The sequence below is a fragment of the Loxodonta africana genome, chromosome 3 (genome assembly GCF_030014295.1).
Source record: "Loxodonta africana isolate mLoxAfr1 chromosome 3, mLoxAfr1.hap2, whole genome shotgun sequence".
Taxonomy (NCBI): domain Eukaryota; kingdom Metazoa; phylum Chordata; class Mammalia; order Proboscidea; family Elephantidae; genus Loxodonta; species Loxodonta africana.
Window position 1 is genome coordinate 151,274,721 of NC_087344.1, and position 72,089 is coordinate 151,346,809.

Consider the following 72,089-nt stretch of genomic DNA (forward strand, 5'->3'; position numbering starts at 1 on the left):
GACTCAGTGGCACCTAAAAACAGCAACAATGAAAAGAAAAATAATTTCGTTGTTATGTAGAATGTTTTTAAAGTTTGTCGTTTGTTTTTGAATTGAAATGTTGATGTAATCATATGTATCACTCTTTAAAGGTTCTGGGGTTTGTGTCGTCTGTAGAAATTGTTAGAGGGCAAGGCTTCCCAGCTCAGGACTAAGCCCTGCGTGACCAGGAATGACCAGGAGAGGCTCAGAGGTTCCACACGAGGAAAGGTTTATTAGGGACAGAAAGAAAGTAAAAGGCTCCGGAAGGAGAGAGGGAGAGGGATTTTTAGCCTCCAGTCTCTCAATGAAAAAAGGATTCCCTGGGGCTTATAAAAGTTTTTTGGGGGAGGGGAGAAGGCATTATCTTTATTCATTAGATGGACTAAGATTTCCAGGAGGAGGGGAGGGATTATGAAAATCAAATGCACAGGAAGTTAGAATTCAAGATGGACTTCCTCACAGAGGTTGCTGGAATCAAGATGCAGTCTGTCACAAAGGCTGCCAGGAAGTCCAACAGGACTTATTTGAATCTCTATTTTTTATTTCTCTCCTCATGAAGCTCATGCTTTCCTCCATTTTTCTGAACCTATACAGTGTGTTTATAATAGCTGTTTTAATATGTTGTCTACTGATTCTGTCATCTGTTACTTCTGTTAATTGATTTTTCTCATGCTTATGGATCCTGTTTTCCTACATTAGGGTAACTAAAAGGTTTTTCTTCATATACTCCTTTAAATATTTTAGGACTTTGCTCTGGGATGCCGTGAAGTGACTTGCAAACAATTTCATTCTTTCCAGGCTTGCTTTTAAGCTTTGTTGGGGCAAGTTCAGAACATTCTAGGCTAATGTGGACAGGGTATTGAGGCATTACCCTTCTGAAGACTCTCCTTCCTGCCACATGTGTTAGATGCTCTTTCCATTCAGCCTGGTGGAAACACACACTGTTACTGCCTTAGTCTGAGCTCTGTCATATACTTTCTGTGGTACAGTGCCTCCAAAGAGCTATTTCACATATTTTGTCTTGTCTTCTAGTGGTTTAAGGTAGAACAGTAAATACCATTTTCTCTAACACCAATGTGGCTCAAAGCGGAAACCTGTACGCTTTTCTTATATTTCACAATTAAGGGGGAAAAAAAACCTATCTTCGATGTTATTTCCTATCTCCCATACCTAATATGCAAAGTGTGCTGGTATTGTGCTGAATTGTTAAGTCTCCTCACAAAACAGGCCCACAGTTTAAATCCACCAGGCACTCCCTGGAAACTTTATGCGCCACATCTGTCCTGTCCTATAGGGTCCCATTTCTTCTCAATCAATGCCCTCACTTTAACTTCAGACACCATTCAAAGTTGGGAATTCATTGGCATTGTAATTCAGCCACTCTTACAATAAGATTCTGTGTTAGATTTTTGGCAATATCAGCTCTGTTACTACAAGAAATAAGGCTTTCTTTCAGGGCACAAGTTGCAACTTTGAGGTGTTTTATATGGCGCTTGAACTGTAACTCTGAAGCCCTGAGCTCCTCTCTCTTATCACTTCGTCTAATGAAAGGAGGACCAACCAACCAGCTTCCGTACTTCTCATTCTGACAAGACTGTGGAAAATTTTGAAACGTGTGATCACCCAGAGCCTCGCTTCTCACCAATTCATGATCTCTTTCTGTTGATATTTGGCATATTAAAATTACCACCTCATGCCATGGATTAGCAGCACCCTCTTTACTACTGGAGGTAGAGTCATCAGCACTTTTAGGACTAGTCAGACTTGAGAACCAGTTTAGAAAACTCATCCTTATGATTCTGTTCCCCTGGAGCCACTCTCAGCACCAAATGTCTTAGGCCGGATACTCAAGAGAAGCAAAACCAGCGAAGCATGTGTATGGGGGTGTGTGTGTGAGTCTATGCATACATAACTGTGTGTGTGTATATATATATACATATATAGCTATATATGGGTATAAAGAGAGAAATTTGTCTCAAGGAAATTGCTCACATGGTTGTCCGGGATGCCAAGTTCCAAGTCCATGGGTCAGACATCAGGCTGGAGGCTTCTCCCATCTCATGTACCTGCAAGGGGTTATGAACCCAAGATTGGCAGGTAAGATGGCAGGCTTCTAGCTAAAGTCCCAAGAACTGGACATCAGACGATGACCAGCTAGATGCAGGATCCGGAGCAAGCAAGCAAGGTTTGGCAAAACATCTATACATATATTGGATGCAGGCCACACCTCTGAAGAAAATCCCCTTACCACTGATTGGCTTATCATGTCAGATCACATCATGCAGGATGACTACATCACTATATAACTGCCAGATTACATCATTACATGAATGCCAAACCACTGAGATTCATGGCCCAGCCAAGTTGACACACAACCTTAACCACCACACATTACCAACCCAGTGATTACCTTAATAATTTTCCCAGTTGGTAACTAAAACAACCTTTAAATAATTTTATCTACTTCTCTAAAAATGTTAAGTCCTGTTTCAATACACATTAATATACTTTTCCTTCCTAGGAAAGGTAAATCTCATGATAGTCAAAGTCAAATAGATGTTCACATTCTAAACTTGCCTCACTCTAGTTTCACTGATGATCAACCCTGATAACAACCCTTCTAAAATATTTTTTGCTTATGAAAATGAACTAATAACACACCTAAGTACTTATACTGTTATGGTGTAAATTCCAAATATTCTGCTATAAAATAATATTTACTAAGAGGTCATCCTACTCAGATAACTTTGGTGGGAATATGCCATTTAGGTAAAACCCTAAGAGAATTGATTTTTGACTGTATAAACAGGTTCTTCCTTGAGGGGATCTACCTCTCTTTCATTCAAAGAGCTCTGTGCTTGTGAATTTGTTGAGGGTCTGTGACTGTCTATTGCTGTGGTTCAAGTCAGACTATGTTCACCAGACTTAGTGTGTTTCTGCTTATGCAAATCAAGTAAGACTTTAATAGGTTGCCCAGCTATTGCATTTCTAGAGACACCAACCAAGGAGTTAATGCCAAAGAGCTTTGAGAGACAGACCATTCTGATTAATGCTTCAGCTTTGTACTCAATGTAGTAACTGAGGTCACCTTGTCCTTTAAGGTTAAATGTTGTGACTTGACCCTTCCAATCCCATCTTCCCATCATCCCCATTCATTTCAATGATCCCAGTTCCATGGTAGCAGTTCCCACTGTCTTTCATAAAATGACCACCACAGAGTTTTTTGAGGATGTGAAAACAGTTCTGTAGGATCTATTTCTCACAGCCTTGTTGAAGGTAGTGTCTTCCGACCTTTCCAGGGGATAAAAGTAGGGGCAAATGAACATGTCTGTGGAGTGTACAATTAATTTTTACTCAAAGGATTTGGACTTTTTCCCTGGTTTCTGAGACAGAATCTCTTAACACCTGAGATTTTCCCAGTGATTGGAGTCTTTGTAATTTCTGGAGGGGCTCCAGGTCACACCTGAGAGTTTATGCTCAAGGAGCAAGAGGGACTTCTTTGAGAGGATAAAGAGGAGAAGTCCCCAAGAGGCTGGTTTAGAGGGGTATTGCCAAAACAAAGGAGTAACCAAAGGATCCTGAGATATCTGCAAGTTACTTTGAAATGGGGTAGAAAATACATACATATGGAGAGGTGGACAAAGCTAATGTGGAAAATGTTCATTGGTAAGTGCGTGAAGCATAAAGTCACTACTCTTTCAACTTTATGTTTGCAATTGTTTTGAAAAAGGAGATTTGGAGCTCTTTTCCCACGTTCTACTTTGTTCTCTGGAGATGAACATTCTGAAAGCGAAAGGTTAGGTTTCTAAGATGAGGACCACAGGAGCGGTGAAGGTTCCTGGTGGCCAAGGGCAAGATACAGCTGTTGGAAGCCCCAAGCCACTGAACAGTTGCTCATCTCCTCTCACCTCTCCAAGTCTGGGCAATTCTGGGACTCTTCTGCATCAAACAAGGCGGAGGAGAGAGGGCGCAAAACAACTTGCCCTGACCAGGAATTGAACCCGGGCCGAGGCGGTGAAAGCGCCGAATCCTAGCCACTAGACCACCAGGCCCTGCCTGGCCCGGTGTAATCCCCCGCCTCCAGATAGTACATCTGTTCTCACCAAACTCTGGGAAGCCAGGACGCCTACCCTCTCCTCCGGCGATCGTCCCCCAAGGCCCTTCCCTCGTTGTCTTCTCCAAAACGCCAGTCAGCCTGCAGCACGCCGAGGGCTGTCAGGTCTCCGCAAGTTTCGGGGTCAACTGGCTCTTCCTCGCTGCCGCACTTCAGACCTGACATAGAGATGTGCCTTTGCGCGGCGGCAGTGTGTGAAGAGACGGTGGCTGGGGTCCAGCGGAGGGCAGGAGCCTGCAGGGAGGAGTTGCCCAAGGTGGGAAGAGGGCCGAGCTTGAGCGCCCAAGAACTCCAACATCAAAAAGGGTTCAGATGGATACAGAAACGGAGACAGCCTGGATGAGTAACTCTTTGAACCCGGACCCCGGGACCCCTTATTGAACTCCAGATTTCCCCCCTGAAATTCCGCTGCCTCTGCCTTTTTCCCATCTGTGTTGATTTCCTTCCATGTGCTCAGGCACAAAGTGCGAGCTTTCCTTGGCGCAGGTCTTTTCCTCAAACTCCACATCTAATTATTACGGAATTTTCGTGTTCTCCATGGTAGTACAGTGGTTGAGAGCTCAGGCTGCTATGTAAAGAGTCCGTAGTTGGAATCCACCAGCCCGTCTTTGGAAACCCTTTGGGGCTGTTCTATTGTGCTCCCTATGAGTCTGAATAGACTCGACCGCAGTAGACCTTTTGGTTTTTTGTCCGTCAAATGTGGACGTTGGTCTATACAGTTCCTCCCTTTCCTGAGCGATGAATTTGGACGAAGGACTCTCCTGATAAAGCCGGGAGATCGGTTTAAGGCGTGGCCCTCCGCTCGCTCAGACCTTAGGGTTCGAGACCCTTAATTGCAAGGCCTGGGGCTGGGCTGCCTTTGCCCCTTTTATTTGGCTCTGTCCCTCAAAATCAGCCTGTTCCTGGCCTGTCTTGGGAAGTTGGGGACATGCCTGAGACCCCTTGCTCGACTGGCCTCTCCGAGTCAAGAAACCAACTCCCTTCGGGTTCTGTCTGCAGACAAGCTTCAGAAAGCGCTTTTTTCCCATTTCTTGAACTGGGCTCTAACCAGGTGTGGGATATGCGGGGGCTCACGCTGAGAGTTTGTGGTTCTCCAGTAGCCCGCTCTTCTCTGCCTCTGTAAAGAATCCAATGCAGGTCTTCAAGGCTGGCTTGGCCTGTGTTGCTTGTTAGATATTTTCAAAGAGCCAAGTGCCCTAAGACGCATGTTTCAGCCTTTGCTAAGGTACAGCTAAAACATGAAGGTGTGATTAAAGTAGTGGACTGAAATTGAGTGGCACAGAACAAGAGACTCCACAAGTGTCAGAGAGGGGATGGAGGGGAGGAGCTGAGGCAAAAGGGCTTCTGAGGAAAGAGTGCAGGGTAGGGCCTGGAGGGAGGGTTCTGGTGTTCCTGGGTGGCCCGGACGTGTGGATCATTTTGCGTGTGTGCGTGTGTGATAAAATAGATAACAAAACACTTGCTATTTCAACCACTTTATGTGCACAATTCAGTGACAGTAATTACGTTCACCATGTTGCGGAACCATCACCACTATCCGTTTCCAAAATTTTCCACGTCCTAAAAAATTCAGTGCCCCTTAAGCAATCTTTCCTGCCTTTTCCCTCCCACCCGCCCCTGGTAACCACTAATAAACGTTGTTCTCTACGCATTTGCTATTTTAGAGATTCCAAGTAAGTGGGATCATATAATATTTGTCCTTTTGTATCTGGCTTCTTTCATACAGCATAATTTTTCTAGGTTCTTCCATGTCTTAACATGTATCACAACTTCCTGTTTATGGCTGAATAATATTCCATTATATGGATATGCCACATTTTGTTCATCCATTCATCTGCTGATGGACACTTGGGTTGTTTACACCTTTTGGATAATGTGAATAATGCTACAGTGAACACTGGTGTACAAATATCTGTTTGCATTCTTGCTTTCAATTTTGGGGGGTATATACCTAGTAGTGGAGGTGTTGGGTCATTTGGGAATTCTATGGTTAACTCTTGAGGAACTTCCAAACGGATTTCCAGAGGCTGTACCATTTTACAATCCCTTCAGCAATGAGTGCGGGTTCCAATTTTCCACATCCTCAGCAATGCTTGTTTTCCAGTTTTCTGCCAAATGGTTGAGCACTCGGCTACTAACTGAAAGGTTTGTGTTTGGAACCCACGCAGAGGCGCTTCATTGCCATCCAGTCGATTCTGACTCATAGCGACCCTATAGGACAGAGTAGAACTGCCCCATAGGGTTTCCAAGGCTGTGATCTTTACAGAAGCAAGCTGCCACATCTTTCTCCCGCACAGTGGCTCCTGGATTCGAATTGCTGACCTTTCAGTTAGCAGTCAAGTGCTTTAACCACGGCAGCACCAAATTACAGCCTTGAAACCCTATGGGGCAGTTCTGCACTGCACTTATGTGGTCGCCGTGAGTCCTAACCAACTCCATGGCAACTACCAGCAAGTGGGGGGATGAATAACATTGCACATCTTTTCATGGAACCAGCGCCATTAAAGGGGCCACCGAGGCGCTGCTCCGAAGCCTCGGGGTGAGAGCCTTCATAGCTCCTGGGCTGTGGGGAGCTGGAGAGCCCGAGAGGAGCTTAGTTCTGAAAATGGAAACTCTAATGAGCTGTCCAAGTCCTAGCTTAACGGATAGGCGCAGAAAACTACATTATGTCCTAACTGAAGCCACAGATCCCTTTGCCTGAGGGATTGTTGGTGCTTTTCCCGAGGGCTTTCTCCAGCACTTTGCTGCTGGCAGTCGAATTTCAAATGTAGTTGAATTTCCTGTGCTGGAAGCCAAAGTACTTGAAAACTGCAGGTCGTACAACTTTCATGGACAAATTCTTAGGTTAGCTCACCTACCCGGTTCCCGTAGTGCAGTGCTTATCACCTTCACCTTACGCGCGAAAGGTCCCTGCTTAGAAACCGGGCGGAAACAGGTTTTCTTTTGCGGGTGGACAAGTGTTCGCCAATAGCCTTGTAAGGAGAAGAAGGGGGAGAAAAAAAAAAAAGAACATTGCAAGAAGACTTCCAATTACTCAGCATCTTGAGCCAGACCTCATTTCTCTGCTCTAAATCAGATGGCAGACCAGGACACAATTCTCATCTGGTTCTTGGGAGGCGGGGCACCAAACGAGACATGCTTTATGTTAATTTTAGTTCCTGAGAGTTCTAAAGGTTCTCTTTGTTCTCTTCTATCACCTGAACCTTCTCCACCTGCTGACACTGAAAAAGAAAAGGGCCTCAGGAAGCACCGAGCCACCCCTTCGGGCAAAGGAGACTGAGCCTCCCGATATTCCCTGGCTTAGGGTTCCTCGCCTATCCTAGAAACAAGGACAGTGGGGCCCCACACGTTTGCTTTGAGTTCTCACACCAAAAGCAAACGGAAGTGGCAGGAACAAGAGAAAGAGATAACAAAGAGGCATTAAAGCTAAGCCTTGAGAGAAATGACCAGTCAAGGCAAATGCAGTGAGCCTTGGTTCGCTTGGTGCTTATTGAGGCCCTTTCCAGGACTTTGCTGCTGGCAGTGGAATTTCGAACTGGAATTGAATTTCTTCCACTGAAAGCCACAAAAGTTAAAGAAGAGCAGCAGAGAGTTTTCCCTGGTGTTTATGTAGTGTAGTTGTTATCACTTTTGCCTCACACGCTAAAGGTCCCGGGTTCCAAACCGGGCGGAAACAGTTGGTCTTTACTTCTCAAAGCGGATTGCTACTTTTTCTCATTGCTTTAGATCTAGAATCAGACTCGAGTCCCAGAAAGTCCCAGAGGGAAATGCACAAACTGTGATGACCCATAGGAAGGTGCAACATAACCAGAAGTACTGCAAGATTTATGCCACTTTATATAAACCTAAATCCTAGGGTGTATCTATGGAAATGGATCCTAAGGGGGTAGAAGCAGGGCGGAAGGAACATAATGTTGGATACGGCTAGGTTTCCTTATTGACATAGGTGCACTAGATAGAAATTCTGGAGCCACTGTGTTTTGAGCAGCTGCCAGCAATTCTAAATTGTTCACTTGAAGCAGTTGACTGAAAACTTGCACCCAAAGGTGGCCTACAGTAAATGAACTTGAAATGCCAGAGCGTCTTTGATGCATTTATTGTAGAGGAAAATACTGAAAGCCTTAGGGGGATTAGAAAGCTACAAGAAATTTATCACGTAAGACAGGTTCATTCACCCACATCTACAGCCCCAGGTACGGTCAGGAAGACATTATCTTTAACAAGTATGTGAGAAATACATTTAAGGGACCTGTTCTTGCATATTCAAAGCATTCTGTGGTGGCGACTTTATGAAGCATAGTGGAAACCACTGCCATTGACCTGGGATTTCTCAAATTAATGGGAGTCTTAGTGAGGGTTGCTAAAGAAACAGAACGAGGGATTATAAATAGATAGCTAGATAACTAATGGTGATTACAACTTTATTTGTAATTATAAAAGCATAGAACCAACTTAATTTCCAAAGTATATGGCGAGGGTTAAATAAACAATGCTAAAACCAAACCCGTTGCTGTCGAGTCGATTCGGACTCATAGCGAACCTATAGGACACAGAACTGCCCCACAGGGTTTCCAAGGAGCGCCTGCTGGATTCAAACTGCTGACCAGCTGTAGCACTTAACCACTACACCAACCCAAACCAAAAACCCAGGGCCATCAAGTCCATTCGACTCATAGCGACCCTATAGGGCAGAGTAGAGCTGCCCCGTAGAGTTGCCAAGGCGAACCTGGCGGATTAGAACTGCAGACTCTTTCTTAGCAGCCTTAGCACTTAACCATGACGCCACCAGGGAGTCCAACCACCACTCCACCGGGGCTTAAATAAATAACACTACAAATAAATAATACGGGGGGGGGGGACTTCTTAGTCAAAAACAACTCCCATGATTCTTTCAGTCATTTCCGAGTTCTCAGTTTCCAAAAAAAGAGGATAGAATGGAGACTACCATTTCTCTCTGCCTTTCCCTAGTAAGATTTATGGAGCAGAAACGCTGGGAATATCTTAACAGTGCAAAACCTGGGGACCGTCCCTGGGTGGGCTCGAACCACCAGCCTTTCGGTTAACAGCCGAGCGCGCTAACCAATTGCGCCACAGAGACCGCAGGTAACCCCACCTGTTTGTACCAGGAGTGAACGCCTTTGAACCACTGGACGGTGCCAGCGGCTTTCTGCAGTACGACCTGCACAAACCCTCGGAAAATCCGGCAGGTTGGGGTGACAAATGGTGTTGTTGATCGCGTTAAAATCAGTGCGTTGGGTGAGTCTGAAGCTAGGAGGGCAGCCGAATGGCCTTCGCCCCTCCTTGCTCCACCTCCGCCTCAGATGCCTGCGACCCCCGGAGACCCCGGGTCTGCAACCCCTGCCTGACCCCAATAGGGTCCAAGACACTGCTTCTCCCCCTTCGCCCGCCCACCCGCACCATAAGTGCGGAAAGGGGAGCGGTGAAGAGGGGCGAAGGAAAGCAGGGAGGCGTGGGCGAGAACAAGACCTCCAGGAGGCAGGTGCAGAAACTCGGGCCAGGTGCTGGGGAGGAGAGAAAGGTTTCTATCCTGTAGCACAATGGGGAGGCAGGAGCTGAGAGATGGCAAGAAGTGAGAGAAAAGCAGAGCACCTGTGGCTGTTCAAGAACAAAACAGTGTGAAAGTTTTTATGTCAATAAAGTTTAAAGACCAGTGAGCGCTGACAAGTTTGTGGTGCGCCGTGATCGTATAGTGGTTAGTACTCTGCGTTGTGGCCGCAGCAACCTCGGTTCGAATCCGAGTCACGGCAGCGTCTGGCGCTAATTTTGTCACTCACTGGCGCGCTTCGTTTGGTTTGCAGTTCATTCCCGCACGGGCATCGCTCCCCATCTGCGCCTAGAAGGCAGCGGGCCTTACAGCTAGAGGTCGGAAGGGAAGGAACCCCGACAGTGTGCATACCTGGAGCCAGGTCTAAGGGAAACCTGCAAAAGGTGAAATGCCTCTCACCCAGCCTAACAAGTACCTTCCACTGTTGAGATGATGTGGTCATAACCGTTTTCCTGGTAAAGGTATTTCAAATACCAGCTGGGCTTTTGTACACGAAACCAGAATAAACTTTTAATGCGTTTACAGTAAAATCCAAACCTCCTGCCATAGTCCGTTTGCGGGCCATGTCCCTCACCGCTTGTCCCTCCGTTTTTATGCTAACAGTACATTATTGAAGTGTATGAGTATCACTTATTAATGAAGATCAAAGGCCACAGCCTTCAGTATGGATTGCACCTCAACATAAAGAAAACAAAAATCCTCACAACTGGACCAATGAGCAGCATCATGATAAACAGAGAAAAGATTGAAGTTGTCAAGGATTTCATTTTCCTTGGCTCCACAATCAACAGCCATGGAAGCAGCAGTCAAGAAATCAAAAGATGCGCTGCATTGATTGGGTACATCTGCGGCAAAGGACCTCTTTAAAGTGTTGAAGAGCAAAGATGTCACCTTGAAGACTAAGGTGCGCCTGACCCAAGCCATGGTATTTTCAATCGGATCATATGCATGTGACAGCTGGACAATGCATAAGGAAGACCAACGAAGAATTGATGCCTTTGAATTGCGGTGTTGGCAAAGAATATCGAATATACCATGGACTGCCAGAAGAAGGAATAACTCTGTCTTGGAAAAAGTACATCCGGAATGCTCCTCAGAAGCAAGGATGGCGTGACCCAAACGCACTGGTTTCAACGCGAACAACACCAGGATTTGTCACCCCAACCTGCCGGGTTTTCCGAGGTTTTGCGCTATTGGCTCTGCAGAAAGCGTCAGGCATAGCCTAGCGCTTCACACGCGTTCACTCCTTGTGGAAAAGAGAACGTTTATCTGTTGCGCAATCGGTCAGCGCGTTTGGCTGTTAACCGAAAGGTTGGTGTTTCTGAGCCCACCCCGGGACACGCCTGAGATTTTATAAATGTTAAGATGAACCCAGAGCTTCTGCTCCTTACATCTTACTATATACAGGCAGAGAGCAACTTAGGTAGCCTTCTATCCTCTTTGCTTGGAAACTGAGAACTCAGTAATGATTGAAAGAAAGAAATCATCGGAGTTGATTTTGACTAACAAGTTTTTTTTTTTTTAATTTTTTCCTCTTTGTTTACTGGTACTATTATTTCTTTAAACCCTGGTGGTGTAGTGGTTAAGTGCTACAGCTGCTAACCAAAAGGTGAGCAGTTTGAATCCACCAGGCGCTCTTTGGAAACCCTGTGTGGCAGTTCTACTGTGTCCTATAGGGTCGCTTTGAGTCGGAATCGACTAGACAGCAACAGGTTTGGTTTTGGTATTATTTATTTAACCCTTCCCATATACTTTGGAAATCAAGTTGGGTCTATGGTTTTATGAATACAAAAAAAGTTGTAATCACCTTTAGCTATCTAGCTATCTATTTATAATCGCTCGTTTTGTGTCTTTTAGCAACCCTAACTAAGACACTCCCATTAATTTCAGAAATCCCAGGAAGTGGCAGCGGTTCCCACTGTCCTTCATAAAATCACCACCACAGAATGCTTTGAGGATGCAAGGACAGTTCCTATAAGTATATTTCTCACAGACTTGTTGAAGGTTATGTCTTCCTGATAATACCTGGGTCTATAGATGTGGGCGAATGAACATGTCTTATATGGTAAATTTACTGTAGCTTTCTAATCCCCCTAAGGCTTTAGATATTTTCCACTACAAGAAATGTATCAAAGACGTTGTGCCATTTCAAGTTCATTTCCTGTAGGCCACCTTTGGGTGCAGGTTTTCAGAGAACTGGTTCAAGTGAACGATGTAGAATTGCCGACAGCTGCTCAAACTAATACAGTGGCTCCAGAACTCCTACCTAGTGCACCTGTATCAATCGGTAAACCTAGCCATATCCATCACTGTATTCCTTCCGCCCTGCTTCTACTCCCTTAGGATCCACTTCCATAGACGAACCCTAGGATTTAGGTTTATATAAAGTGGCAAAAATCTTGCAGTACTTCTGGTGGTATTGCGCCTTCCTATTTATGGGTCATCACAGTTTGTGCACTTCCCTCTGGGACTTTTCGGGACTCGTGTCTGATTCTAGATCTAAAGGAATGGGAAAAAGTAGCAATGGGCTCTGAGGAGTAAAAAAAGCAACTACTTCCGCCGGGTTTCCAAGCCAGGACCTTTTGCGTGTGAGGCGAACGTCGTCACCACTACACTACCGAAACCACGAGGTTCACATAACTTGAGGAACATCCGTGAAAACTTTATGGCGGCCTTCTTGAACTTTCGTGACTTTCAATGTACCAATTTCAATCCCATTTCGAAATTCGATTGCCAGCAGCAAAGTCCTGGAAAGGGCCTTGTTAAGCACCAAGCGAACCAAGGCTCACTGCATTTGCCTTGATTGGTCATTTCTCTCAAGACTTAGCTTTAACGCCTCTTTGTTATCTCTTTCTCTTGTTCCTGTCATTTTAGTTTGCTTTTGATGTGAGATCTCAAATCCAGTGTGTGGGGCCCCATGGTCCTTGTTTGGAGGGTAGGGGAGGAACCCGAAGCCAGGGCATATCGGGAGTCTCAGTCTCCTTTGCCTGAAGTGTTCGCTGGGTGCTTCCTGAGGCCGTTTTCTTCTTCAGTGTCAGCCTGTGGAGAAGGTTAAGGTGATAGAAGAGAACAAAGAGAACCTTTAGAACTCTCAGGAACTAAAACTAACATGAAGCATGTCTCGCTTGGTGCCCCGCCTCCCAAGAACCAGATGAGAATTGTGTCCTGGTCTCACATCTGACTTAAAAAAAAAAAAAAAAAAATAGCGCAGAGAAATGAGGTCTGGCTTAGGTACTCCGTAATGAAGTCTTCTGTCTTTTTTTTTTTTTTTCTCCTTAAAGGCTATTGGCAAACGCTTAACCCTTCAGGAATGAAATCTGTTTTAGCCCGCCTTCTAAACAGGGACCCTTCCCGCCTGAGCCCAACGTGATAACTACTACCCTACGAAACCACGTGACTGAGCTAGCCTAAGAATTTGTCCAGGAAAATCGTAAACCCTGCAGTCTCCAAGTACTTTAGCTAGCAACACACGACATTCAACTACATTTGAAATTCGACTGCCTGCAGCAAAGCGCTGGAGAAAGCCCTCGGGGAAAACACCAACAATCCCTTCAGGCAAAGGAGTCTGTGGCTTCCCTTAGGCCTTAAAGTAGTTATCTGCGCCTATCCCGGAAGCTAGGACTTCGGGGGGTGGTGGTGTGGGGTGCTCCGCCGGGCTTCAGGAACCCTAAGTTCGCTAGAGTTTCCATTTTCAGAACTAAGCTCCTCTCGGGCTCTCCAGCTCCCCGCAGCCCAGGAGCTGTGAAGGCTCTCATCCTGGGGCTTCGGACCAGCGCCTCGGTGGCCCCTTTAAAGGCGCTGGTGTTCCAGACAAATGATCCCTGTTTCCATGAAAAGATGTTCAATGTCATTACTCCTTATTCATTCCCCCACTTGGTGTTAGTTGCCATGGAGTTGATTAGGACTCATGACCATCTCATAAGTGCAGTGGAGAACTACTGCTCCATAAGGTTCTGAAGGCTGTGACTTGGTGGTGCACTGGCTAAAGTGCTCGGTTGCTAACTGAAAGGTCAGCAGTTTGAATCCACCAGCCCCTGTGTGGGAGAAAGATGTGGTGGCCTGCTTCTGTAAAGATCTTAGCCTTGGAAACCCTAAGGGGCAGCTCTACTCTGTCCTGTAGGGTCGCTATGAGTCAGAATTGACTAGATGGCAACGGCTTGGAGTTTTGGATCTTTCAGGAGCAGATCACCAGACTTGCCTTCCGAGGTGCCTCTGCGTGGGTTCCAACCACAAACCTTTCAGTTAGTAGTCGAATGCTCAACCTTTTGGCACAAAACCGGAAAACAAGCATTGCTAAGGATGTGGGAAATTGGAATCCTCACCCATTGCTGGTGGGATTGTAAAATGGTACAGCCTCTGTGGAAATCCATTTGATGGTTCCTCAAAAAAGTTAACCATAGAATTCCCAAATGACCCAACACCTACATTACTAGGTATATACCCCCAAAGAATTGAAAGCAGAAATGCAAACAGATCCTTGTACACCAATGCTCATTGCAGCATTATTCACAATAGCCAAAAGGTGTAAACAACCCAAGTGTCCATCAACAGAGGACTGGATAAACAAAATGTGGTATATTCATACAATGGAATGTTATTCAGCCATAAAGAGAAAAGAGATTCTGATATATGTTAAGACATGGATGAACCTAGAAAAATTATGCTGAATGAAATAAGCCAGATGAATAAGGACAAATATTATATGATCCCACCTACTTGGAATCTCTAGAACAGCAAATGCATAGAGGCCAAAGTTTACTCATGGTTACCTGGGGCAGGTGGGAAGGAAAAGGCAGGAATGACTGCTTAAGGGGCACTGGATTTCTGTTAAGGGTGATGAAATCTGCGGAAACGGATAGTGGTGATGGTTCCACAACATGGTGAACCTGAGCACTGTCACTGAAGGTTGAAATGGCAAGTGTTTTGTTTCCTATTTTATCACACACACTCAAAATGATCCACACTTCCGGTCCACCCAGGAACAGTAGAACCCTCCCTCCAGGCCCTACCATGCACTCTACCTGGGGCCTGAGCTGGGCTCTCTGCTCTCAAGCCCTTTTGCCTCAGCACCTCCTCCCTGTGTGGCTGGATTTCAGTCCACTACTCTAATCATGCCTTCATGTTTTAGCCGTACCTGAGCAAAGGCTGAAACATGTGTCTTAGGACATTTGGCTCTTTGAAAATATCGAACAACAAACACAGGCCAAGTCAGCCTTGAAGGCCGGCACTGGATTCTTTTGGACACCAGACCAAGAAGCCCAGTATAAACCGCAGGACCCAGGGGAAGCTCACGCAGAATTCACAATCCCTTGATTTCTCCCTCCTCACTCTTGGACATTCTTCTTGAAGGGAAGTTTTATTTCAATACTGGAAACTCATCTTCATTTGCCTTTTTTTATTTTTCTGCTCAACAGATCATGGAGTGCGAAAGTTAACGGAGGCGGTTTGCGCAGGTTTTTCACCTTCGCCTCAGGACAACCGCCAATAGGCAAAGAGTTTCTGTAGCTCACAGGCTTTAATGTTATTCCCCATAGGATTTCCTTTGGAAATCTAGATTTAAAAAAAAGGGAAAAGTTTGGGGGCAAGAATGTGCCCTTTTCTCATGCAGTTGCTGCTCTAGGTGCTGAGGTTACCGCGCTGCCTTCACACCCAAAGTTCAAGTGCTCCCTCACCCTGGGGAGGGCGCAGGTTCCTTGCTCACTGGAAACCAGGACTCCGTGCTCGCATTTGTTTTTTGGCTCAAAGTGGAGACGGGGACACAACTGGACTACGTTAGGCCCTTCAGCGACCTAGGACCCTGTTCCAGACGAGGCTGCCTTCCAGGTAGCTTTAGATCAGGAAATGTCATACCGTGCATTTCCCCTTCCCTTCTGGATCAATCTCCCGCCTCCCCGCCCACCCAGAGGAGAGGGTTCACCGCCTTTCTGTCGGGTCACGACCCTTTTTTGGATCCCTCCTGAATTGGACAAAGGGGGAGGTTGCCCTTCCCTTACACAGGGGTTCAGAAGAGAAGGCTACTGGAGAACCACAAACTCATCGCGTGCGCCCCTGCGTATCGCACACCTGGGGCGCGCGCACTTCAAGACAGGAAAAAGAAAAGCGCCTTCCGAAGCTTCTCTGCAGGAGGAACCGGAAGGGGGTTGGTTTCTTAACCTGGAGAGAGGAGAGGAGCAGAGGGGTCCCAGGTATGTCCGCAACTCTCCAAGACAGGCCAGAAACAGGCTGATTTTGAGGGATAGACCCAAAGAAAAGGGGCAAATGCAGCTGAACCCCAAGCCCGGAAATTAAGGGTCTGGAACCCTAAGGTCTGAGCGAGCCGAGGGCTACGCCTTAAATTGACCTTCGCCTTTATCAGGAAAGTCGTCGGTGCAAATTCAGAGCTCAGGAAAGGGAGAGACTGCGTACACCAACGTCCACATTTGACGGACAAAAACCAAAAGATCCGTTGCGGAGGAGTCTATTAGGACTTAAAGCGAGCACAGTAGAACAGCCCATAGGGTTTCCACGGAGCGGCTGGTGGATTCGAGCTACCGACTCTTCACCATTGTACCACCAAGAAGAACACGTAAATCCCTGAGTAATTAGATGTGGAGTCTGAGGAAAAGACCGTCGCTAAGGAGAACTCGCAGTTTTTTGCCTGAGCATAGGGAAGGATGGAGTGGCCATCAACAAAGATGGGGCATATGGCAGGGGCAGAGGACTTTAGAGGGGAAAATCCAGAGTTCAATTTGGGGTCCCGGGGCCCTGGTTCCAAGAGTTATTCATCCAGGCTGCCTCCGTTTCTGCATCCGTCTGAGCCCTTTTTGATAGTGGAGTTCTCGGGGGCTCGTGCTCGGCCCCCTTCCCACCCTGGGCGCCTCCTCCCTGAAGGCTTGTCCCCTGCGCTGGACCGGGCCACCGTCTCTCCACACGCTGCCGCGCGCAAAGGCGCATCTCCAGGTCAGGTCTGAGGTGCGACAGGGCAGAGCCACCTGGCTCCGAAACTTGGGAAGACCTGACAGCGCTCGGCGTGTGGCAGGCTGTCTCGCGTTTTGGAGAAGGCGAGGAGGAAAGGGCCATGGGGGAGGTTCGCTGGAGGAGAGGGCAGCGTGCAGGAAGGTAGGCGTCCAGGCTTTCCCGAGTTGGGTGGAAAGAGGCGTACCTTCTGAAGGATGCAGATGACAGGTCTTTGGGTAAGTCCCTGGTGGTCTAGTGGCTAGGATTCGGCGCTTTCACAGCCGCGGCCCAGGTTCGATTTCGGGTCAGAGAGAGCTGTTTTGAGCAGTCTCTCCTCCGCAGGAATCTTCTTTTGCCTTGTTTGATGCAGAAGAGTCCCAGCATGACCCAGGCTTGGAGAGGTGAGAGACGATGAGCAGCTCTTCAGCGTCTTGGAGCCCCCAACAGCTGTATCCTGCTCTGGGCCACGAGGAACCGTCACCACTCCTGTGGTTCTCATCTTTCAGAATGTTCATCTCAAGAGAACAAAGTAAAACCTGGGACAAGAGCTCCCAATCTTCCTTTTCAAAAGAATTAGAAACATAAAAAAGTTGGAAGAGTAATGACTTTATATATTCTTCATGTCCATTTACCAATGAACATTTTGTACATTTGCTTTGTCCAACCCTCCATATATATGTATCTGCTACCCCATTTCAGAGTAACTTGCTGATATCTCAAGATCCTTTGGTTACTCTTTTCTTTTGGCAATATCACTCTAAACCAGCCTCTTAGGGCCTTTTCCTCTTTGTCCCGTCAATGAGGCCCCCTAGCCCCTTCAGCATAAACTCTCAGGTGTGACCTGGAGCCCCTCCAGAAATTGCAAAGATTCTAGTCACTCGGAAAATCTCAGGTGTTTAGAGATTACCTCTCAGAAACCAGGGGAAAAGTCCAAATCCTTTGAGTAAAAATTAATTGTGCACTCCACAGACATGCTCACTTGCCCCTACTTTTATCCCCTGGAAAGGTCTTGAAGAGACTACCTTCAGCAAGGCTGTGAGAAATAGATCCTACAGAACTATTTTCACATCCTCAAAGAACTCTGTGGTGGCTATTTTATGAAGGATAGTGGGAACTGCTACCATGGAACTGGGATCATTGAAATGAAGGGGGATGATGGGAAGAAGGCATTGGAAGGGTCAAGTCACAACATTTATGCCTAAAATACAAGGTGAGCTTACTTCCTACATTGAATACACAGATGAAGCAGTAATCTGAATGGTCTGTCCATCAAACCTCTTTGGCATGAACCCCTTGGTCAGTATCTCTAGAAATGCAATAGATGGGCAACCTATTAAAGTCTTACTTGATTTGTATAAGCAGAAACAGTCTAGGTCTGGTGAACATAGTCTGACTTGAATCACAGCAATAGACAGTCTCAGACCGTCAACAAATTCACAAGCACAGAAGTCTTCGAACAAAAAATTGGTAGATCCCCTCAAGGAAGAACTTGTTTATACAGTCAGAAAGAAATTGTCTTAGGCCTTTAGCCAAATGGTGTTCTCCCACCAAAGTTACCTGAGTAAAATGACCTCTTAGTAAATATCATTTAATACCAGAATATTTAGAATTTACACCATAATAGTATAAACACTTCGGTGTGCTATTAGTTCATTTTCATAATCAAAAAATATTTCAGAAGGATTGTCGTCAGGGTTGATCATCAGTGAAACCAGAATGAGGCAAATTTAGAATTTGAACATCTATCTGACTTCGACTGTCATTAGATTTACCTTTCCTAGGAAGCAAAAGTAGAGTAGATAAATGTATATTTAAACAGGACTTAAGACTTTTAGAGGAGTAGATAAAATTATTTATAGGCTGTTTTAGCTACCAGTTGGGAAAATGATTAAGGTAATCACTGGGCTTGTAACGTGTGGTGGTTAACGTTGCGTGTCAGCTTGGCTGGGCCATGATTCTCACTGGTTTGGCAGTTATACAGTGATGTAGTCATCCTGCATGATGTGATCTGATATGATCAGCCAATCAGTTGTAAGTGGGTTTTCCTCGGGGGTGTGGCCTGCATCCAATATATGTATAGAAGTTTTGGCAAACCTTACTCGATTGCTCTGGTTCCTGCATCCAACTGGTTATCATCTGACCTCCAGTTCTTTGGATTTTAGCCGGCAGCCTGCTTCCTTTCCTGCCGAACTTGGGTTCCTCTGCCCCTGCAGGTACGTGAGACGGGAGAAGTCTCCAACCTGATATCTGACCCATGGACTTGGGACTTGCTAGCTCTACAACCATGTGAGCAATTTACTTCAGATAAAGCTCTCTCTCTCTCTCTCTACACATGTATATAGTTATATGTACATACATACACACACACCCAAACACACACACACACACACACACATCCATACATACGCTCCACTAGTTTTGCTTCTCTTGAGAACCTGGCCCAAGAGACTTGGTACTGAGAGTGATTCCAGAGAAACAGAATGATAAGGATGAGTTTTCTCAATTGGTTCTCAAGTTTGACTAGTCCTAGAAGAGCTGACGATTCTACCTCCAGTAGTAAAAAGAGTGCTGCTAATCTACGGCAAGAAGTGGCAGTTTTAATATGCCAAGTATCATCAGAAATAGATCAAGTATTGGTGAGAAGCGAGTCCTTGGGTGATCACATGTTTGAAAATTTTTCACAATTTTGTCAGAAAGTAAGGAAGCTGGTTTTGTGGTCCTACTTTCATTGGACAAAGTGGTGAGAGAGACGAGCTCAGGGCTTCAGAGTCACAGTACAAGCGCCTTATGAAATACCTCAAAGTTGCAACATGTGCCCTGAAGGAAAGCCTTATTTCTTGTAGTAACAGAGCTGATATTGCTGAAAATCTAACACAGATTCTTATTGCAAGAGTGGCTGAGTAACAATGTAATTAACTTCCCAACCCCGAATGGTATCTGAAGTTAAAGCGAGGCCATTGATTGAGGTGAAATGAGACCCCCAAACTTGGAATGGGAACATATGGGCAGATAATCAGGGAACTGGGGACACTGAGGCTCTAAATTCTGTTGAGTCATGGCTGCCAGGAGAATCAGCACTCTTACCCCCATCTGAAGAGATTACTCCATCTTCTCGTAAGCCACCAAAACAAATAAAACAAACAAACAAAACCCATTTCCGGCCAATAGGAGGTGATTCCGACTCATAGTGACCTCATACAACAGAATAGAATGACCCCATAGGGTTTTCAAGGAGCTTCTGGTAGATTTGAACTAATGGTCTATTGGTTAGCAGCCAACTCTTAACCTCTATGGCACCAGGGTTTCAGCGAAGCCACTGCCCTCCAGTAAAGCCGTTATACACTTCCACCCCCATTTGATGAAATTAACCCAACTGTGTCTGAAGAGTCTTTGAGATATCACCTGCAGAGGCAGCTGGTGCTTTGCCTGAGGCATCCCCTTACGTAGATGCCTTTCAAGACTTTTCTGAATGTTCCCAGGACTCACCCCCACTACCCATTTTTGTTCTAGGTCTATAACTAGACTGAAGTCCCAAAAGGTGAAGTACAAAGTGTGAACAAGGAGAAGGCACACCACACTCCAAGGGAACTGCTTGACTTTCCTAATATGTGCAAATAGAAACCCGGGGAATATGTGTGCAAATGGCTATTAAGGGTGTGGGATAATGGTGCAAGGAACATAAACATGGGTCAGTCTCAGTTTATCAATATGGGCCCACTAAGCACAGATTCTTCATTCAGTGTTTCTGCGCAAGAGGTTAGGAAAAGATCTAATAGTTTATTTGGTTGGGTTAATGAAGTACAGATTACATGGTGGCCTACAGTAAATCAGGTTGAAGTACAAGACCTGCCCTGGTATACTGTAGGATAAGGTGTTGAAAGACTTAGGGAAATTGGCACATTAGAGTGTATTTATCAGGTTAGACCCACATGCCCACACATGGGGTGCCAGAGGACACACCATCTGTGAGAAAGAAATTTGCTAAGGGGGTCACAGCATTCTTGAAGACTGCTGTGATTGCCCTTTTATGTGAGTAAAGCTTGACAATGAGAACTGCCCTAACTGAATTAAAACTCCTAACTACAATGGGGCTGATTGGCCCCGCGCTGTTAGGAGCCAAGTGGCAGCACTCAATTGACAAAGACAAGGTGGGAGTGGTTAGCGGTTACTACAATCCACAGCAGAGTCAAAACAGTAATCAGAATAGTGTGACTTGTATGGAATTATGGTGTTGGCTAATGAGTCAAGTGTCCTAGGGGTGAAATAGGCAAGAAATGTACTAAATGTTTACTTGATCTCTACAAGCAGAAGAATTCCAGGTCAAGTGAACGGTAATCTATCTTGAATCACCAGAAAAGAAAGTTGCAGCCTCTCAATCAATTCCCAGCCTAGAGCTAGTTTACTGACCCACAACCCCTTGAATGAAGGGGAAGCCAGGTCCCCTTGAGGAAAGACCCCCTACACTGCCAAAAATTTATGCTATGAAATTTCTCCCAGCCTCCCCCAAGTGATCTACAGGCTTTTATGATAGTGACTATTCATTGGGGAAAGGAAATAATCAGAATTTTCTGGCATTACTGGATACTGGTTCTAAACACACACTAATTCCAGGAGACTCAAAACATCACTGAGGCCCACCAGTCAGAGTAGGGGCATATGAAGGTAAGAATCTTACTGCACCTTTAGCTCAGATTCGTCTCACAGTGTGTCTGGTGTGTCCCCAAACCCATCCTGTAGTGATTTCCCTAGTTCCAAAATGCATAATCAGAATACATTTACTCAGCAACTCCCAGAACCTCCACACTGGATACGTGACAAGAGGAATAGGGGCTCTCAGGGTACAAAAAGCCAAGATGAAGCCATTAGAACTGCCCCTATCTAGGAAAATAGTAAACCAGAAGCAATACCGCATTCTTGGAGGAACTGCAGAGAGTACTGCCACCATCAAGGGCTTGAAGAATGCAGGGCTAGTGATTCCCACCACATCCCCATTCTACTTGCCTATTGGGCCTGTGCAGAAAACAGATGGACCTTGCTGAATGGCAGCGGATTACCATAAACTTAACCAAGTGGTGACTCTAATTGTAACTGCCGTTCCAGATGTGGTTTCATTGCTTGAGCAAATTAATATATCTCCTGGTACCTGGTATCCAGCTATTGGTCTGACCAAAGTTGTTTTCCTATTTTCAGTTTTGAAGAAACATCAGAAACAGCTTTTCCTCAGCTTCAAAGGCAATCAATACACCTCTACTGTCCTACCTCAGTGATATATCAGGTCTCCAGCCCTATGTCTTAATTTAGACCTCAGGGACATTGATTGCATTTCCATTACTCAGGCTATGATACTGGTCCATTACATTGATGACCCTATGCTGATTGAACATAGTAAGGACAAAGTGTAAAAGATTCTGGACTTATTGGTAGAATACTTGCGTGCTAGGAGTTGGAAAATAAACCTCACAAATATTAAGCCTCCTTGCCCCTCAGTGAAATTTCTAGGAGTTCAGTGGTGTGGGGTAGTGGTGTGGCTCATTCAGGAAGAACTGTCCTTGTCAGTAGTCCCCGGATATCTCCTGGCGTTCATTGGTCTGTGAGAGACCCTCACATGTTGTCTACGTCCCGTGCCTGACCCTCACTACACGTCTCTTCTCTTTCATGAAACAGCACGCAGAAAGAATTAAGACTAGGACCCACCCTCCTCCGGTATTACTTAACTGATATTCTCTTCAAAGAGCAGGAGAAAGATGTAGCAGTTGGCTTCTGCTCTGTCCTATAGGGCCTCTGTGAGTCAAAATTGAGTCCACCCACAGTGGATTTATCTTGAATGAAAAACTCTATTACCCCAAAAAAGGTCACATTCACAGGTACAGCAGTTAGGAGTGTGATCTTTCCCTTAGGGGGACACAATTCAATCCCTAACACTAGAGGGAGAGAGAATTCCATGGCTGATGCCCCCTTTTTTTTTTAATTAATTTTTATTGTGCCTTAAGTGAAAGTTTACAAATCAAGTCAGTCTCTCACATAAAAACCTCTATACACCTTGCTACATATTCCCAATTACTCTCCCAGCTCCCCCATAAGACAGCCTGCTCCCTCCTTCCACTCTCTCTTTTCCTGACCACTTTTGATGATCTTCTTAATGTTGGTAAAAAAAAAAAAATCTTCTTTTTTCACAGCCAGGTGATCCTGAAACAACTTCTAGTTGACAAAAAGCATTTCTTCCCCGGCTGTGAGTGCCCCTGATTTATCTGATTTTTCATCAAATATATTGGTGCCAAGAGTTTTATCTTTGATATCACTAACTCTGACCTCCATTTCCTCAATTCTGCTCCTCTGATTTTCTATTGAGTTGTCTAATTCCAAAATTTTATTGTTAATGTTCTGAATTTCTGATTGCTGTCTCTCTATGGATTCTTGCAGCCTGTTAAATTTGTCATTATGCTCTTCAATAACCTTCTTAATTTCCTCGAGCACGTTATCTGTGGGATCCTTGGTTTGTTCTGCATTTTGCCTGTTCTCCTTCCTGATCTCTTGAAGAGTTCTCTATATTAATCTTTTGTATTCTAACTCTGGTAATTCCAAGAATATATCTTTGTCCAGAAGATTCCTTGATTCTTTGTTTTGGGAGCTTGTTGAAGCGAACATGTTCTCCTTCTCTATGCGATTTAATTTTGACTATTGTTTCTGAGTCATGTATAAATTATTGTCTTAATTTATTTTATGTTAGCTTACTGTATCTTATCTTCTTGCTTTGTTTTGTTTTAATATGCCCAAATAGGCTGCTCAAGTGAGCTAGCTTGATTATTGGTGCCTTTGAAGCTCTAACGTCCTGTCACCAGATGGCTAAAGCTGTTACCAGGTATATAAGCCTAGGAGTCCATTCACTTTTTTTCTTGTATGGTTTCAGCTGAGGTGTCCAAGTAGTTGGTGCAGGCTCTCACCTACAGTCTCAGAGGAGCAGGGGTGATTGGTGTAGGCGCAGATATCTGGTTGCAGCAGGGGGTCACACTCTGAGCAAGGGAGGGGCTGACAAGTGTCCCCCAAGTGTCTGTGAGGAAAGGGAGTCCCTGTGCCCTAGAGCTCACAGGTGTGTGGGGTTTGTAGCTGGACAATGGGGACCCAGTGCTTTTGGCTGTAAGGATTAGCAGGCAGCACTTATCCTTGGGCCCCTGTTGTGGGTGGCTAGGTGCTGTGGGTGAGCTACCAATCCTTGGGCCCCTGATATGGGTAGGTGAGGACCCTGCTTAATAGGCAGAGCGGTGTCAAATGTCAAAATTCAGCCTCTCTGCCCCACAGCTGAAACAGTTGAAATCAGACCTCAGGCACGTGCTCTGCTGCACTATGCCAACAAGGGCCTAAGCTGCTGAAATGGGCCCACACAGGTCCACCCAGTGGGGAAAGGCATTCAAAGTCCATAGGCTGCTTGTGCCTGGATAGGAGCTGCTTCTGCCCTGAGTTCCCAGGTTAGGGGAACTGGCAGGTTGTTTTTCCTCCATTTGTTAATTTATTCCTTCTCCAAGGCCAGGAGAATGGCTCATGGTGCACAGCAGAACCTATCTCAGGCCCAGGGAAATCGGGTACCGCTGAAGCCAACTCAAGGGCTGGGGTAGTGGGGGGAGGGTTTAGATAAATGGGAGAGGCTTCTTTCAAAAGGGGTGCTTTTTTTTTTTTAATTTTTATAGTTTTTTAAGTAAAAGTTTACCAATTCAAGTCAGTCTCTCATATAAAAATTTACAGACACGTTGCTATATCCTCCTAGTTGCTGCTCTCCCTGTAATGAGACAGCACACTCCTTCTTTCCACTCTCCATTTTTGTGTCCATTCGGCCAGCTTCTGACCCCCTCTGCCCTCTCACCTCCCATCCAGACAGGAGCTGCACACATAGTCTCTTGTGTCTACTTGATCCAAGAAGCTCACTCCTCACAAGTATCATTTTCTATTCTATAATCCAATCCAATCCCTGTCTGAACAGTTGGCTTTGGGAATGGTTCCTGTCTTGGGCTAACAGAAGGTCTGGAGACCATGACCCCCGGGGTTCCTCTAGTCTCAGTCAGACCATTAAGTCTGGCCTTTTTACGTAAGTTAGAGGTCTAAATGCCACTGCTCTCCTGCCCCTTCTGGGGTTCTCTGCTCTGTTCCCTGTCAGGGCAGTCATGCCTTATAACCAGGCACCGTCTAGTTCTTTCGGTGTCAGGCTGATGGAGTCTCTGGTTTATGTGGCCCAGTCTCTTTGTGGGGCTCATAATTACCTTGTGTGTTTGGTGTTCTTCATTCTCCTTTGCTCTAGGTTGTTTGAGACCGATTGATGCATCTTTGATGGTCCTGGGCTACCATTTAAGACTCCAGATGCCACTTTCCAAAGTGGAATGCAGAATGTTTTCTGAATAGATTTTATTGGTCCAATTGACCTAGATGTCCTCTGAAGCCATGGTCCCCAAACCCCCTCCCCTGCTACGCTGGCCTTCAAAGCATTCACTTTATCCAGGAGACTTCTTTGCTTTTGGTTTAAACTTGTTGTGTTGGACTCTCCTGTATTGTGTAGTATCTTTTCTTTCACCTAAAATAGTTCTTGTCTACTATCTAATTAGTAAATACCCCTCTCCCTCCACACTCTCGTAAGCATCAAAGAATATCCTCTTCTGTATGTAAACTTTTTCTTGAGCTCCCGTAATAGTGGTCTCATACAATATTTGTCCCTTTGCAACTGAATACTTTCACTCAGCATAATGCCTTCCAGATTCCTCCATGTTATGAAATGTTTCACAGATTCATCATTGTTCTTACCAATGCATAGTATTCCATCGTGTGAATATACCATAATTTATTTATCCATTCATCCATTGATGGGCAGCTTGATTGCTTCCATCTTTTTGCTATTGTAAACAGTGCTGCAATGAACATGGGTGTGCATATATCTGTTCATATAAAGGGTCTTATTTCTCTAGGCAATATTTCAAGGAATGGGATTGCTGGATCGTACAGTAGTTCTATTTCTAGCTTTTTAAGGAAGCGCCAAAAGGATTTCCTTCATGGTTATACCATTTTCCATTCCCACCAGCAGTGTATAAGTGTCCCAGTCTCTCCACAACCTCTCCAACATTCATTATTTTGTGTTTTTTGGATTAGTGCCAGCCATGTTGGAGTGAGGTGGAATCTCATTGTAGTTTTGATTTGCATTTCTCAAATGGCTAATGATCGTGAGCATTTCCTCATGTATCTGTTAGCTACCTGAATGTCTTCTTTACAGATGTGCCTGTTCATATCATTGGCCCATTTTTTAATAGAGTTATTTGTCTTTTTGTAGTTGAATTTTTGCAGTATCATGTAGCTTTTAGAGATCAGATGATGACTAAGAATGTTATAGCTAAAAACTTTTTCCCGATCTTTATGTAATCTTTTTACACTTTTGTTGAAGTCCTTGTATGAGCATAGGTGTTTGATTTTTAGGAGCTCCCAGTTATCTAATTTCTCTTCTGGTGTTTGTGCATTGTTAGTAATGTTTTGTATACTGTTTATGCTGTGTATTAGGACTCCTAGTGCTGTCCCTATTTTATTCTTCCATGATCTTTATCGTTGTAGATTTTACATTTACGTCTTTGATCCATTTGTAGTTAGTTTTTGTGCATGGTGTGAGGTATGGGTCTTGTTTCATTTTTTGCAGATGGATATCCAGTTATGCCAGCATGATTGTTAAAGAGACTGTCTTTTCCCCTTTAACTGATTTTGGGCCGCTGTCAAATATCAGGTGCTCATACGTGGTTGAATTTCTGTTTGGAATCTCAATTCTGTTGCATTGGTCTATGTACCTGTTGTACCAGTAGCAGGCTGTTTTGACCATTGTGGCGGTAAAATAGTTTCTAAAATCAGGTAGAGTAAGGCCTCTCACTTTGCTCTTTTTTTTCAGTAATGCTTTACTTATCCAGGGCCTCTTTCCCTTCATTATGAAGCTGGTGATTTGCTTCTCCATCTCGTTAAAAAACTTCATTGGAATTTGGATGGGAATTGCATTGTGTGTATACATCGCTTTTGGTAGAATAGACAATTGTACAATGTTAAGCCTTCCTATCCATGATCATGGTATGTTTTTCCACTTGTAGATCTCTTTTCGTCTTGCAGTAGCTTCTAGTACTTTTCTTGGTATAGGTCTTTTAGGTCTCTGGTATGATTTATTCCTAAGCATTTTATCTTTTTGGAGGCTACTTTAAATGGTATTGATTTGGTGATTTCCTGTTGGATGTTCTTTTTGTTGGTGTAGAGGAATTCACCTAATTCTTGTATATTTATTTTGTATCCTGACAATCTGCTGAACTCTCAGCTTCAGTAGTTTTCTTGAGGATTCTTTAGGGTTTTCTGTGTATAAGATCACGCCATCTGCAAATAGAGATACTTTTTCTTCTTCCTTATCAATCTGGATGCCCTTTATTTCTTTAGCTAGCCTAATTGCTCTGGCTAGGACCTCCAGCACACTGTTGAATAAGACTGGTGATAAAGGGCATCCTTGTCTGGTTCCCAGTGGCAAGGGGAATGCTACAGACTCTCTGCATTTAGGGTGATGTTGGGTGTTGGGTTTGTATAAATGCTATTTATTACGTTGAGGAAGTTTTCTTTTATTCCTATTTTTCTGAGAGTTTGTATCATGAATGGGTGTTGGATGTTGTCAAATGCATCTGCATTAATAGATAAGATCATGTGGTTCTTCTCTTTTTTTTATTTGTATGATTTTTTTTTTTTGTTATGTTTCTTGGCTTTAATTGTTTTTCTTGTGTTGACCCATCCGTGCACACCTTGTATGAATCTCATGTGGTCATGGTGAATTATTTTCCTAATATGTTGCTGAAGTCTTTTGGCTAGAATTTTGTTGAGGATTTTTGCATCTAAGTTCATGAGGGATATAGGTGTGTAATTGTGTGTGTGTGTGTGTGTGTGTGTGTGTCCTTTGGTGTCAAGGATATGCTGGCTCTATATAATGAGTTTGGGAGTATACCGTCCTTCTTTATGCTCTGAAATACCTTGAGTAGTAGTGTTGTTAACTCTTCTCTGAAAGTTTGGTAGAACTCTGTAGTGAATCCGTTCGGGCCAGGGCTTTTATTCTTTGGGAGTTTTTATTATTATTATTATTTCTTTTTCTATCTCTTTTTTGTTATGGGATTATTTAATTGTTCAACCTCTGGTTGTATTACTTTCGGTAGGTAGTATACTTCCAGAAATTAATCCATCTCTTTGAGGTTTTCAAATTTGCTAGAGTACCATAGAGAGATAGTATTTTGATAAAAAAAAATTTGATATCATTCTTTAATTTCAATTGGGTCTATTGTAATATCGCCCATCTCATGTCTTATTCGGGTTATTTGCTTCCTCTCCTGTTTTTCTTTTGTCATTCTGGCCAGTGATTTATCAATTTTGTTGATTTTTTCAAAGAACCATATTTTGGTCTTGTTAACCCTTTCAATTGTTTTTCTGTTGTCTATTTCATTTAATTCTGCTCTAAGTTTTATTATTTGCTTTCTTCTGCTGCCTGAGAGTTTCTTTTGCTTCTCTCTTTCTATGTATTCAAGTTGTAGGGATAATTCCTTGATTTCGGCTCTTTCATCTTTTTTTGTATGTGTGCCTTTATTGATATAAATTGACCTCTGAGCACTTCTTTTGCTGTGTCCCAAAGTTTCTGATAGGAAATGTTTTCATTCTCATTGGTTTCCATGAATTTCTTTATTCCATCCGTAACGTCTTCTATAACCCAGTTGTTTTTGAGCTGGGTATTGTTCAGTTTGCAAGTGTTTGATTTCTTTTCCTTGCTTTTTCTGTTATTGATTTCTACTTTTATGGCCTTATGGTCAGAGAAGATGCTTTGTAATATTTCGATATTTTGGATTCTGCTAAGGCTTGCTTTATGACCTAATATGTGGCGTATTCTAGAGAATGTTCCATGTGCAGTAGAAAGAAAAGTATACTTGGCTGCTGTTTAGTGGAGTGTTCTGTATATGTCTATGAGGTCAAATCGGTTGATTGTGGCATTTAGATCTTTTGTGTCTTTATTGAGCTTCTTTCTGGATATTCTGTCCTTTACCGAGAGTGGCGTGTTGAAGTCTCCTACTATAATTGTGGAGCTGTCTATCTCACTTTTCAACGCTGTTGGAGCGTGTTTTATGTATCTTGCGGCCCTGTCATTGGGTGCATAAATATGTAATATGGCTATATCCTCCTGGTATATTGTCCTTTTAATAATGATATAGTGTCCTTCCTCATTCTTTGTGGTAGATTTGACTTTAAAGTCTATTGTTTCAGAAATTAATACTGCCACACCTGCTCTCCTTTGATTGTTGTTTGCTCGATATATTTTTTTCCATCCTTTGAATTTTTGTTTGTTTGTGTCTCTAAGTCTAAGGTGTGTCTCTTATAGGCAGCATAGAGACTCATGTTACTTTTTAATCCATTCTTCCACTCTCTGTCTTTTTATTGGTACATTAATCCATTTACATTTAGCATTATTATGGATAAGTATGAGCTTAGTAAAATGCACAATTCTTATGTACACAGTCCAATGAATTTTGATAAACATAACCATTACCTCAATCAAGTTACAGAAGGTTTCAATTAACTCACAAAGATCCTTTGAACACTTTTCCAGTCAATCCCTACCTCACTCCCTCTTAGGCAATCACCATTCTGTTTTCTCTGTCCATAGATAAGTTTTGACTTATAAATAACTACACTTTTTTGTGTTTGTCTTTTTTTTTTTAATTCAACCTAAGGTTTTTGAGATATATTGCTGCATGCATGTGTGTGTGTTGTTTTGGTGTTATTGATGAGGGTAATTTCAACATGTGAACAAGAGACAGTTGATGAAGAATTGGGTCATTTCTAGTTTTGGCTACTGTGACCAAGGCTGATATGAAAATTCTTGTACAAGTCTTTTTGTGGATATGTGAATTCATTTCTTTCGGGTATGTCCCTATTATTGGAATCACTGGGTTTTGGAGTTTTCCAGAGTGGTTGAGCTATTTTACTGTGCCAACATGAACAAGAGATACATTGATCTACATTCTTGTCAGCAATTGGTGGTTTTGTTACCACAAATCGTGGATTTGAGCCGGCTGCCCCAAAGCCAATAGTGAGACAGGAGGACGTAAGCAGCAAGAGGCCTTTAATGAACACTGGCATACGAGAGAAAGAGGGGATTAAATTTCTCTCAAATTCTGTCTAAGCCTAGACAACTAATTGGAGGGTTTTTATAGGGGGAAGGTCAGGGTTTAGAGGTTTTCAGGAATGTTGGTTTTTCTTTTATGTAGACACGATGATAAAGTGATCTGTTATTGAAGTTCTGCAAGTCTCTTCATGCCATCCTGGAGTCCTTCAAGTCTCTTCATGCCGTCCCGGTTTCTCTTACAAGATGATGTAAGCTTTGTTCAGCTACCTCGGTTTTGGGTATTTTTTTCCTTGGGAGAGGAACATAGCTTAATCAGCAGCTAAAAATTGATTACCTTATTTTTCTTTAAAGGACCAATCATGAAACAGACTTTAGAAGAAGGAATTATGTCTCAAAAACTAGAAATTAATCACAATTTATACAGCTATACTAAAACACTAGAAAAATATATTTTCTCTATTCCAATACTAAAACTCCAAAGGAAATATATTTTCTCTACTTCATTTTCTGTGTTTTACGTTTCACCCATTTTGATGGGTGTATGATGGTGATGGTATTTTTTTATGATGGTATACCACGGTGTCATGGGTTGAATTGTATCCCCCCCAAAATGTGTGTATCAACGTGATTAGGCCATGATTCGCAGCATTGTGTGGGTGTCCTCTATTTTGTGATTGTAATTATATGTTGAGAGGATTAGTGTGGGATTGTAACACCACCCTTACTCAGGTCACCTCCCTGACCAAAGGTAAAGGGAGTTTCCCTGGGGTGTGGTCTCCACCACCTTTTATCTTTCAAGAGATATAAGGAAAGGGAAGCAAGCAAAGAGTTGGGGACCTCATACCACCAACAAAGCAGCATTAGGTATAGAACGCGTCCTATGGACACAGGGTCTCATTGCCCAAGAAGCTCCTCGACCAGGGGAAGGTTGAGGACAAGGAATCTTCCTCCAGAGCCCACAGAGAGTGAAAGCTGCCCCCTGGAGCTGATACGCTGAATTGGGACTTGTAACCTCCTAGACTGTGAGAGAATGTACTTCTCTTTGTTAAAGCCATCCACTTGTGTTACCACAGTATTTCTGTTATGGCAGCACTAGATAACTAAGACAGAATTTTGTACTGAGAGAGTGGGATGCTGCTCTTTCAGATACCGAAAATGTGGAAGCGGTTTTGAAACTGTGATTAGATCGAGTTGTGAAAGCAGCAGAGGACCAGGACAGCAGAGAACCTGCAGCAGCAGGAAGGGGCAACAGCAGAGAATCAACAGCAGCAGAACCTGGAGACCAGCACGAGAGGGTGCTGGAGCCGACCCACGGAGCCAGAGAGCTGAGCGCCTGGGATCAGGAGGCTTCCTGGTGGAGTGGGGTGCCTCCAGGTACTTATAGGTGGAGCTACAGAGCTTTGGAACACTTGCCCCAGCAGGGCAGATGCGAATGTGAGGCCCAGGAGCCAAGAGGCCAAGAAACCAAGAAGCAGAAGCTGAAGAGACAACACAAGAATTTGAGCTGCCTCAGTCTCAAAAGGTATGACCATGACCTCAGAGGTTTCAGAGGGTGGACCCATGGCCTCTGGTGTTTTTTAAGGGTAGAGTTGCCACTCAGATGGTTGAGGAAAAGGGTGCGCCTACAGCCGAGGGAGCAGAGTCGCTGTCCCAGTGGGCCTGGGAGGCAGAGTTGAAGCCCAGGGTCGAGGGGTCTCCATTCAGAATCCGGAGAGTGTGGCCAATACCTAGAGGCAGGAGGGCAGGGTTATTGTGGAAATTGTCTTGGAGAACGGAGGATCATTTTCAAAGCTTTGACGGCTAATGTAGTGTTTCTGCGACTTACTTGGTGCCTGTTATCCCTTCTTTCCTCCAGTTTCTCCCATTCGTAATGGCAATGTCTAGCTTGTGCCTGTTCTGCCCTTGTACCTTTAGAAGCAGATAATTAGTATTCTAGATTTCACAGATGAAGAGGAATTTTTGGATTTTAGACTTGGAGTTAAGACTTTTGCTATGATATGTTGGAATAGATATGAGTTGTTTGCTGCAAGGATGTGGTTTTTGGGTGCTCAAAGGGTGGAATATCATGGATTGAATTGTGTCCCCCCAAAAATATTTATGTCAACTTGGTTAGGTCATGATTCCCAGTATTGTGTGGTTGTCCTTTATTTTGTGATTGTAATTTTATGTTGAGAGGATTGGGGTGGGATTTTAACACCACCCTTACTCAGGTCACCTCCCTGATCCAAGGTAAAGGGACTTTCCCTGGGGTGAGGCCTACACCATCTTTTATCTCTCAAAAGATCAAGGGAAAGGGAAGCAAGCAGACAGCTGGAGACCTCATACCACCAGGAAAGCAGCACCGGGAGCAGAGCGCAACCTTTGGTCAGGGAGTCCCTTCACCTGAGAAGCTCCTCGACGAGGGGAAGATTGAGGACATGGACCTTCCTCCAGAGCTGAGAGAGAAAGAGAAACCCTTCCCCTGGAGCCGATGCCCTGAACTTGGACTTATAATCTACTGGACTGTGAGAAAATAAATTTCTGTTTGTGAAAGCCATCCATTGTAGTATTTCTTTTATGGCAGCACTAGATGACTAAGACACATGGTGACCTAAATTTTTGTTTCCCTTATGAGTGATGATGTTGGAGATTTTTTCTTATGCCTTTTGGGTATTAAAAAATCCTCTTTTGGGAAGAAGGCCACATGAAGATGCATCTACAAGCCAAGGAACGTCAGTGAATGCTTGGGGATACCCGAAACTGAAAGAGAGACAAGGACGATTTTTTACTAGAGCCTTCAGAGAGCTTGGCTCTGCTCACACTCTGAATTTGGGCTCTTAGCCTCCAGAACTGTTAAGGAATAAATTCCTCATCTTACACACACACACACACACACACACACACACACAAAAAAAATCCTCTTTTGTGAAGACAGCCTCTTCAATTTTAATTGACTTAACTTTTATTTTTTTAACTTTTTAAATAAACATTTTATCTTTGGATACATTTATACATACAGAAAAGTTGAGATGATACCACTGAAATTTCACTTAAATTTCACAACCAGTTTCCCCTGGTATTAATATCTTAGATGGTATATTTGACACAATGAATGAACTAATATGGATACTTTATTATGAACTGAAGTACATATTTTATTCAGATATCCTTAGCTTTTGCTTGATACCGTTTTTTTCTTCCAGGATACATCATCGTATTTAGTTGTCATGTCTCCTTAAGTGCTTCTTAACTGTGACAATTCCTCTAACTTCCCTTGTGTGTGATGGCTTGGGAATTCTGAGGAGTATTGGTCAGGTATTTTGAAGAATGTCCCTCCAATGGGATTTGTCTGATGTTTTTCTCATGATTAGACTGGGGTATGGGTTTGGGGAAGTAAAATGCTATTCCATCATATGATATCAACATGACTTAGCACTGTTGATGTTAATCTTGGTCACCTGGTTGAGGTAGTGTTCCTCAGGTCTTTGTTGTAAAGGTGCTCTTCCCCCACCCTCCCCTTCCAGGCTGTTTCTTTGGAAGGAAGTCAGTATGAGTAGCCACATTTAAGTAGTGGGTTTTTTACCACACCTCTTTGAGCCCAGAGTACCAAAAGTATTTGGGATTCTTCTGCAAGGGACGTTAATCTATTCTTACGACAACGGGGGCATTTATATTCATTTATTCAATCATTTGTTTATATTAATATGAACTTGTGAATGTGTATTTTGTACTTTGGGTTAATCTAATCTTACTGTGTTTATATTGTTGCTAAAATTATGTTAGTTTGGACATTAGGAGCTCTTTCAATCGACTCCTGTGTTTCTTTGATCTACCCCCATCATTTTGTTCTTTTTTAAAGGAGTCCCTGGTTGGAGCAAAGAGCTGAGTGTTCAACTAGGCAGTTTGAACCCAGCCAGAGGCACCTCAGAACACAGCTGATCTGCTTCCCAAAGGTCACAGCATTGAAAACCCTATGGAGCTGTTCTGCTCTGCACACATGGGGTCGCCACGAGTCATAATCAACTCCACAGCAACTAATAAACACCGTACTTAAAGCCAATACTTACATTTACTCCCGTTAAAAGCTTAATTTAGATTTCTACCAACAAACATGAACTGACAATTAAATAAATGCATTTATGGTATGTGGTGTACAGATCAAGGCTGATTCTCACTGCTTCTGCCCACCCTTCTCTCCCCCTTTTTCTCTGCACGTTCTTATTTCTGTCTAGATCCCGGCCACTGCAGCTGCCATTGCTTTGCTCAGCTTCACACCTACTTGGATGTCCCACTCCTCTCTGGCATCAAATGACGCTGCTGAGGTCAGCTGAGCACAGGAAGCTGGTGTAGGTGAAGATCACAGGCTCTTGATTCATCCAGGCTCTGGCCTAAGGGTCCTACTGACTGCTTCCTGCCAACTCTATTCGGATTATTACCCACAATCCTCACCCTTCCTGGGACCCTAGGCCCATGATCGCTAACATCTTTACCACCACTGGGTATCTATACCACCTCAGAGCTACTCTTTTCTGCAGGTTCAGTTGCTTGATTCCCCACTGTGTGGTGAGCACAGTGCCCAGTCCAAGGCCCAGCATGCATATCACAGATCAACAGTGATGTTATGATTCTCTGCCTGGGCTCCTCACATATGCCAGAAAAATAGGGAAGTGTGACAAGAATATTATTTCTAAATGTTTCATACCACTGTAACACAGCAGAACTTACTTCCCAGCTTGTAAGACATGCTGCAGGGGTGGTTATTGCACTTATCGCTTTAGTGATACGTTCAACATGGAACGGAACTAGGTAAATAGTTTAGCCCTTTCAGTGGCTCTAAGGAAAACTATTTGTAAGTAAGTAATTGTGTTTTTTTCCACCACCCCCCATCTAGTTTTCTAGTCCTGGGCCAGATTCTGGTCTGAGGGTACAAAGATGGCACTACAATCTGTGCCTTCAAAAAGGTCACACTCTAGTGATTGAGGTATAAGTTGAAGAATGTGGTCTTTGCTCCCCAAACCATTTATTATACAAAACTCCACACGATTCTTTAATTCATGTGTGCTCTGGAATTACCAGAGTGTTTTTGGGAGAAATTCCTGGGCTCCACTTCCAGTGATTTCATAGCCGTGAGGCCATAGAATCTGCATTTTCTTTTTAATTTAATTTCTTGTTGGTGTTGAGAATATGTACAGCAAAACATATACCAATTCCACAGTTTCTGCATGTACAATTTAGTGAAACGGGTTACATTCTTTCAGGTGTGCAATCCTCCTTTATGAGTCGTTCCTTCCTCATTAACGTTAACTCACTGCCTCCCAAGTTTCGTATCTAATCTTTTACGTTGCTGTTGTCAATTTGTTTCTGTAGAGAAGGATCCTAAAAGAGCATAATGCTCAAGGCAGACATTCTTTACTGGTTAAGCTAAACTATTTTTTGGTTTTAAGAAGTCTTCAGGGGATATTTTTATTGAAGTTTTAAAGATGATCTGAGAGCAATAGTTTTAGGGGTTTATCTAGTCTCCTTGGTTCCAGAAAATCTGAACCATGAGAATCTGAAATTCTGTTCCTCGTTCTCTCAGTCATCTAGTGCTACTATAATAGAAATATCACAAGTGGATGGCTTTAACAAAAAGAAATTAATTTTCTCACAGTCTAGTAGGTTCCAAGTTCAAATTCAAGGCCTCGGCTCCAGGGGGAGGCTTTCTCTCATTGTTGGTTCTGGAGGAAGGTCCTTGTCCTCAATCTTCCCCTGGTCAAGGAGCTTCTCAGACACAGGGACCCGGTGCCCAAAGGACGTGCTCTTCTCTTGGTGCTGCTTTCTTGATGGTATGAGGTCCCCAACTCTCTGCTTGCTTCCCTTTCCTTTGCTCTCTTGAGAGATAAAAGGTGGTGTGGGCCACACCCCAGGGAAACTCCCTTTGCACTGGATCAGGGGTGAGTCCTGGGTAAGGGGAGTGTTATAATCCCATCCTATTCCTCTCAACATAAAAGTACAATCACAAAATGGAGGACAACCACAGAACACTGGGAATCATGGCCCATCCAAATTGATACACACATTTTTGTGGGGACATAACTCAATCCATAACATGCATTTTTCCCCTTTGATCAGAATTCTTTTATACAATCTTTGCTCAAAATGTACTGTATAGCTAGGCACAATCCTTTTCTTCTGGTCTCAATGCAAAGGAGGCAGTATGTTCATGGAGGCAATTAGCCACACATTCTATTTTGTCCTCTTATTCCTAACTCTCCTTTTTCCTTTGTTGCTGCAGGCAAATAAAGACCAGTCCGTGTGTCTGGAATCTTTACTTTTTACCAAGCTATCTGGTGATTGTAATGCATGTAGACAGCAGAAGAGTTTGAAAAAACAGTGCTTTAGGCAATTGATTCATGCATGACTAAATATAATGATAATTTTTTTAATTAAATTGAGAAGCTTTTATTGAAAATTGCATAATAAAAAAAACACTCAATAATATTGTTTGAGGAAAATTAACCATGTTTTTGTGTTCTAGAAATAAATCTAAAATCAAAAAACCAAACATGTTTCTGTCGAGTCAATTCCGACTCATAACTACCCTGTAGGACAGAGTAGAACTGCCTGGAGGGGTTTCCCAGGAGCAGCAGGTGGACTTGAAGTGCCAACCTCTGTTTAGCAGCCGAGCTCTTAACCTCTGCGCCACCAGGGCTCCAAAATAAAGCTACTACTCCCTAAGTCTTTCCTAGATACAGTCATAGAAAAACCAAAAAATTGAAAGAATAAAAAGAAAACCCATCAAATACATAGAAATAAGTCTATCAGCAAACTAATACCTTAGTTATAGATGGACTCCCTTTTAACACTATACCTTCAGCTATTCAAACACTGACTTGAATGAGAATTCAGTTATCATATGTAAATGAAACTATAGACATAAACTGCTAAGTGAGTGGGTCCAGCTGCCTCTCTTCCCACTACATCGTTCTTAAATTTTTCCTGGTTTCTCTCTTTCTTTTCTTCTTTCCTCCCTGCTGCTCCTCCTACTTCCTTCTTCTGGCTCTTCTTCTCTGCACACTAGTGCAAGCCACCGGAATATCTGAATACACTGCCATGATCTGAGAGGATGAGGAACTAGTTTTCACCAGTGGAAGTGCATTTTTCTCTAGGCAGGGCTTTTTATTTAGAGCTTCCCTCTGCATTCTTATTTTATTATAGCACTTCCCTCCCCAATCTTAGATTCTATGAACTCGTAGTTTGTTGTTTTTACTTCAATGTGTTGTTATCCATTACCGTTATTGTTTTTGATGCTCAAATTGTCTCAATTTGGACCAGTTTGGATCTGTTCAAGTTGGTTCCTATGATCTTTTGACTTGCTTCCAAGAATCAAGAAGCACATTCTTCCTTTCTGGCACAAGAAGTTCCAAGCTCAACTTGTGATTTCCTTTTCCAAAATCAGTCATTTCTCCTAGGAATCTGGTTCTTTTGGTGGAGAATGGCATTCACAACAAAGATGTAGCCACTAGGTAGCATTGCTTCTAAAAAAAAAACTCTGTAAATGGACATAGTGAGCAAATATTCATTTTTAATTCATGAGCTTATACTGACACTTTCAATCCCAATCCAACACCAAGAGGTTCTTCCTCCACTTCCCCTAGTCCATATTTTTATCTCCTCTCTCATGTTGATAACCCTGATTCCAATTTTTAATACATTTACTCATGTGCTCTATTCTAAAATACACAGAGAATTGTTTCCAAATTATTCCATCAATATGACTACCAACAACAAATCTACAAAGTTAAGTTCAAAATTTCTTTGCAGATGCTTCTGACATAAGAACATACCCCTCTATGGATCACAGTCAGAGGATTGCATTTAAAATTCACATGAATATTTTCTGTGTGATTGTATTATCATTTTGACATATGGTTCAATTTAAAATTTTCTACTTCTTTTCATCAATTGTAGTGTTTTCTTTTTCTTCTTTTTTGGAAAATGCAAAACATCACATTGTTTAAAATCAAAACTATATAAAAAAGATAATACTTAGCAAAGTCTCACCATCATTTCTATCGCTTAAACCACATTCCCTAGATGAAAACATTTTTATTACCTTCTGGCTTATCCTTCCTGAAAATCAGCAAGTATTAATAATGAGTACAAACACGTCTATCCTCTCCTTTCTTAAAGAAAAGGTAGAATACTGTATACATTTTTTCACTTCTTGCTTTCCTTTTTTTCACATAAACTATCCTAGCAATAACTCAGCAGCAGTCCATAGAGACCCTCACATTTTGGCCACGTAGAACTCCATTACGTGTATGCATGACCAGGTCATTCTTAAATGTCTTATATGCAGTCTAACCATTTTGAAATCATTAGCCCAAGCGATTCAACTCACTTTTCAAAGGCACAAACTAGCCTTAGGAAGAAGAGGTAATTTTGAGTGCCAAAGGAATGTATGATAACAATCTCTTTGTAAGATATGAAACTATGTGTATAATTTAAAGACAAAGTTTACATCTATTATGCACATATTTAGTGTTATGGTATTTTGTGCACATAAATGAAATAATGAGACAATACTGTAAGGCAACTTGGATACACCTACCCTGTGACACAAATGGGTGTCCCTGGATACCTTGATATATTTACATGATGGAAAAGCCCAAATCAATTCCAACTTCTCTAACCCCAAATATTTATTGATCAACCCAAATCTACCTACATCAATCCAATTCTCTTCCACACTTGTTCTGACACCAGGTGCACATGCAGCATCTTCCACTGACCCTAAACTTCTGGAGCTAGAGCAGACCTCACAAGTAAAGGGCACAGACACCAGCTGTAACCTTGGGAGTCCTCGTGACCCACTCACTTCTGACCCGCTGGCTACATACTCAGAAGTTCCCTCTACCCCTTCAGGATACCAGCCATAAGCTCAGAGATGCTCATTCCCCTCACTTCTGACCTGCTGGTTCTCACTAGTCCCTTGGGTTTCATAATTGACTGGAATGACTCACAGAAAGTCCTATACTTACAATTACAGTTTTAAAGCATAAAGAATACAAATGAAGAGACACATAGGGCAAGGACTGGGAAGATTCTAAACATGGCGAGTCCTTGTCTCAAAAAGGGCTGAATTACCCTTCCGTGTGCATAGTTGTCTCCATCAACAAGGAAGCCTGAGGAGCTTTTCTGTTCAGAGCCTTTTTCTGAGCCTCATTTCTTAGGCATGACTGAATGAAGTTTTCCCCAACCTCTGTACCCCTCGCCCTCGGTTGGCCTACATCAGAAAGAAGGTCCTCTTTCTAGCCTTGCCAGCTCCCACTTGAGTCATCTTATTAGCATAAACCCTCAAGTGTGGTCTGGAGGCCTATAGGAAACAAAGGCACCTCTATTACTCAGCAAGTTCCAAGCATTTAGATTTATCTCAAGGAGGACTGGAGACACGGTTTTAAGTGCTGGGCTTCGAAGCAAAAGCTCCATGGTTTGACCCACCAGCCACTCCGAGGGAGAAAGATGTAGGAAGGGGTGTCTGTAAAGATTTCCATCCTTGGAAGCCCTACTGGGCTGTTCTACCCTGTCCTATAGTTACTAGGAGTCAGAATCAACCTGAGAGCCAGGGGCTTAGTGTTTTTTTTTTTTTTCGAGTTATCTCTGAGAAACAAAGGACAAAGATGAATTTCTTTGGATGGAGTTAAATCTTTACTGCACTTCAAAAAACAAATAAAAAACTGTGAAGTTCCTAGGTCATGATATATATAGAAATTGGAATGTAATGGACATGGCCAAGCTCTCAGAAAACAGACTGGGGCTGAATAAGTGTCAGAGCCCTGTCTTATAGCCTCAACAGCACGTGGTCGATTTTGAGTCACAGCAGATGAAGTTAGTCTGGTTTGTCAGAGTGTATAAATGTTAAACAAGGTTAATTGTTTTTTGTTGTATATCTAACAAATTCATGATTTTCGTAAGGAAAACTTACCAAAAAAAGAAATCTATAAAGAAGAAAATGAGAGTTCTCCTGCCTGCAGAACTCACTCCCCAGGTAAAACACTGCTGAGACACCTTTCTACATTACACGTGGGAAGCCGTGGTGGCTTTGGAGTGCAATAGATGCTATTTGGACAAGGAACCCCGGAAGTCCCAAGTCGTGCCCTGACAATTATCTGCCCTCCTTGGGCAATGAGTAATGGGTGAAGGCAATGAAAAGGAAAATAACACTGTTGTTTGCAGAAATTTCACCTTGGGGCAGGGAATGCTGGTAAATGAGGCCACTGTGTGATTTATGACACAGACTTAAAGAGCTGTGCTATAGCTCTAAACCCAAAGTGGATTTTACCTCAATTTCCTAAGATACGAATGAAATGATAGAAGTCAATAAAAAGAGAGGTGCAGAGAGAAAGCAAGATGGATGAGTCCACTCACACAGGTCAGTGGTCATCAAGTCCCGTCTGATAGAGGACTGCCTTGAGATTAGTCGTGGAAACTATGGATGCTAAATGAGATTCACACACCTCTATTGAGATGCTCATACGGGGTCCCTAGAAGTCAGAATCCATTGGACAGCAAGAGGTTTTTTCTTCTTTTTAACAGAAATCATCATAGATATGAGTCAGAATCTACTGCCCCAGGGCAGTGGATTACCGGCATACCGCATACCGTCGCAAAGGCTTGTGGTTCCATGGTGTAATGGTGAGCACTCTGGACTCTGAATCCAGCGATCCGAGTTCAAGTCTCGGTGGAACCTTAGTGTTTCCTTTAAGTGAAGGATTGGAAAAACACCTTAAATTGTGAATGAAACTTGTTACTCCCCTTTAGGCGTCCCGCCTCTGATCCTCATTCAGGAGCTAGAAAGGTTTCAGGCCCCCAAGGAGGAATCCTGAGCTGCTGCAGATCCCTGCTGTCCTCCTGCCCGGCACCCTTTTCCTCACATCTCCTCCTCAGGAACTGAGGTCCCAGAAACCCTCAGAAAATAGCTGAGGAAGGAGGAGAGACTGGAAAGAACAGAGAAGACAATTGGAAAGAAAAAGTGAGGAAGTAGGGAATGGTAGGCAGAGGAACTGGGCGGTCACAGCAGCGGTTTCAGTTGCTGGGTGTGGACCACCGCTGCTCCTCACTCAGGAGCCTCCCATCGCTTCCTGTCCCACCAGAGAAGCCGGTTCCACCGATAAACCTTAAAGCTGCTTGCCTGGCATTTGTTCTTGCAAAGTTTCCTTTCACTGTGTGGACGCGTGAAGTGGATTAAGTTGATTGGCAAGTGAGTGGAAGCCAAGTGAAGGGCCTTGTGGACTTCCTTAGTGTTGACTAGCAGGTGGTGCACCCATGCACCCATATGCACAGCGTTTTTCCCTTTGCAGGCTGTCTGCAGGGCCTGGAGTGGAAAACTGGAATATCAAGGCCTAACAATGTTTCTTTAGAGGTAAATGGTTATATGGGTTGAAACTGGTTATCTCTGGAGAACAGGGAATGTAGAAAATGATCAGGGCACTACTGTTTTTCATTACAAACTACTGGGCATATAGTAGAGTACTTTGCTAAAAAATACATACAAAATAAAAATAACTTCTTTGTTATGTAGAATGTTTGTTATTTGAATTTAACTTTTGATGTACTCCTATGTACCATCACTCTTTAAAGATTCTGGAGTTTGAGTCACGTTCTACAGTCCTTTCACTGTAAGATTATAAAAATGTTATTGGAGCAATTTTCAAGCAAATGACCAACCATTGTTCCCCTTTTCATGAGCTGAGCAGATGGACTAACAGACTTGAAGATCGTCCCACATGTAACCATCTCTATGGCTCATGCTCTGAAGCATCAGCAACTGAGAGGACTGGACGTGATTTAGTGCTAAACAGTCCTGAGACCAAGGAAATCCATTAACCTCTGCAAATCTCAGCTTCCTCATCAGCAACACACCAAACCTTGCCTTCAGTGTTGGCTCAGCTATAACTGGGCAATATTCCATGCTAAGGAGAAGAGAAGAGAAGCTCTGAGCTCTTAACCATCAAGTAGCTCAGGCCATAGGCATTGCAACTTCTCATTTTAAGGTCCTGCACATTGCCTAGTTTTCTTTGTATCTACCCTTGATCCACCTCTTTGCTATCCTCTTTGGTATGCGGTGGCCCCTCAGGTTGTACTGATAGATCCTAACCTGCTGTCTCCACAGCGGCCACAAGGAGGGGCCAGGACCTTTCCCCTTGGGACTATTGTTATCTCTTCAAACTCTTTTTCTGTAACTCCAGCTGCTCTGTTGGGAGGACTCTAGTTACATGGACATTAGACCACTTGATGTTTTCTCGCAGGTCAAAGATGCTCTGTTCTTTTCTTTTTTAGTTCTTTTTTCCCTCTGGGTTTCATTTTAGATAATTTATGATCTACACTGTCCAATTAACTGATAAAGTCATTTAGTGTATTTTTCAATTCTAGAAGTTCTATTTGAGTCATATATATATGTCCTTCATTTCTCTCCTCATCAAGCTCATGCTTTCCTCCATTTTTCTGAAGGAATACAGTCTGTTCATAAGAGCTTTTTAAATATTTTGTCTATTGATTCTATCAACTAGGTTATTTCTGTTGACTTTTCTCATGGTTATGGATCATAGCATCTGAAACCAGGACTCCAGTATTGGCATACCTAAAAATTTTTATTAGATGCCAGACATTAAGAATTTTACGTTAAGTATTAAAAATATATTTTTGTATAATCCTTTAAATATTTTTGGATTCTGCTCTAGGATGCCATTAAGTTGCTTGGAAACAGTCTGATTCCTTCCAGGCTGTTTTTAAGCTTTGTTTGGTGGGGTCAGAAAATCCTTACTCTAAGGCTAATGTGGACACAGTGTTGAGGTATTACGCTTTTGAAGACTCTCCTTCATACCACATGTGTTAGATGCTCTTTCCATTCAGGCTGGTGGGAGCACACACTCCTAGGGGCTCAGTCTGAGCTCTGTCCTACACTTCCTGTGGTTCAGTTTCTCCAGAGAGCTCTTTCACATATATTTTATCTGGTCTTATAGTGGTTTAAGGTAGAAAAGTAATTACCATCTCTGTTACTGCATTATAGCCCAAAGCAGAAACATGTACTCTTTTCTTATATTTGAACAATTAAGGGGAAAAACTTATCTTCGATGTTATTTCCTATCTCCTATACCTGATATTCAAAGTGTGGTGGCGTAGCACTGAAGTGCTAAGGCTCCTCACGAAAGGGTCCACAGTTCAAATCCACCAGGTGTTCCCTAGGAACTTTATGCGGCAGTTCTACTCTGTCCTATAGGGTCACTATGAGCTGGAATCGACTTGATGGCAATAGGTTTGGATTTTCTTTGGTATACCTAATATGTGCCGTACACTATGTTATGTGTATTATTATATCATCCCATTAATCTATACAATAACTCTACGAGACAGTTAATACTATTATTTTCATATGAGACTTGAAACACTAAAGGAGCTGGCCCATGTTCAAACAGAAGGCAAGTAGTGGTGCCAGGACTGGAAGGGAGGCCTTCCCAGAGGTAGTGCCCCTAGCCACAGACCAGATCAAAGATCTTTGTAATAACCTTGGAATATCTGATATGCCTGGAATCCAGTATCCAAGGAGTTCCTAGCCACTGTGTCGATAGGCTCCTTTTGGTTGGAAACTCCTCCCTCAGGAGCCACAGCATAACTTAGACCTTAAGCTCTGACTCAGGAAAGCCCTTAAACTCTCTGCAAAGCCATTTTTTTTCATTGGAAAGGCATAGAAAATGGACTTCGGTCTTAATTCAGGTATTTTATATTTGGGCAAGGAAAACTATTGCTCTGGGGAGAAAAGTTCACAGCTCTTCTTCATCGAGCTGTATCACTCTGTAGGATGCACGGCTTGTAGTTCAATGTCGTGAACAATCACTTGGCATCCTTCATGTTTTAGCTGGTTTTCTTTGACCCTGCCCTTGTTTTCTCCCCTGTCTCCCAGCCCTACACTCCCTAGCGTCTGCTGGGGTCTTGCAGATCTCTCTGTGCTGTGCCCGCAGTAGCCACCAGGGGGCGCCATGGCCCTTCTTCCCTTTTCTCAGTTTAGTTTGTGAAGAAGGATTCCAGGGTATTTCAATTTACTAGGACACTGTGGCTCAGAAGGAGAGTGAGGTGAAGACACACCCTGGGAAGGGGTGGCAAACTGCCCACACCTGCCAACACAAGACCTAGGGTTTTCTTCTATAGTTTAATATTCAGCATTTTCAGAGAAGGAAAAATCTAAATTTATTTCCGACAGTGAGAAGATAATGTCCTATTTATTTAAATTCCCCGAGGCCCTGGGTGGCAAAAGCAGTTAGACGCTTGACTACTAGCCCAAAGGTTGGTGTTTCAAATCCACCCAGAGGCATCTTGGAAGGCACACCTGGCAGCCTGCTTCCTAAAGATCACAGCTTTGAAAACTCTATGGAGCAGTTCCACTCTGCACACAAGGGGTCGTGATGAATAGGAATCGACTTGACAGCAACTAGCAACAACAGCATTTACAGTCTCCACCAGCATTGAAAGAGAGGGCAGCTGAAGGGATCTTCCTAATTTGCCAATCTCCTCATGCAAGTCAGGTGCAAATCTGAGGCAGAGAGAGAGCTAATGCTGTCTGCCCATGAAGGAGGTAAGAGAGGCCTTGAGGAAAGGGGTGGGGGAAGAGGAAACTGAAACCACCAACTCATAGCTTCCTGTCAAGCAGACTAGCAAACTGAAGTCAGCCAGACACAGGGTTGAAAGTTTTCTTCACAGTTGCAAACTGGGAGATAGACAGAGTCTCCTGACCTAAGGCTGCCAGCTCCCTGACCCAGGGCAGATTTGTTCCTCTTATAGGGAGTGACATACATATGTATGAACAGTGAGGGGAGGATCCTCAGTCTTTCCATGCATGCTCAGTCCACATAATTTTGGTGAATTGGTTTTTGCACAGGGCTCTAAAAATACTGCGCATAGCCCTGAAAAAATGGCGATGGCTGGCTACTGCCAACCCGGGAAGGTCATATAGTGGATAGATTCAGAGTCAGTGCGCCTGCACCTTGATCTCCTGCCAAAAGAAGACAAGAAATCTGGGAATTTGACTAATCATGGTGAAGTGCTGTAAAAGTTTTAACAAAAATGTAGCAAAGGTAGGCGTTTCTGAAAAAACAACTATTATGGGATGGTTAATAACCCTTAATAACCCTTCCATGACTGCCTGTTTCAAAACTGGAGCCAGAAAAAAAAAGAGGCTGCTTTAGGGGCCACGGATGTTGTAAAAAGTTGGGAATACTAGCACTGGTGTCAGAACCTTTCAGAATTTAAGGGGGACAATGAGCAGGATCAGCCCAAACCTGATTTCCATGAAGTGGCAGGCAGATATACCTCCACCCTCCAAACTTTTCACCAATTCTGACACCAGCCATCCCTCCCACGGCACCCTCTACTTCTTTTCTGGGGTCAATGATCTGTTCCCATGTCCACATACAACCATACTTACAGTTTAGTGGTTTATTAAGGAAGTAACAGGGTACAACTCGGGATCAGGATCAACAGGCTGCAATTCAGGGGCAAGATCAGGAATCATGTAGGCAAGTCTCCCTTCTTCAGTGTAGGACATCTCTCTCAGCTCCTCTCAGCCATTCAAGGGTCCTCTTGGCCCCCTCAGGACAGGCTCCTCTTGGCTCTGCTGTGTATCACCACTGATTCTGCAGCTGGGCCCCTTCCAGGCCTGTCACCACCTTCAGTGTTACAACCCTTGACCTGTGTTACAGCTCTTTTAAGAACTTCTTTACCTCTTCTCTCTCTCTCTCTGCTCCTTCTCTCTTCTTTCTTCCTTCTGCTTCTTCCTGTTCAAAAAACCTCTGGGGGATTTACTGTATGTATATATGTATATATACAAATTCCTCATCAGTTTCAAGGCATGGCCCTCCCACCAAGGCCATGAATTGAACAATCCCCTCTTGGTAGGCCACAGACACTTCATTTGCATAGTAGCCTACAGCTACTCCATTTGCATACTAGCATACAGATATTCTATTTGCATAGCCTATAGTCACTGCATTTGCCTGGTGTATTGACCAATCCAGCAAGGTGCATACTAATTACGGGGCAGACTGCAAGCAGCTCAGGGCCAGACAAAAAGTATCAAACATCAAGTTGTTTACAGCTTACTCAGGAAATGTCAATCAGCCTGAAAAAAAAGTAACAAACCCTTTGGGGATAGAAAACTAGGGCAAATGTAATGCCTCAGGCTTCAGGGGGAAAAAAAATCTCTCAAGCTGTTTTAGCAAAGAACCAAGGCAAAAGGTCACTTAAAGGATCTCATGTCAGCACAGGTGTGTTGGGGTGGTATCTGGGGAAGTTATATGGCAATAGATGTAGCACTCGGGAGCAAGACAACAAGCAGGACAGCTGTCATCCAAGGAAAGAAGTCTGAGGAGAGTTTAGATGTGGAAAGGGCATCTGATGAAGTGCTGCCACCAGGCTTGTGATACCAACGCTCTTTCTCATCTCTACAAAGAAGGCATCAAAATGGGCTTGATGTGCTTGTTATGCATGTTGGGTATGTGTATGGAATTAGATACATACTTATTCATATTAAAATACTCATCACTCATCGTTGTACTGCCTAAAATTATCTCAGGTACTACCAGTGCTACCCATACCACATACAGGGAAACTGCCTATTGAAAAGTAAAAAAGGAGCCCCACCTGGGGGTAAAAACTTATTTGCTGTGATGGAATCTCCTAATGCAATCTCTCAGGCCAAGGGCACAAAAAACCCACTAAGTCCCAAGGAAACACAGCCAATAATAATTCTTCAGAGAATTATTAGAGAGCCTGAGGAATCTCTAGAAACTATGGCAGACACCCTCTTATTTACCCACAGAGAACATGGCTCTGAGTTGAGGTCCAACTCTACCCCAAGACATGTGTCAAGGGTGACGCAGATGGAGCAGGTTCTTGGTCCCCCAGAGTCTGGGAAGATGTAGCTCAGAGACGCATGAATACACTCAGGACAAGGCCACAACATGATAGCCTACTGGTGGGACTTGTGAATGAGGCCCAGGGCTATATATTTCCAGAGTGATCCTACCAGAGAGTCCATTGTTATACTCTTAGGTCAATGAGGAATTCCAGGTCTTTATCCTTTTACCAAGTTTGGTGTTCCAATCTCCAAATCCTGGCATTTTTCCCACCTCACACCTCTTTTGTTAGGTTTTTAAGCTGATTTTGGTATGTGAAATTCTCAAGCATAAAGGGAGTGCAGCTAATTTACTTGTACATCCACTGAATTCAACTGATGTCTTCACAGGCTGGTTGGAATCCACATTCTCTTCTTTTCTTTCTTTCTGTACCTTTTTGCCTGACTGTAGGCTGAAACCCTGGTGGCGTAACGGTTAAGTGATACAGCTGCTAACCAGAAGGTCAGCAGTTTGAATCTCCCAGGAGCTCTTTGGAAGCTCTAGGGAGCAGTTCTACCCTGTTCTATAGGGTCACTATGAATTGGAATCGACTTGATGGCGATGGGGTTTTTTGGGTAGGCTGCAACTCCACAGCAATATCAATATCAATTTCTCTGTGGAAAAGAATAGCTAAGCAATGTAGAAATGGGTATAAATTGCAGGACTTTAATGGAATAGAAGTCTCACAAGGAAACAAAATGCTTTGACTGTCCAGAAACTGACCACCAATCTCTGAGTGTCTTCATGTGACTTGGGGGTCTGGAATTTAATTCAACAGGAGCTGGAGTTATTGAAGCGGGAAATCTTGTGAAGAATAAATCTCTTCCTGCTCCTGAGGACTGTGGGTCCCAGGTAAATTTAAAAAATGGAAGCCCCAAAGTCATTGACTACGTCTGGTTTGAAATAATGGATAAAGTCAGAGACCACACGTCTCAATTAGTAGTAAATGAGGACTTTGAAAGAGAGTGAAAGCTGTATGCGAAGGTATTATCCACCTGTCATCTCCCACAGGCTCTGGTTCTCTTGGCAGTCGTGTTCTGTGGCGGCTTCTCTACTCCCTGAGGGTGTTTGAACTCTTATCGGCGCCTGGCCTTGGGCCCTATACAGGGCCAACTTCATGGGCATGTGACCTGTACACTCACAGATGGCCCTACGCTCAAAATTCTCACACTCGATTTAATGTTCTGCTGTCATCGTCTTGGAATTATTTATGATTTTAACTTTGAATATATGTTTTGTAAGTGAAGTTCAATGGGAAAGGAAGCATGCATGAAGAAGAGGAAATGTGCACAATACATACGTCCGCTGCAGTTCCTTGCTGGTTCATTACATACCACATTCTTGATAACCCCATGAGCGCAGAATTAAAGAAAACTGAAAATGCATGGAGGTTCAGCAAGAATCAAAGTGAGTACAAGATGTCAAGCACAAGAGAAAGTAAAGTCAAAGCATAACAGATTCAGATGGTTTAAAAAAATTCTTTTTTGGATTTAGATACTTTATTACTTACACAAGCAGTAAAAGGAAAAATTGTCAAAGTTGCCAACCCCTCATGGCTGTCTCATCAGGCAACACTAAAAGAGGGCCAGATGAGTGCAACATAATTATTAGGACACTGTTGCAGAGGAGACAATGCCTTGCTTCAGCCAAGGTGTTTTATATCCTGTGGCAGTGCCCTAAGGAGAGCTAGGTGGAAAATTCCACACCTCACTAGAAACAGGGAGGTGGATGTAAAAACTGTCTAGTGGCAGCTCCTCACAAGAAAGAGAGGCAGATGTGAAAATGTCAAGCTCCTCACAAGACCATCTATCTTATATTCCTGGGTGTAGGGCAGGGTATTCCACCAAGACATGGGCGCTGACCTGCATGGCCTATGCAGATATGTAGTAGATGGCCCGAACACCATGGCAGAGCCGTTTCCCTGCAAAAGCTATGTCTAAAACTGACGGGGGGGAGGTGAGGCCAGGATGGTGGAGTAGTCAGATGCTTCTGGTGGTCCCTCTTACAACAAAGATCCAAAAAAACAAGTGAGTCAATAATATATATGACAAGCAAAGAGCCCTGAACATCAAAGGCAAAGTTAAGAAATCAGACTGAGCAGCATGGAGAAAGAGTGACAGTTCAGAAGTGAGGAGTTACCGGACCTGACTCAGTAGACACTAGCACCCCTCAAACCTGATCCCCTGATAGGGCCGCGGTGGGGTTGGTGGTAACATCTGCGATACAGTTTCCACAGTGAGAGAGAGAGAGCGCAACCTGCAGAGTCTACTCACGTCTCCAAAATAAGGGAAGAACAGCGCTCTCAGCAAAAGATAAGTGCTTGTGTCTAATTTACCCTGTGGATCAAATAGCATACCTTGGAGGTGGGGCCAAGATGGCGCCGAGTATTCAGACCCTTCCGGTGATACCTCTTAAAACCAAGACCTGAAAAAACAAGTGAAACCCTTATATTTATGACAAGCTAGCAGCCCTGAACATCAAAGTCAAAGAAATCAGACTGAGTGGCAGGGGGAGGGAGATATGATTCAGAAGTGGAGAGGAGTTGCCGGAACTGAATTGCCTGGAAGCCTCAGGAACCATTCCTGGAAGTTACTGGGGAGGGCTGGTGGTAGCATTCAGCTACAGCTTCCCCAGGGAGAAACAGCCAGCCACAAAGCCTACTCACACCTCCAGAACCAGAGAAGAATGGTGCTTTCAGCAAAAGCTAAGTACTAAAGAAATAAAGGGCATCTAGATTGGTAAGGAAGAAGTGAAAGTATCTCTATTTGCAGATGACATGATCGTATATGCAGAAAACCCTAAAGAATCCTCAACAAAACTACTGAAACTAATAGTTCAGCAGAGTATCAGAATACTAGTTAAACATACACAAATCAGTTGGATTCCTCTATACCAACAGAAAGAACATCAAAGAGGAAATCACCAAACCAATACCATTCACACTGGCCCCAAGAAAATAAAATACTTAAGAATAAATCTTACCAGAGATGTAGAAGACCTATGCAAGGAAAACTACAAGACACTACTGCAAGAAATCAAAAGACACCTACAGAATTGGAAAAAAATACTTGCTCATGGATAGGAAGACTTAACATTGTAAAAATGTCCATTCTACCAAAAGCAATGTATAGATACAATATTTTCTATTCAAATTCCAAAGACATTTTTTAATGAAATGGAGAAACAAATCACCAAATTCTTATGGAAGAGAAAGACGCCCTGGATAAGTAATGCATTGCTGAAAAAGAAGAACAAAGTGGGAGGCCTCATTCTACCCAATTTCAGAACCTATTATACAGCCACAGTAGTTAAAACAGACTGCTACTAGTACAACAACAGATACATAGAACAATGGAACAAAATTGAGAATCGAGACATAATTCCATCTACCTATGAGCAGCTGATGTTTGACAAAGGTGCAAAGTCAGTTAAATGTGGAAAAGACAGTCTCTTTAACAAATGGTGCTGGCATAACTGGATACGCATCCGCTAAAAAATGGAAACGAAACCCATACCTCACACCATGCACAAAAATGAACTCAAACTGGATCAAAGACCAAAGTATAAAATCTAAAACAATAAAGATCATGGAAGAAAAATTAGGGACTACACTAGGAGCCCTAATACATGGCATAAACCATATACAAAACATTATTAACAATGTACAAACACCAGAAGGGAAAGTAGATAACTGGGAGCCCCTAAAAATCAAACATCTATGCTCATCCAAAGACTTCACTAAAAAGAGTAAAAAGATTACCTACAGACATGGAAAAAGTTTTTAGCTATGACATTCCTGATCAGCATCTGATCTGATCTTTAAAATCTACACGATACTGCAAAAACTGAACTACAAAAAGACCAATAAGCCAATTAAAAAATAAGCAAAGGATACAAACAGGCACGTCACTGAAGAAGACATTCAGGTAGCTAACAGATACATGAGGAAATACTCACGATCATTAGCCATTAGAGAAATTAATTCAAAATTATAATGAGATTCCATCTGACCCCAACAAGGCTGGCATTAATCTAAAAAACACACAATAATAAATGCTGTAGAGGTTCTGGAGAGACGGGAACATTTATACACTGCTGGTGGGAATGGAAAATGGTATAAGCACTTTGGAAATCAATTTGGCGCTCCTTAAAAAACTGGAAATACAACTACCATAGGATCCAACAATCCCACTCCTTGGAATATATCTATAGAAATAAGAGCCTTTACATGAACAGATGTATGCACACCCATGTTCATTGCAGCCCTGTTTATAATAGCAGAAAGATGAAAGCAACCAAGATGCCCATCAATGGTTGAATGCATTAATAAATTATGGTACATTCACACAATGCAATACTATGCATCCACAAAGAACAATGATGAATCCGTGAAACATTTCATAATGTGGAGGAATCAGGAAGACATTATGCTGACTGAAATTAGTTGCAAAAGGAAAATATTGTATGAGTCCACTATTATGAGAACTCAAGAAAAAGTTTAAACACACAAGAAAATATTCTTTGACTGTTACAATAGTGGGGAGGGAAGGAGGGAGGGAGAGGGGTATTAACTAATTAGATAGTGGACAAGAACTATTTTAGGTAAAGAGAAAGACAAACACAACAAACAAGGGGTCAGCATAACTGCATTACACCAAAAGCAAAGAATTTCCTGAATAAACTGAACACTTTGAAGGCCAGCATAGCAGGGGTAGGAGTTTGGGCCATGGTTTTAGGGGACATGTAGGTCAATTGACATAATAATATCTATTAAGAAAATATTTTGCATCCCACTTTGAAGAGTGGCATCTGGGGTGTTAAACACTAGCAAGGGGCCATCTAAGATGCGTCAATTGGTCTCAACCAACCCGGAGCAAAGGAGAATGAAGAACACCAAACACACAAGGTAATTATGAGCCCCAGAGACAGAAAGGGCCAGATAAACCGGAGACTACACCAGTCTGAGACCAGAAGAACTAGATGGTGCCCGGCTACAACCGATGACTGCCTTGACAGGGAACAGAACAGAGAAACCCTGAGGGAGCAGGACAGCACTGGGATGCAGACCTAAAATTCTCATAAAAAGACCAGACTGAATGGTCTGACTCAGACTAGAAGGACCCCAGAGGTCATGGTCCCCAGACCTTCTGTTAGCCTAAGACAGGAACCATTCCCAAAGCCAACTCTTTGGACAGGGAGTGGATTGGACTATGGGATAGAAAATGATGCTGGTGAGGAGTGAGCTTCTTCAATCAAGTAGATGCATGAGATTATGTGGGCAGCTCCTGTCTAGATGGGAGAAGAGAGGGCAGAGGGGCATAAATTGGCCCAATGGACACAAAAACAGACAGTAGAGAGGAATGTGCAGTCTCATGAGGGAAAGAGCAACTAGGAGTATATAGCAAGGTGTATATAAATTTTTGTATGAAAAACTGACCTGATTTGTAAACTTTCACTTAAAGCACAATAAAAGGTTTAAAAAAAAAAAAAAAAAAGCACCCCTTTCAAAAGAACACTCCCCTTTATCTGACCCCTCCTCCCTCTGCCCCAGGCCTCAAGCTGGCTTCAGTAGCATTTGATTTGCCTGGGCCTGAGACAGGTCCTGCTGTGCACTCCAAACCATTCTCTCATACTTGGAGAAGGAACAAATTAGCAAATGGGGGAAAAATAATCTGCTGGCTCCCCTAAGCTGGGAACTCAGGGCAGAGGAAGCTCCTATCCAGGCACAAGCAGTCTTTGGACTTTGAGTGCCTTGAACCCCTGCATGGACCTGTGTGGGCCCATTTCAGCAGATTAGGCCCTTGTTGGTGCTCGGCTTGGGTGTATGTGTGCTAGGTCTGACTTGAACTGTTTCAGCCGTGCAGCGGAGAGGCAGGTTTTTGACATTTGACACTGCTCATCATGTTGTTCATTGCCTTAAAATCAGTGCATTGGGTGAGTCTGAAGCTGGGAGGGCAGCTGACTGGCCTTCGCCCCTCCTTGCTCCTCGTCCGCCTCAGGTGCCAGCGACCCCTAGAGACCCCCGGGGTCTCCAACCTTCCCTGAGCCCAAGGAGGCCCACGACATGGCTGCTCTGCCTTAGCCTACCTGCCCGTGCCATGGATGCCCCACGTTTGCCCCGGTTGCAGTCGGTGGGGCACGACCGTGGAAATTAAGTGAGGAATGGGGAATGGTGATGAAGAGCAAAGGAAAGCAGGGAGGCTTGGGTGAGAACGAGACCTCCAGGAGGCCATGCAGAGAGCCAAGCGAGGTGCTGGGGAGAAGAGAATGGTTTCTACTGTATAGCACAACGGGGAGGGAGAAGCCGAGAAACCCCAAGAAGTGGGACAAAAGCAAAGCAGCATTGGCTGTTCAAGAACAAAACAGTAAATTAAGACAATAATTTATACATGGCTCAAAAACAATGGTCAATATCAAGTCACATAAAGAAGCAGAACATGATCACTTCAACAAGCTCCCAAAACAAAGAATGAAGGAGTCTTCTGGACGAAGATATATTACTGGAATTACGAGAGGCTGAATACGAAAGATTAATACTCAGAACTCTTCAAGAAATCAGGAAGGAGATCAGGCAAAATGCAGAACAAGCCAAGTATCACACAGATAACGCAGTGGAGAAAATTAAGAAGGTTATGAAGAGTGTAATGACAACTTTAATAGGCTGCAAGAATCCATAGAGAGACAGCAATCAGAAATTCAGAAGATTAACAATAATATTTCAGAATTGGACAACTCAATAGAAAGTCAGAGGAGCAGAATTCAGGAAATGGAATTCAGAATTAGTGAGACCAAAGATAAGACACTTGGCACCAATACATTTCAAGAAAAATCAGATAAAACTGATGGAGGCACTAATAGCCCTGGAAGAAATGCTTTCTTTTCAACTAGAACTTGTTTCAGGATCTTCAGGCTATAAAAACAGGATTTCTTCCCGATATTAAGAGGAGCATCAGCCGTGGTATCCTCTCTCCCTCTAGTGTTAGGGATTGAATCGTGTCCCCCAAAGGGAAATGTCAAAGTCCTAACCCCTATACCTATAATGTTACCTTCTTTGGGGTAATAGAGTATTTCTTTGAAAGTAAATCCACAGTGGGTAGACACAATTCCGACTCACAGTGACTGTATATGACAGAATAGAAGACGACTACCACATCTTTCTCCAGCTCTTTGAATAGAGTGTCAGTTAAGTAATACCAGAGAAGGGTGGGTCTTAGTCCTAATCCTTTCTAAGTGCTGTTTCATAAAAGAGAAGAGACCTGCAGAGAGGGTCAGGCACGGGGGTAGACAACATGTGAGGCTCCTTCACAGACCAATGAATGTCAACAGATACTGGGGGACTACTGACAAGGATGGTTCTTCCTGCCTGAGCCACACCACTACCCCACACCACTGGACTCCTAGAAATTTCACTGAGGTGGAAGGAGCCTGAATTTTTATGGGATTTACTTTCCACCTTCTAGCACACAAGTGTTTTACCAGTAAGTCCAGAGTCATTTACACTTCTTCCTTGCTAGGTCCAATCAGTGTAGGGTCATCAATGCAATGGATCAGTGTGACATCTTCTGGAATGGAAAGGTAATCAAATCCCTGAGGACTAAATTAAGACATAGGGCTGGAGAGCTGATATATCACTGAGGTAGGACAGTGGAGGTGTATTGCTGGCCTTTCCAGCTGAAGAAAAGCTGCTTCTGGTGTTTCTTCAGAACTGAAAATGGGAAAAGAGCATTGGTCAGACCAATAGCTGCATACCAGGTACCAGGAGATATATTAATTTGCTTAAGCAATGAAACCACATCTGGAACGGCAGCTACAATTAGAGTCAACACTTGGTTAAGTTTACGGTAATCCACTGTCATTCAACAAGATGTATCTGTTTTTTGCACAGGCCCAATAGGTGAGTTGAATGGGGATGTGGTGGGAATCACTACCCCTGCATTCTTGAAGCCGTTGATGGTGGCAGTACTCTCTGCAATTCCTCCAAGAATGCAGTATTGCTTCTGGTTTACTATTTTCCTAGATAGAGGCAGTTCTAATGGCTTCATCTTGGCTTTTCCTAACCTGATAGCCCTGCTTCCACTTGTCAGAGATCCAGTGCGGGGGTTCTGCCAGTTGCTGGGGAAATCTATCACGCATTTTGGAATGGGGGAAATCACTACAGGATGGGTTTCGGGATGCACTGTGAGGTGAATCTGAGCTAAGAGTGCAATAAGAATCTCACTTTCATATGCCCCTACTCTGACTGGTGGGCCGCAGTGATGTTTTGGGTCTCCTGGAATTAGTGTCAGTTTAGAGCCAGTATCCAGGAATGCCTGGTTATTTCCTTTGCCGCAGTGAACACTCACTCTCATAAAAGACTGTAGATCACTTTGTAGAAGGCTGGGAGAAATTTAACAGCATAAATTTTTGACAGTGTAGGGGGCCTTTCCTCAAGGGGACCTGGCTTCCCCTTCATATAAGGGGTTGTGGGTCTGTAAATAGGCTCTAGGCTGGGAATTGATTGAGAGGCTGTAACTCTCTATTCTGGCGATTTGAGTTAGACTGCTGTTCCCTTGACCTAGAATTCTTTCACTTCTAGAGGATGAAGTAAATAATTAGTAGATTTCTTATTTCACCTCCAGGACACTATGACTCAGTAGCCAATGTCATAAGTCCATACAAGTCAGACTATTCTGATTACTGCTTTGACTCTGCTGTCCATTGTGGTAACCACTAACCACTCCCACCTTGTCTTTGTCGATTGAGTGCTGCCACTTGGCCCCTATGACCTCGGGGTCCAATCAGCCCCATTGTAGTTAGGTGTTTTAATTCAGTTAGGGCAGTTCTCACTGTCAAGCCTTACTCATATAAATAGGCAAACACAGCAGTCTTCAAGGATTCTGGGACCCCCCCGCCCCTTCGTAAATTTGTTTCTCACTGTTGTGGCAAATGGTGTGTCCTCTGGCACTCCATCGGTGGGCATGTGGTTCTAACCTGATAAATACACTCTAATGTACCAATTTCCCTAAGTTTTTGAATACCTTCTTCTACAGTATACCAGGGCAGGTCTTGTACTTCAACTTGATTTACTGTAGGCCACCGTGCAATCCATACTTCATTGACCCAACCAAATGAACTATTTGATCTTTTCCTAACCTCTTGAGCAGAAACACTGAATGAAGAATCTGTGCTTAGTGGGACCATATTGGTAAACTCAGACTGATCCATGTTTATGCTCCTTGCACCATTATCCCACACCCTTAATAGCCATTCTCACACATATTCCCCAGGTTTCTGTTTCTCCATATTAGGAAAGTCAAGCAGTTCCTTTGGAGTGTGGCATGCTTCCTCATTGTTCACACTTTGTACTTTACCTTTTAGGGTTTTCTGAGACTTAAGTCTATTTATAGGCCAAAAGCAAAAATGAATAGTGGCAGTGAGGCCTGGAAATATTCAGCAATGCCTTGAAAGGCATCTACCTCAGGTGATAAATCAGGCAAGGTACCAGGTGCCAGCTCAGGTGATATCTCAGACAAAGACTCTTCAGGACCAGTTGGGTTAATCTCACCAGAAGGGGATGGAAGGTTTAATGGTTTTACTGCAAGATGGCAGCTTTGCCTAAACCCTGGTGCCGTAGTGGGTATGAGTTCAGCTGCTAAGCAAAAGGTCGGTAGTTCAAATCCACCAGATGGTCCCCGAAAACCCTATGGGGTAGTTCTACTCAGTCCTATGGGGTCACTATGAGTCGGAACCAACTCCTATGAAACAGCAATGGGTTTTTTTTTTCTTGGCTTACCAGAGAAAGATGGGGTGTTCTTGTCAGTTGGGTGTAAGAGTGCTGATTCTGCTGGCAGGAAAGATTCAACAGAATTTAGAGCCTCAGCGTCCCCAGCTCCCTGATTATCTGCCCATGTGTTCCCAGTTCCAAGTTTCGGGGTCCCATTTCTTACCAAACAATGCCTCACTTTAACTTTAGATACCGTTCGAGGTTGGGAATTCAATTAACATTGTAATTCAGGCACTCTTATAATTAGTCTCTGCGTTAGATTTTCTGCAATATCAGCTTTGTTACTACAAGAAATAAGGATTTCTTTCAGGGCACAAGTTGCAACTTTGAGGAGTTTTATACGGCGCTTGAACTGTGACTCTGATGTCCTGAGATCATCTCTCTCACCACTTTGTCTAATGAAAGTAGAACCAACCAATCAGCTTCCTTATAATTCTCATTCTGACCAAATTGTGGAAATATTACAAACATGTTATCACCGGAAGCCTCGCCTCTCACCAATACATGATCTATTTCTGATAATTTGCATATTAAAATTGCCACTTCATGCCATGGATTAGCTTCACCCTTTTTGCTTTTTTTTTTGCTACTGGAGGCAGAGTCATCAGTGCTTTTAAGACTAGTCAGACTTGAGAACCAATTTAGAAAACTCATCCTGATGATTCTGTTTCTCTGGAGCCACTCTCAGTAGCAAATGTATCGGCTGGGTTCTGAAGAGATGCAAAACGAATGAAGTGTGTGTATGGGTGTGTGTGTGTATAACTGGATGGCTATATATATATATATATATATATATATATATATATATATATATATAGCCATACAGTTAGAGAGAGAGAGAGACAGGGAGAGCTTTATCTCAAGGAAATTGCTCACATGGCTGTAGAGGATCGCAAGCCCCACATCCATGGTTCAGAGTTCTCCCACCTCACATACCTGCAGGGGCTGAGGAACCCAAGATCAGCAGGTAAGGTGGCAGGCTGCTGGCTAATGTCACTGGAACTGGACATCAGATGATGATTAGCTGGATGCAGAATCCAGAATAAGCAAGCATGCTTTCCCAAAACATCTATACATATATTGGATGCAGGCCACACCACCGAGGAAAATCCCCTTACAACTGACTGGCTGATCATGTCTGATCACTGCTTTACTATATAACTGCCAAATTACATCACTATATAAGTGCCAAATCACTGAGAATGATGGCCCAGCCAAGCTGACACACAAACCTAACCACCACACGTTACAAGCCCAGTGATTACCTTAATAATTTTTTGAACAGGTAACAAAAAATCCTACAAATAAATCTATCTATTCCTCTAAAAATGTTAAGTCCTGTTTAAATATACATTTATCTACTCCACTTTTGCTTCCTAGGAAAGGTAAATCTCATGATAGTCGAAGTCAAATAGATGTTCGCACTCTAAACTTGCCCCATTCTAGTTTCACTGATGATCAACCTTGATGACAATCCTTCTAAAATATTTTTGGATTTTGAAAATGAACTAATAACACACCTAAGTATTTATACTATTGTGGTGTAAATTCCAAATATTCTGGTATGAAATAATATTTACTAAGAGGTCATTCTACTCAGATAACTTTGCTGGGAATATGCCATTTGGCTAAAGGCCTAAGAGAATTGATTTTTGACTGTATAAACGGGTTCTTCCTTGAGGGGATCTACCTCTCTTTCTTTCAAAGAGCTCTGTGCTTGTAAATTTTTTGAGGGTCTGTGGCTTTCTATTGCTGTGATTCAAGTAGGACTATTTTCCCCAGACTTAGAGTGTTTATGCAAATCAGGTAAGACTTTAATAGGTCGCCCATCTATGGCATTTCCAGATGCAGTGACCAAGGAGTTAATGCTAAAGAGCTTTGAGAGATAGACCATTCTGATTACTGTTTCAGCTCTGTACTCAGTGTAGCAACGGAGGTCACCTTGTCTTTTAGGCTTAAATGTCGTGACCTGACCCTTCCAATCCCATCTTCCCATCACCCCCATTCATTTCAATGATCCCAGTTCCATGGTAGCAGTTCCCACTGTCTTTCATAAAAGAGCCACCACAGAGTTCTTTGAGGATGTGAAAACAGTTCTGTAGGGTCTATTTCTCACAGCCTTGTTGAAGGTAGTGTCCCTTCTGGATCTTTCCGGGGGATAAAAGTAGGGTCGAATGACCATGTCTGTAGAGTGTACAATTAATTTTTACTCAAAAGATTTGGAGTTTTTCCCTGGTTCCTGAGAGGTAATCTCTAAACACCTGAGATTTTCCCAGGGATTGGAGTCTTTGTAATTACTGGAGGGGGCCCAGGTCGCACCTGAGAGTTTATGCTGAAGGGGCAAGAGGGGCCTCTTTGAGAGGACAAAGAGGAAAAGTCCCCAAGAGGCTGGTTTAGAGGGATATTGCCAAAGGAGTAACCAAAGGATCCTGACATATCTGCAAGTTACTCTGAAATGGAGTAGAAAATACATATACCCCAAGAGACAAACTAAAAGTGGAAAATGTTCATTGGTAAATGTACATGAAGAATATATACATACAACTCTCTCAGCGTTTTTATGTTTGAAATGGTTTTTAAAAGAAAGATTTAGAGCTCTCCTCCCAGCTTCTACTTTGTCCTCTTGAGATGAACGTTCCAGAAACGAAAGGATAGGTTTTTAAGATGAGGCCCAGAGCAGGATGTAGTTCTTGGGGGCCCCCGAGCCGCTGAACAACTCCTCATCGCCTCTCACCTCTCTAAGGCTGGGCCATGCTGGGACTCTTCTGCATCAAACAAGGCTAAAGAAGTTTTTCCTGCAGAGGGGAGAAATGGCATAACAGCTTTCCCGGACCTGGAATCGAACCTCTGTCCCGGCGGTGAAAGCGCAGAATCCTAGCCGCTAGGCCACCAGGGACCTGCCTGGAAGTCTGTAATCTCCTGCTTTGAGCAGGTACATCTCTTTGCACCAAACTCGGGGAAGCCAGGATTCCTACCTTTCTGAATGCTCCCATCTCATCTAGAGATGCTCTCCCAAGGCACATTTCTCCTTGCCTGCCGGGGGCCAGCCTCAGCAATGAACAGGGTCACCAGAGGAGGGGTAGAGTTCGGCGAAAAAGAATGAGAGGTAGTGTGTCTTATATTTTCATTTTGCAGAAAAAGAAGCCTCCTCTTTATTTTTTACATGGTCTTTTATATCATAAGCTTACAAAAGCATAACATCGCATGATCAATAAAGGGGCAGTACAAGATATAATCATAAACATCATTTCCCAGAGACATAATTTTCCAAGTGACACATAGTACAGTTCCGCATACACACACAAGTACAATGAGTTTTTGTTCAATTGAAGAGAACATTTTGTTGATTTTTACACAAAGTAACAATTGACTTCATACTGCTTTACACTTATGCTTAAATCTTGCAATTCCTTCCACAGTTTTTATTATAATTAATCTTTTTGCAAAACCATTGCCACATAGGCTTTGTCCATTTTGTCCAGGGTGGCCAAATTCTTGTAGTCCAGCCACTTTAGGTTACGTCATATTGTCCGCGATTATGCCAAGGACAATTAGCCCAATCTCTACACCCAAAGACCAGTCAAGCCCAGCAGTGAGCAGGGTAGACGAGAAGGTTGACCTGTAATTGGCTGAGAAATTGGCTGAGAGAACTCACTGCCTTTTGTTTTTCCACTTTTATGGGGTCATGTGTGGGTGGTGGTTTAATCACAAAAAGGGCCTTGGTAAATACCAGGATTCCACCATCCTGTTTTTGTTTTCCATAGTTGAGCTATTCGTTTTTCCCCCTAAGACAACTTCATGTTGATCCCCAGGTAATACACGGGCTGTCCCTACCCGGGATTTCACCAGGGGATTATGAGTAGGACGCCCCCCTCCAAAGGTCCCTAAATCTATAATGGAATTTTATGCTTATACATTCTGCTATACACAGGCTGAAAATGAAACAGAAACATAACACAGATGACAGAGATATTCCTGACTTTTCAGGAATTTTTCGATGTTTATGCTGGGGGCAGTGGGTGCAGAGGGGCCGCCCTTGCAGCCTGGCTCCTCCTGACTTTTCAGGAATTCTTCGATGTTTATGCTGGGGGCAGTGGGTGCAGAGGGGCCGCCCTTGCAGCCTGGCTCCCAGCACTTGCCTTCACCAAAACGCGAGCCAGCTTGCCGCACGCGGAGCGCTGTCAGGTCTCCACAAGTTTCGAAGCGAGGTGGCTTTTCCCCACCTAACCTCAGACCCGACCTAGAGATGGGCCTTTGCGCGGCGGCAGCGTATAGAGAGACGGTGGCCGGGTCCAGCGCAGGGGACAAGCCTGCAGGGAGGAGGCGCCCAGGATGGATAGGGGGCCAAGCATGAGCCCCCGAGAGCTACAACATCAAAAAGGGCTCAAATGGATGCAGAAACCGAGACACCCTGGATGAATAACTCTTTGAACCAGGACCCCGGGACCCCGTATGGAACTCCGGAATTCCCCCTAAAGTCCTCTGCCCTTGCCGTTTTCCCATCTTTGTCGGTGGCAAATCCACCCTTCCATGTGCTCAGGCAAATAACTGCAAAATCTCCTTGCCTCAGGTCTTTTCCTCAGACTCCACACCTCATTGTTTGAGAGCGAAAGCGTTCTCGTTGCTGGTACAGTGGTTGAGAGCTTAGGCTGCAATCTAAAGAATCCATAGTTCGAATTCACCACCCGCTCATTGGTAAACCCCAAGCGGGTGTTCTACTCTGCTCTCTATGAGTCAGAATAGACTCAACCACAATGGACCTTTTGGTTTTTTGTCCGTCAAATGTGGACGTTGGCCTACGCAGTTCCTGAGCTCTGAATTTGGACCAACAACTCTCCTGATAAAGGAAGGAGATCAAATTAAGGCGTGGCCCTCCGCTCGCTCAGAACTTAGGGTTCCAGACTTAATTTCAGAGCGCGGGGTTGGGCTGCCTTTGCCCCCTTTCTTTGGCTCTGTCCCTCAAAATCAGCCTGTTCCTGGCCTTTCTTGGAGAGTTGGGGACATGCCTGAGACCCCTCCGCTCGACTGGCCTCTCCGGGTCAAGAAACCAACTCCCTTCGGGTTCTGTCTGCAGACAAACTTCAGAAAGCACTTTTTTTTCCGTTTCTTGAACTGGGCTCGGCCCAGGTGTGCGATATGCTGGGCGCACGGAGTGAGTTTGCGGTTCTCCAGTAGCCTGCTGTTCTCTGCCTCTGTAAAGAATCCAGTGCAGGTCTTCAAGGCTGGCTTGGCCTGTGTTGCTTGTTAGACATTTTCAAAGAGCCAAGTGCCCTAAGACACATGTTTCAGGCTTTGCTAAGGTAAGGCTAAAACATGAGGACATGATTAGAGTAGTGGACTGAAATTGAGTGGCACAGAACAAGAGACTCCACAAGTGTCAGAGGGGGGACAGAGGCGAGGTGCTGAGGCAAAAGGGCTTCTGAGAAAAGAGCACAGGGTAGGGCCTGGAGGGAGGGTTCTACTGTTTCTGGGTGGACAGGAAGTGTGGGTCATTTTGAGAGTGTGTGATGAAATAAATAGCAAAACACTTGCCATTTCAACCACTTTATGTGCACAATTCAGTGACAGTAATTTGTTCACCATGTTGTGGAACCATCACTACTATCCATTTCCAAACTTTTTCATCATCCTTAAACAGGAATTCAGTGCCCCTTAAGCAATTTTTCCTGCCTTTTCCCTCCCACCCGCCCCTGGTAACCATTAATAAACTTTGATCTCCATGCATTTGCTATTTTAGAGATTCCAAGTAAGTGGGATCATATAATATTTGTCCTTTTGTGTCTGGCTTCTTTCATTCAGCATAATTTTTCTAGGTTCATCCATGTCTTAACATGTATCACAACTTCCTTTTTGTTTATGGCTGAATAATATTCAAATGTAAGAATATACCACATTTTGTTCATCCATTCATCTGCTGATGGACACTTGGGTTGTTTACACCTTTCGGATAATGTGAATAATGCTACAATGAGCATTGGTGTACAAGTATCTGTTTGCATTCTTGCTTTCAGTTTTGGGGGGTGTCCATAGAATTACCAAATGACCCAACACTTCCACTACTAGGTATAAAAAAAAAAATTCTAAATTGTTCACTTGAAACAGTTGACTGAAAACGTGCACCCAAAGGTGGCCTACAGTAAATGCAGTTGAACTGCCAGAGCGTCTTTGAGGCATTTATTTTAGAGGAAAACACCGAAAGCTACAGTAAATTTATAACCTAAGGCGCGTTCATTCGCCCACATCTACAGTCCCAGGTATGATCAGGAAAACATAACCTTTGTCAAGTTCGTGAGAAATACATGCAAGGGAACTATCCTTGCATCCTCAAAGCATTCTATGGTGGTGATTTTATGAAGGACGGTGGGAACCGCTGCCGTTGACCTGGGATTTCTGAAATTAATGAGAGTGTCTTATTCAGGGTTGCTAAAGAAACAGAACAAGGGATTGTAAACAGATAGCTAGATAGCTAATGGTGATTGCAGATTTATTTGTAATCATGAAACCATAGACCCAACTTAACTTCCAAAGTATATTAAAAAAAAGTATATGGAAAGGGTTAAATAAATAATACCAAAACCAAACCTGTTGCTGTCGAGTGGATTCCGACTCATAGCGACCATATAGGACACAGTAGAACCGCCACACAGGGTTTCCAAGGAGCGCCTGGTGGATTCAAACGGCCAACCTTATGGTTAGCAGCCATAGCTCTTAACCACTACAACACCAGGGTTTAAATAAAAACAGTACAAGCAAATGTAAAAAAAAAAACAACTTAGTCCAAAAACAACTCCCAGGATTCTTCTCTTTGAATCATTTCTGAGCTCTCAGTTTCCAAAAAGGAGGATAGAAAGCTAACTATGGTTGCTCATCTTATATAGTAAGATGTAAAGAGCAGAAACTCTGGGGACATCTTAACACTTACAAAATCTGAGGCTTGTCCTTGGGTGGGCTCCAACCACCAACCTTTCAGTTAAGACCCTCAGTGGTAACTGATTGCGCCAAAGAGACCACAAGTAACCCCTCCTGTTTCAATACGGTGACCGCCTATGAACCATTAGGCAGTGCCAGCGGCTTTCTGCTGTAGGACTTGAGCAAAGCCTCCTCAACACCGCAGGTTGGGGCGACACATCGTGTTGTTCATCGCCTTAAAATCAGTGCGTTGGGTGAGTCTGAAGCTAGGAGGACAGCAGAATGGCCTTCGCCCCTTCTTGCTCCTCGTCCGCCCCAGATGCCAGCGACCCCCCGTGGACCCCCGGATCTGGACACTTGCCTGAGGCCAAGGGGGCCCACGATAAGGCTGTTCCGCCTTCGCCCACCCGCCGGGCTCTGGACGCCCCATGCTCGCCCCGGTTGCGGTCGGCGGGGCGGGAGCGCGGAAAATAAGTGGGGAATGGGAGACGGTGAAGAAGAGCGAAGGAAAGCAGGGAGGCGTGGACGAGAACCAGACCTCAAGGAGGCCTGTGCAGAGACTCAGGCGAGGTGCTGGGGAGGAGAGAATGGTTTTTATTTTGTAGCACAGTGAGGAGGGAGGAGCTGAGAGACCGCAATAAGTGGGAGAAAAGCAGAGCGCCTGTGGTTGTTCAAGAACAAAACAGTAAAACAGTATGAATATTTCTATGTCAATAAAGTTGAAAGAACATCAGTGAGCGCTGGTAGGTTTGTGGTGCGCGGTGATCCTATAGTGGTGAGTACTGCGTTGTGGCCGCAGCAACTTCGGTTCGAATCCGAGCCACGGCTGTGTCTGGCGCTTATTTTATTACGCACTGGCTAGCTTCTTTCGGTTTGCACTTCATTCCCACACCGGCATTGCTCCCCATCTGCGGCAAGAAGGCAGCAATCCTTATGGCTAGGGGTAGAAGAGAAGGAACCCTTGACAGTGTGCGTGCCTGGAGCCAGGTCTAAGGGAAACCTTGCGTGCGCCCCACATCCGGGAAACGGTGAAATGCCTCTCATTCAGCCTTACAAGTACCTTCCACTGTTGAGATGATGTGGTCATAACCGTTTTCCTGGTAAAGGTATTTCAAATACCAGCTGGACTTTTTTTTTTTTACAGGAAACCAGAATAAACTTTTAATTCGTTTACAGTAAAATCCAAACTTCCTGCCATACTCCGTGTGTGGGCCATGTCCCTCATCCCTTGGCCCTCAGTTTTTATGCTAACAGTTCATTACTGAAGGGTAATTCACACTGAGTCTAATGCAGAAGGAAACTCTGGTGGCTTAGCAGTTAAGTGCCATGTCCGCCAGGTACTCCTTGGAAACCCTATGGGGTAGTTCTACCTTGTCCTATAGATTCCCTATGAGTCGAAATCGACTCGAGGGCACTGGGTTTTGTTTTTTGTTTTGTTTTGATAATGCAGAAATACTTAGTGAACAAGTATTGAATTTTGACAGACATAATCAAGTTACAGAAAGTTTCCATCATCCCAGGAAGGTCCAAGGAGCTCCTTTCTAGGTAATCCCCATCCCCCACCCCATCCCGATTTAATTAATCACTCTTCTGAGGTCTCTCACCAGAGATTAGTTTTGCCTGCTCTTGAAATGCACAGGAATGAATGCATATTTTTTCTATCCGACTCTTGTCTGTTTTTTTCTTTTTTTCATGCACCATTATGTTTTCAAGATGTAGCTATGTTGTTGCATTTCTCACTTCTTAAATGTGGTATTGTTGAAGAATGTTATTCCAATGTGTGAATACACCGCAGTTAATTCACATTTGGGTTATTTCTAGTTTTGGCTATTGTGAAAAGGCCGCTAGAAGCCTGCTTGTCTGAGTCTTTGTGTGGACATGTACATCTATTTCCCTTCAAGTACTGGAGTTGCTGGGTCAAGGGATAGGTGCCAGTTTAACTTTGATAGAAGTTACCAAATGGTCCCCTACAATGGTTTCTCACCAGCAAAGTCGGTTGGAGTTGTTCCATATTCTTGTCAACACTTGATGTTCTCTGTCTTTTAAATTTACCATTCTGGTGGGTTTGTAAGGGTACCTTTTCATGGTTTAAATTTGTGTTTCCCTACTACGTAATGACTAGAGCTTGTTTTCTTAAGCCTTTTGACTGTTTAGAAATCCTCCTTTGTGAAGAAAGTTTATTCGATATTTTGCGTAGTTATTTGGCTTGGCTTTTTATTACTCATCTCTAAAAGTTCCATGTACAAGATTTGAGTCATTTTGCAGATAATCATGTTGTAAATGTTTTCTCCCAGTCTGTGGCTTGCCTTTTCATTTTCTTAGGTGGTTTTTCACGAACAGTGGCTTTTAATTTCAATGACATGTAATGTATCTTTAAACACATATATATATATATATATATATATATATATATATATATATATATATATATATATATGCCGGGGGCCAGCCTCAGCAATGAACAGGGTCACCAGAGGAGGGGTAGAGTTCGGCGAAAAAGAATGAGAGGTAGTGTGTCTTATATTTTCATTCTGCAGAAAAAGAAGCCTCTGCTCTTTATTTTTTACATGGTCTTTTATATCATAAGCTTACAAAAGCATAACATCGCATGATCAAGAAAGGGGCAGTACAAGATATAATCATAAACATTATTTCCCAGAGACATAATTTTCCAAGTGACACATAGTACAGTTCCGCATACACACACAAATACAATGAGCTTTTGTTTAGTTGATTTAAAGTAACAATTGACTTCATACTGCTTTACACTTATGCTTAATCTTGCAATACCTTCCACAGTTTTTATAACAATTAATCTTTTTGCGAAACCATTGCCACATAGGCTTTGTCCATCTTGTCCAGGGTGGCCAAGTTCTTGAAGTCCAGCCACTTTGGGTTACATTATATTGTCCACGATTATGCCAAGGACAATTAGCCCAATCTCTATACCCAAAGACCAGTCAAGCGCAGCAGTGAGCGGGGTAGACGAGAAGGTTGACCTGTAATTGGCTGAGACATTGGCTGAGAGAACTCACTGCCTTTTGTTTTTCCACTTTTATGGGATCATGTGTGGGTGGTGGTTTAATCACAAAAGGGCCTCGGTAAATACCAGGATTCCACCATCCTGGTTTTGTTTTCCATAGTTGAGCTATTCGTTTTTCCCCTAAGACAACTTCATGTTGATCCTCAGGTAATACACGGGCTGTCCCTACCTGGGATTTTACTAGGGGATTATGAGTAGGACGCCCCCCGTCCAAAGGTCCCTAAATCTATAATGGAATTTTATGCTTGTACATTCTGCTATACACAGGCTGAAAATGAAACAGAAACATAACACAGATGACAGAGATATTCCTGACTTTTCAGGAATTCTTCAATGTCTATGCTAGGGGCAGTGGGTACAGAGGGGCCGCCCTTGCAGCCTGGCTCTTCCTGACTTTTCAGGAATTCTTCAATGTTCATGCTGGGGGCAGTGGGTGCAGAGAGGCTGCCCTTGCAGCCTGGCTCCTCCTGACTTTTCAGGGATTCTTTGATGTTTATGCTGGGGGCAGTGGGTGCAGAGGGGCCGCCCTTGCAGCCTGGCTCCCAGCATATATATATATGGCTTATTGTTTTCTCTAAGAAATCCTCTTACCCCAGGATGGTGACCGCATTTTCCTAAATTTACTGCAAGGAGCTTTACCATTTTTGTTTTACTTTTTGAATCTTTGGCATCTCAGATTCCTCTCCTGATCACAATAAGCTTGTCAACTACCAATTCGATGGCCTCTCAGAAATCTACCCCATGTTGCAAAAACATCCACAGTAGTTACCTATTTTGCTCTCTGACAGCTACAGGGGCCATGCATCCCTCTATCTCTCTGACATTCTGTTTCTCCTTTTCTGTAGCTAAGAAACCCAGAAGAAAAGGAAAGAGAATGAGGGAGACCTAGTCTAATCTGTGCTCAAGAGCTCAGACTCTGGGTTAGGAGTCTGATTCACCCTTGTATGGTCTGAATATGTGTCTTAAACTTCATGTGCCTCAACATTTTCATCCTTTGACTGTAAGTTTAAACAAACAAACAAAAAGCAAAAACAAACAAATAAAAAAACACAGGTGGGGAAGAATGTGCCATTTCCTCCAGCAGCTGCTGTTCTTGGTGCAGTGCTTACACCACATTGCCTACACACCAGAAGTTCAAGGGCTCCCACTCTGGGAAAGGCCCAGACTGGCCTGCTCACTGGAAACCAGGACTCCTTGCTGGGCCTTGTTCTGCTTTGGTTCAAACTGGAGACTGGGATACAACTGGACTAGATCACCCGTCCCCCTCCCCCAGCGACTGAGGGCCCAGTTCCAGAGGGTGCTGACTTCACCTTAGCTTTAGATCAGGAAATTTCATAACATGTTTTTTTCTCTTTCCTTCCTTCCTTGATCTGTTTCCTGTCCCCTTCCCTCACCCCCACCCCCACCCTGTGGAAAGGATTCACAGCTACTCTGACCCAGTGTCCCTTTGGTGTTCTTTTGGACAGGGCAAAGGGGCCAGTTTTCCTTCCCCTACAGGAGCAGAAAGAACATAGAAAGAGCAGCGGGTCCCCAGGGAACCACAGCTCACTGAACTCGCCTTTGTGCATCACACACGTGTGTTTGGCAGGGTTTGAACAAACTCAATACAGCAGGGTCTCAAGTTTCTCTGCAGGTTTAACCAGAAGGGTGTGGCGGTTCCAGATCACCAAGACAAGACCCACAGAAGAGGCTGTTTTTCAGTGACACACACAGACAATAAACAGGTGTGAGGGCAGACCAAACCCAGGGTCCCAATATTAAGGTAACAAACCCTAAGGTCTGAGCTAGCTGAGGGTCTGGAGTTATACTGATCTCCCCTTTATCAGGAGAGTCCTTTGCTCAGTTCAGGGATAGGAATGACAAGGTTGTGTAGACCACCTTCCAAGCTTCACTGGCAAGAAAACACGAATTCATGACTAACTAGATGTGGAGTCTGAGGAAGAGATGGCTGTCAAGAAAAACTCTAAATGTGTGCTCTGGGTATTGGAAGGATGGAGTTGCCATCAACTAACATGGAAACACTACCTCTGCAGAAGATTTTAGGGGGACATTCGCAGTTCATTTCAGGCCTGAGGTCTTGGTCTAAAGAGATTTCCGTCTAAGGTATCTACGTTTCTACATATATGTCCCTCCCAGCCCCCGCCATTTTTTTCTTTTTCTTTTTTTTGTTTTGAGCTAAAGGAAGGGCAGTGGTAGGCCCTTCTCAACCTGGGCTCCTCTCCTTCCACCTTTCCCTCCCTCCCACCCACAACCTCATCCAGGGCCCTGGATCCTGCAGTCACCTCCCCACATGCTGCTGCCTAGCAAAGGCATAGTCCAGAAGAGCCAACTCCCTCCACAACTTTTGGACTTGGCAGGCCTTTTGGAGAAAGCAGAGAGGGAATGACTTTCAGACACAATCCCTGCAGGCTAGGTCCTCGCCTAGAAAGGTGAGAGAACTCAGACCTCTCAGAGCTTAATGCAAGGGGCCAGAAGATTCAGAGAAAGAATTTAACTTAAGGGTCTCTGGCGGTCTACTGCTTAGGATATGGCATATTCATCCTGAGGTCTGGATTTGATTCCCTCAGGGTCAGGGAAATCTTTAGGCAATGTCTCTCTTCTGACAAGATCCTTCCTCTTTACCCCCATAGCGCTACAAGGGCCAAGTGTAGAAGAGCCACACACAGAGTGCCAAAACTCTGGTGAAGGAGGAGACATCATTGCCGGACGCTGGTCACTTCTCAGACTCAGGGATGGACACCATGCCACTCAGGCTTCCAGTAGCAGACCCTATTAAGTGTGCTCCCTGTTTTCTTCTTCAGGGCACATAGTTTTTGCCTTTTCTCCTTTCCACACAAGGGAGGAGTGTCTTTAGAGAGCTACTAAGCATGTTGCCCAGGGGTATATAGTCATGCAGAAATTCCATCTGCAGGAGCCTCTTGCCCAATGGCTATCAAAATACCAAACAAAACCCATTGCCCTGGAGTGGATTCTGACTCATAGCCACTCTACAGGACAGAGTGGAGCTGCTCCATAGGGTTCCCAAGGCTTTAATCTTTACAGTTTGAAGTGAGCACATAACCACTGTGCCACCAGGGCTTCCGCTCAGCGTGGTAAACCAACATAATAAAAATAATAAAACCAAAACTGATTCTGACTCATAGCGAACCAATAGAACCGAGTAGAACTGCCCCATGGAGTTTCCGAGTAGCACATGATGAATTTGAACTGCCTTTTTTGTTGTTGTTGTTAGGGGCCATACCTCTTAATCACTAAGCCAAGGAGGCTCTCCCCCACCGTCCCCTGCCTGTCAAGCGCGTGCTAGACTGCTGTAATTTTGAGAGGGAGTTTGGCTTCTGGCAATGGCTGTTTACTCTTTCAGAGCCACTCCACCAGATAACATTTATAAAATGTGGACAAAATATATATTTTTAAATTATCTGAAGTTTCTGGGAGACTGAACAAAAGCAGGCAGGCACGTGGAGGAAAGGATGACAGGGAGTGAATTTTCATACTTCAGATTTTTGTCCGAGGGCAAAGCTTAGTCTGCTCTCTTTGGGTCAGTGAAATTGCAAAACCAAGCTGTCTTGCTGACTGAAGGATCAGAGGACAAAGTTGGGGCAACAAAGTTGGAAAATCAAGGGGGGAAAACCCCACTGTGGTGCAATTAATTGCTTTGTGTGTGGTCTTTCTAGCCAATGTCTTCCAATTCCTACCCTGGTGACTGTGTGATAGGGTAGTTGTGGCCTACCAAGGGGATTGGTCAGTTTTGCCTTAAAAGAGAGCCAATTCCAAAACAGAGAGGAGGAGATGCCCACCACCATCACCAAGTTAGGAGGAACCAGCAGGAGACCCAGCAGCAGAGACCCAGCAGCAGGAGACTGCACAGTGGACTTCCTAGCCCATGAGGAGAGAAAGTGGAGTGCCTTTGGGCAGAGGCTGAGGGCCAGGGAGAGGTGGTGCCTGTAAGCAAGGCTGGGGAGAGGCTATCCTGACGAAAGAACTGTATCCTGAGTGTTCCTAAGCCTGAATTACAACTATTACTTCCCTTAGAATAAACCTCAGAAACGTGAATTTGGTCTTTGAGGTCTGTGTGGCCATCTCAATGAATTATCAAACCCAGTAGAGAGTGCTGTGGGAGGGACAGTTGGTGTCAGAATTGGTAAAGATGGTGGACAGAAAAGCCTGTGTGGCCTCCACCTCATGGGAGCCAGCCTTATGCTATGGAACTTGATTCTCCTTTCCCCTTGTGAAGTTAGAGGAGGTCAGACATCACCCCTATGCGGTTTTTACACCCAGAAAGGGAGAATTCATGGAAGGGAAGTGCCAAGCTCTGTGTAAAAACTCTGCTCGAATTTCTGACTGACCCCTGAATTATGCTTGTATGGGCAGGTACCCTCCAAGCAGTCCAGCTGTGGCTAAAGGACTGAAATGAGATTTTGCCTGCTCTCCATTGTAGAGGAGACAGTGTTTGCAGTTTGATATAAACCAAAGTAACAGCCTGCTTTTAAAAACAAACAAAAATTCAGTACACTTTATAATACATAACAGCCAAGAGTCTCTACCTTTATCATTCATAACATCTACAATACAATCCAAAATTACACATATTACTCTACAAAATTATTACATAAGAGAAAGGAGAAAGGTGGCGCATGGTCAAGACAAGACAATCATGGGAGACTGACCGTGAGAGGTCAGCTAAATGTTGGAAGTAGGAAGCAAGAAGTTGTAACCTGTAATTACAACTATGCTCCAGATTGTAAAGTAGAAGATGACGATAATAAGTGAAAAGATAGTGAATCTCATCAGGAAATAATAATTATAAATTAAGACATCACCACCTACAACTGAGGAGTCCCAATGAATGGAGGATAGCAAAGAGTATAACAATGCCTGTCACCAGCAGCAACAACACTAGGATGTCTAACCCATTCCAAGGCTTGCAGGTGTTCCAATATAAACACAACACACTTAGGCATTCATAATGTCCAGTGAAGCATCAGAACAACAATTTACTCACATAGGGAAGAGACAGCACGGCCAAGTTCAATAGTAGGTGTCAGCCCTCTGTGGTCAGCAAATCTCACTCAGCAGCTGAGTTGGGGAGATGGTCTATATGCTTCCCTCTGGTGCTGCAAGAGAGTGATCCATTCCCTCCTCTCCGGGAAGAGACCTAGAAGTGGGATAATTCACACCCTTAACTAAGTAGTTTCTAGAAATGTTGACAAGCTCTCATCTTCTCCTCTGCCTTCGCCTTTGGCAGAGATTTGAGGTTCTGTGCAGGGGCTCTTCTGCATCTGACCCTTGCAGCGCACCACAACTGCAAAAATAAGGCGGAAGATTCCCCTGCCTGACAGTTGCTGTGTGCCCTCAAATCGATGCCAACTGATAGTGACCCCTTATGACAGAGCTCAACTGCCCCATGGGGTTTCCTAGGCAGTATCTTTAAGATCCCTAGGATCCCCAGGTATTTCTCTCCTGAAGGGTGAGCTTTCTCTAAACTGCCACGCGTTTAACCCTTGCAACAGCAGGGCTCCTTTGCGTGATAATACACATTGCAAAGGAATTTCCTTACCCAGAATAGCAAAACCTCCAAACTCTAACCGTTAGACCATCAAGGAGCTACATCTGGCTACTTAAACCTTCAGGGAGTAACTAACTCTGCTTGAGCGGAGCTCTGGGAAACCCAGGCCCGCCTATCCTT

The 72,089-nt window shown here is 43.7% G+C and overlaps 3 non-coding genes across 3 annotated transcripts; 2 read left to right on the forward strand and 1 right to left on the reverse strand.

Moving 5' to 3' along the window:
- Positions 1-9,159: 9,159 nt before the first annotated feature.
- TRNAN-GUU (transfer RNA asparagine (anticodon GUU)) lies at positions 9,160-9,233 on the reverse strand. The gene has a single exon. It is a non-coding gene; the product is annotated as a tRNA-Asn (tRNA).
- A 598-nt stretch (positions 9,234-9,831) lies between these two features.
- On the forward strand, positions 9,832-9,903 carry TRNAH-GUG (transfer RNA histidin (anticodon GUG)). Its single transcript has one exon. It is a non-coding gene; the product is annotated as a tRNA-His (tRNA).
- A 30,517-nt stretch (positions 9,904-40,420) lies between these two features.
- Positions 40,421-40,492, forward strand: TRNAQ-CUG (transfer RNA glutamine (anticodon CUG)). Its single transcript has one exon. It is a non-coding gene; the product is annotated as a tRNA-Gln (tRNA).
- Positions 40,493-72,089: the final 31,597 nt, after the last annotated feature.